Genomic DNA, 61,802 nt, shown 5'->3' with positions numbered 1-61,802 from the left:
AATCATTAGGTCACATTAGCACTTATTTAGGTGTTCAGATTGAAAAAACACAGAAGGGGTTTAGTCTTTCACAAGAAGATAAAATTGAACAAATTTTGCATCATTGTAACATGAAAGATGCTAACACAACAAAGACACCCATGCAAACAGATTTTCACAACTTGACACAAGAAGCAAGTCCTGAGTTCGAGGATCAAACACTTTATCATTCAGTCATTGGGTCACTGTTATACATTAGTAGTTGGACCAGACCCGACATTGCACTTAGTGTTAATCTCTTATCTCGACACGTAGATAAGGCAAAACAGTTTCATTGGACATGTATTAAGAAATTATTGAGATACCTAAAATACACTAAACACATGAAGTTATTGTTAGAACCAACACATACTGATTATGCAGAATTAAGTTGTTATGCAGATTCTGATTGGGCAAGTGATAAGAAATCACGTAAAAGTACTTCAGGTTATATGATGTTCTTAAATGGATGTCCTGTTTATTGGCAAGTACATAAACAGAATTTTGTTTCTTGTTCATCTACTGAAGCTGAATATGCTTGTGTTTCAGATGCATGTAATTCTCTAATTTGGTTTGATGCTTTAGTCACAGATATCTGGACACACCCGATCAGACCGATCACCGTGATGGAAGACAATGAATCGGTGGTTTATATTTCTGAATCACATTTTACAGGTTCTAGGTCCAGACACATTGACATCCGTTATCAAAACATAAAACATTTAGTGAAAAAAGGTTTTGTCAAAATGCAATATGTATCTACACATGATCAAATTGCTGATATGCTCAACAAACCACTTCCAGCAGCTCAACGTGAGTATCTGCGTAAGAAGATGTGCCTTATTTGATGATGTACTGATATTCGCTCAACTGGCAAAGAAGGGGAATGTCACTGCGTTATTTTATTTGCCAGCTGAACTCATCATTTCTGGACTGTCAGACTCTCCGTAGCGTGCCAACTTCTTATCAGTAAGCTACGTGTTTCCGTATCCACCCACATTCCTTCACTTGCTTCACACACTCTTTCCTTTGTTCTCTTTCCAGCAAGGTCCGGCTGAGATAGCCGGCAAGAATTACTTTCAAAAATGTAGCAATTAACTTTTCTTTGTTAGTGAGGTGTTTTATTTTCTTTATAACAAATAAATGAGTTTTATTAGAAACTTTTCTTCGCGTTTCTTTTTCAGAATATTGCAACAAGGAATAAGCCTCGATTCATCTCCTCTAAATAAACCAGGGTGATTAGTCCCAGAGCCAAACATGGGATTAATAAATGCCCTGACACCGACCTCCTTCTGTATGCCGAGGTTACCTATAACAATGCCATATATAGTAGTACAGAGTTTACTCCCTTCTGGGTGGCTACAGATAGGGAGTTTGTTCCGATACCCCAATGTCCCCGGGGTGGATCCTACAGATGTGGGAGTTCAAAAATGGGTGGAGCAAACCCAGAGTGTCTGGCCGATCGTACAGGAAGTGCTCCAATGGTCTACTAGAAAATATAAGCAACAAGCGGATAGGAAACAACAACCTCATCCACCCCTCCAAGTTGGTCAGAGGATCTACCTATCGACCAAATACTTGAATTTAGGCCTTCCCAGTAAGAAACTGGGACCCAAGTATATAGGCCCATTTACCATTGAACAGATTATAAATCCAGTAACTGTTAGGCTACGGCTACCCCTATTATTAGGGAAAACCCATCCTGTTTTTCATTGTAGCCTGCTGAGACCTGTAAAATCAGCCCACATAAGAGGGGTCCCAGATGTACCACCGCCTCTCATGGACGGTGGCCTACAACATGAGGTAGAAGAAATATTAGACACCAGACTGCATAGGGGCATCCTACAATACCTCATTTTGTAGAAAGGATATCCCTGGTCCGAGGCTTCATGGGTTCGGAAGGGTAATGTTACCGCCCCATGGTTGTTGCCAAGTACCACTGTCGGTAGCCAGACAAGCCGGGGCCTCTATCATCTTAAAGCACTCACTATTGTTCCTATGTTTTAGACACCATCTCCGTAGTAGAGGGGGACATATGTCAGCCCCAGCCCTGTGATGGAACTTGGGGCTGCCATTCGCGTGGGGATTGCCATTCCGCTGCTGCACTTTTGCTGATGACCCTTACTGTGTGCCTGCTCTCCTGGGTCATCAGCCCCGAGGCATGCCTCTCACTTCGACTTTCCAGCTGCATGCTAGATGACCTCAGGGTCATGCACTGAGGCAGTTTATCAAGCTTATCATGTTAAGGAAAGATGGAGCAGCCGGAATAACTGAAGTGGCCTGTGATGGATTGGGGAGGGAGAAGGAGGATACAGGGTAAGTGGATAATTGAGTGATTGCACTGGGGTGGAGCTGTATACTGATTAAAAGGTGATGGAGAGCATGAAGCGTCAGTTCCAACAAAGATTCTTTTCTGTAACAATTTAAGGTGGTCAGTTAGTACCGATATCAGGATAAACAGACTTGGTTACTGCTTTTGCATACTGAGGTTTATTTTTCCAATCTTTATGGAACCTGACAATATGTTTATGGGTGGGTAAGAGATTATTTACGTTTTGGAGTAATATGTATATTGTGTAGTATTAGTTTTGTAAGATTTATATTAGAGCACATATGGAGACCAAAGGGAATATGTAATATGAGGAATAGATGGAGAAATCATTGAAGGTAGCTACATGGAATGTACATGGCTTGGGGGGAAAATATAAATGAGCAAAAATTGAAAAATCAATTAACAAAGAGAAAATAGATATTGTATTTTTACAAGAAACACATCAAAAGAAAGAAGGGGTGAATGAACTTAAGTTATACTGGGATGATGTATATGAAAAGGCATTTGGTACATCAAAAGCAAGAGGGGTAGCAATCATTGTAGCTAAAAGATGTGAATTTATGATAAAAACCATAAAAAGGAGTGAAATGGGAAGATTTCTTATTTTATAATTCAAGGCTTGATTTATGGACAAGAGGTTACCTTAGCAAACTTGTACACACCTAATATAAATCAAAGAGAGTTTTATAATAGGGTATATAAAGAAATAGAAGAAGTCAAAAAAGGTTATGTGATAATGGCAGGTGATTATAATATGGTTATGGATATTGGAATTGACAAATCCAATCCATCAAAAGTAGAAATAAAGTATAATAATAGAGATTTAAGAAAATGTATTAATAGAAATAGACTAAAAGATGTTCGGAGTGAAGTACATGGTAATCAAAAGAGTGATACATATTTTTCTGGTAGACATAAAAATTTTACAAGAATAGATTACCGTATTTTTCAGACTACAAGATACACTGGTGTATAAGACACACCAAGATTTTGAAGAGGTAAACAAGAAAAAAAGTTTTTACCCTCCCTGTTCCCCAGGAGCACTTTGTAGGCCTCCCAAAACCTCTGAGCGCCCTGTTTTTGCAAAAAATGGGCCCATTTTTTACAAAAACGGGACACAAGGGGCGGGGCTTCTGGAGGCCAAAAATAGCTGTACTCGGTGTATAAGACGCACCAACATTTCCACCCTCTTTTAGGGGGGGAAGTGTGTCTTATACTCCGAAAAGTACGGTATATATTTGTAATACCCGAAATATCTAAAATAATGAGAGCAGAGATAAAAATAATTAAAATATCTGATCATGCAATGGTAACTATGGATATGGAAATAGATTTTGATTATAAACAGGCAAGTAGATGGAGAATGGATTTGAGGATTTTTAAAAATAAAGAGATTTTAGAAAAAAATGGAAAGGGAATTAAAAGAAATATGTACTATAAATGAAGAGGGGAGGTAGTAATACAGGTGTAATATGGGATGCAATAGCGCGAGGTTTAGGGATAAAATACTCTTATAATATAAAAAAACAAAAAGAGAAATATATAAAATGGTTGGAGGAGGAAATTAGGGAACTAGAGAGTAAATATATAAAAAGTAGAAAGAATAGGATTATGTTAGAACTATTAGCCATAAGAAAAGAGTTTCCAAATATTGAGATAGAATAGGTTCAAAGAAATCTAATATATTTAAACAGGGAATTTTATGAAAACAGTAATAAAAATTCTAGAATGCTGGCTAGAGCCACACAAGCTAAAAATGCAAAAAGCCTGATTGGAGTAATAAAGAATGATAAGGGGGAAAGATGTAATATGATGAGAGAAAAATTGTTGATATTTCGGAAGTTCTTTGAAAAGCTATATAAGGGAAATGATGTAAATGTGAATGAGAGTCAGACATATATAGAAAAGAATTTAAACTGTAAAATTCAAGAATGCAATAAAGAAATAATGGAATCACAAATAGAAGAAAAGGAAATAGTGGAAGTTATTAATAAATTGAAAATAGGTAAGGCACCAGGGTTAGATGGATTAGGCGTAGAATATTATAAAAAATTTAAAGGGCTATTGGTGCCGAAGATGAAGATAATGTTTAATAAAATAATGGAAGGGGAAAATATTCCATGTTCCTGGAAGCAATCCTTGATAATACTGATAGCGAAACCTGGTGAAGACCATACAAACCCAGGATCATATAGACCAATATCCCTTATTAATCAGGACGCTAAGATTTTTACAGCAATATTGGCAAATAGATTGAATATATTTATAGAGAACTATATTAAAAATGACCAGTGTGGATTTATAAGAGGCCGACAAATGTCAGACATAATAAGAAGGGTATTAAACAGAGGTTATTATATAAAGAATCAAAAATTGAAGGCAGATATATTAGCATTAGATGTATTTAAGGCCTTTGATTGTGTGGAATGGCCTACATTGAAGATAATAATAGAGAAGTTAGGTTTTGGGGGGAAAAATTAGACAAATGATAAATCAACTATATTCAGAGAATAATCGAGTATAGCCATAAATGATGGTGTTAAAGAGACAATAACCTTAAGCCGGGGAATGAGACAGGGTTGCCCTTTATCCCCAGTTTTATTTGCATTATTGATGGAGGTTTTGGCAAATGCAATTAGGGAAGATTCATTGATTGAAGGAATTGGTGTACAGAAGAAAACTAAAATAAATTTATTGGTAGATGATACATTATTAACATTTCAAAATCCTGTAGTTATCAGAGAGAGGATATATTTACATCTGAATGAATTTGGGAAATATAGTGGATTACAAATACACTAGGAAAAATCAGAAATAATGTTATATAAGTGGAGGTATTGAAAGGAAAATATAAATTAAAAATAGTAGATAGTATTAAATATTTAGGTATTGACATCCCGAAAAATATTCAAGAGTTAAAGAAAATAAATTATGAAAAGTTAAAGAAAGATATAAAAGATAAAATAGATAAATATGAGAAAGTAAAATTATCGTGGTTTGGAAGAATTGCAATGATAAAAATGAAAGTTTTACCAAAAATTAATTTTTTGTTTTGGATGATCCCAATTAAATTTTCGGATCAAGAATTAAAGCAAATACAGAGGTTGCTGGAGGTGTATTGTAATGGAGGTAAGAGAACAAGAATAAGTAAAGCATTATGATATGAACCATTAAAAAAAGGTGGGCTGGTTCTTCCAAATATTAGAAATTATTGGGTAACTAATGAATTAAAGGTGGTCCCAGATATTATAGTAGTAACTAGAGATTTAATATGGAGGGATATAGAGTTGAACGAATTAAGGGAAATAGATGATCCTATAGAAATATATTGGTTTAAAAAGGATATTTAAAAAATTGCTAAGAGGATCCAAAATCCCTTTTTAAAAAATTTGATAGAATTATGGAAAAAATAGAGATATCAGCTAATGCCAGGAATTTCTCCTTTAACACCAATAGTGGAATTGGAGAAATTCCCTAAGATCAAATTGAAAGAATGTATTAGTAAACTAAAAGAAAATCAGATATATAAATGGGAAGACTGGAAGAACAAGATAAAGAATATAACACAACTAAATAATGTTTTAGCAGATATTAAATTAAATTGGTTGAAGTTAATACAATTAGAGAAATGGATAAAAGTAGAAGAAAGATTAGAGGAGAAAGATAGACAGTTAACAAAATTTGAAATGATTATAAAAGAATGTGAGGTGAATGAAGAATATATAAGTAAAGGAAGAATTGGGAAAATATATAGAATATTAACTGAATTAGAAGAGCAGGAAAAAACTTTCAAATTAATTTGGGAATCAGATTTAGGAGAAATAAATGATAATGATTGGAAAAATATTTGGAATAGAAGAGTATATAAGAATATGTCAGTTAGAGTTAAGGAAAATGGATATAAGGTGATATGGAGGTGGTACCTAACACCACGTAAATTAAATCAAATAGATGGTAAATATACAAATAGTTGTTGGAGGTGCAAGAAAGAGGTTGGAACATATAAACATATGTGGTGGGATTGTGATAGTGCACAAAAAATATGGGACATGCTGTTTATAGAGAAATTAGAGCACTTTTGAATGTAAATTTAGACGTGTCACTGAGAATTGCATTACTGTTGCTGGTGGAAAAACGGGATATAAATGAAACAAAAAAGGAATTGATTGTAAATTTTTTAATGGCAGCTAGATTAGTGATGGCTAAATATTGGGGACAAAATTGGGATATTCAAAGAAATGAGTGGTATAATGAAATTTGGAGTATGGCAACAAATGATAAATTAACAACAGAAATTAAATTTAAAAAAGGGACGAGCAAAGCAAAGCATATTTCATTATAATGAAATATGGGGGGATTTTATAAAATCAGTGTTGGTGGAAAGCAAAGGGAATAAACCTACTCAAGAATATATGTTGTTTTGTAGTGTTTTGTAGGATTGACAGAGCTTATCGAATAAACTCTTGGACTGCCAAGCAAAGGCAATTGCCTAGAGATGTGGTAATCTATTTTTCAGATAAAGAAATTAGGAATAAAATTGTGCAAAATTCCTTCAATTCTAATTTGCAATTGTATGGAAGAAAGATTTGGATTTACAAGGAACTCCCACCTAAGATATTAATGGAAAGGAAGAAATTTGGCTTTCTGGTGTCTGAGTTAAAAAGGAGAAATATTCAATTCCGGTGGGACGTCCCAGTTGGTATTATATTGAGATATCAAGGAGAAAGATACCAGTTAAATACTGTTGAAAGGGCGGAAGAATTTTATCAAAATAGGTTGAAAATGAATTTAACGTCTTCAGATATAATACAGGATAAGCAGAAGGAGCTGGAACTAAAGACAGAGACTGTACCAGATAAATTGCCTTTGGATTTATCGGATACCCCAGCTGGATTATCTACAAATTTGAGAGAAGTGCCATCTGATTTTAATGTGATGACTTATCAAGGCAAGGACAAGCATGGAAACCAATTAGAGGATATACAAGGGATAAAAAAGAAATGCGAGACACAAAAAATTAGGATGGAGGTCAAACCCACAAAAAGAAAACAAAAAAAGAAATAGGTTGTACAAAAATAGAAATTTCTAACCCAAGCAACAGTGAAGCCAGTGATTTTAAAATATGAATGATTATGTGAAAACATAGAGGAGGCGACATATTGGTCAATATCATCCTGAGGATAGTGGCAGATCTCTGCATTGCCGTAATTTTGGGACATGGAAAGAGCCTCAAATTGATGGTTTTGAATTATCTATTTTGAAACTTCTTTTTGTGTTGATAAATATATTATAATTATCTTGAATTATAAGGCAAGAGAATCACATTGGGACATGCAGAAGATCGGGTTGTTACCCAATACGATGATGGAAATTAATAATCCTGATGAAACCCACAATTATTATTATATGGAATACAATTATAATGTCACTCGGGTGGTTGTTTTTACTTTTATATATATAAGAAGATGTTTACTACTGATGGGGGCAGATATGATTGGAGATCTTGAATAAACTGTTGCATCCGCAAGCTATGTCACCCTATTATGGATGTTGGTTTTAACAATCCAGTGGAAAGACTTCAAGAAGATATTATATGGACTATAAATTTAAAGTTATTGTCTTTTCTTTTTTTTATTTAGATATAATGGAATATATATATATATATATTTTTAAGTAGTGTGGGCAGTGAATTAAAGATATCAAGAATTGTTGTGTATGGTAAATTTGTAAGACAGTGGGTGAATAAGCTAGCTACAGACTGATTAGTTTAAGAAAAGGGATTTTTAAGTGATACATTTAGGGGAGTGGAGGAAATGGATAGAGTGGAATAAATGTTAAATTAGATTTTATGGGGAGCCCGCTTTGAAATGTTATTAAAGTAGGACTTATTGTATAGTTTTAAAGTGGAAGGTGGTTTTGAATTGTTGCAATAATGCATAGATATAAAACACTATTATGCTAAATTAGAGTTATTTTATAATAGTTATAGTATAATGTGTTTGTTTTTTTTTGTTTTGTTTTTTTTTCTCTTCTTCTTTTCTGAAATGTATGGATAAAGGGGGATTTATAATACTTTTAGTAAGCAAAGGTCAGTATTTTGAGGAGGGAGTAAGTAATCTGTTATGAATTAGGGTTTTTTTTTTGTTACGAAGAAGTCACAGGGGGGGAAGGGTGGGGAGGGGGGGTTAGGGAGGGGGGGGAGGGGGGGGAAAAAGGGGGAAAATTTGTATTTGAAAACCTTTTCAATAAAAAAAAAAAAAAAAAAAAAAAAGAATATATGTTGTTTTGGAGGGGATAAGGGTACAATTGGAATATATTGTATATCTTTTAGTTGTTATAGACGAAGAAATATGGGGAGGGGGATGGTCTCTGGGTTTTTTTTCTTTTTTCCTTTTTCTTTCTTTTTTTGTATTTAGATGTATATGTAATATGTTTGTATTATTTGTATTTAATTTTTTTTTAAAAAAAGATGCTAGATTTTTGCCAGATGTATAATAAGTTGTAATTGTTCATTTAAGATCCCGTTATACTCATCTTTCTTCAATGTAGTCATTTTCAGATCTGTTTTTTATTGCATCATACACTTTATCTACCATTCATTGCTAATCATTCATGTACTCTCAGCCACTGCACAGCATCACCTACATAACAAAAAAACACATATTCATGCCCATAAAGTCACCACTAGGGTTCATTATATATTTATCGATAAACACATTCAGTAACCATGGGGACATTACACAATTTTGTCTTACTTCCTCACTCAATGTTGAATCATTCACTAAATGGTTGATGAATTTGTTATTTGCATCCTTTTATACAATTGTAAAAAGCAGAAGAAACATGAATGCATATAACAAAGAAAAATAAATAATAAAAAACAAATAATGCAAATAAACAAACAAAACCTACATATAATAGAACAAATAATAACAGGTATGTGAAAATTACTAAGATTCAGTTTCTAAACATCCAATTGAATCTTCAGCAAATGAAATCTAATTGTCCAGTTTTTCCTTTATGCTGATAAAAGGCCAATTCAAAGTGTAAAAGTTAAAACATTTTATCAACCACCCTTTGGTATCTGTTGCACAAACATAATAAATCTTATGTTTCTTTATTGACAAGTAAATTTAAAATAGTTCAATAAAATATTAACATTTTTAAAGTGATGGTTCACCGTGGTAAGAAGATTTAGCGAAAACCAAGCAATCAAAAGGCATGGCCAAAATACCCTTTCTGAACATCTGTTAGGGTTGTAAAGAATCCAGTAAAGTTGAAAAGTTTTTTGATGAATTGATCTTATCTTAAGATAATATGTAATTAACATTTTTAAAAAATGAAACCATTAATTTTATAAAATCAGGGATTCCAATTCTCTCTTCTTCTAAATTGTTTGTTTTAGTAGGCAATTTCAAATTTCTCATAAATCATTATTTTAATAAAGTTTTTAAATTGTCAGTACAACTGAGTGGTTGGTTAGGCTCTTCAGAACACCTTATATACTATATTCAGAACTGCAGAGGTCTTCAGAGACTGCCACAGTACAAAGAAAGATTATACCAGTTATGAACATATTGGAATGCATCGCCATTCAGCTCTTTTTGGCAAATTCTCTGTGTAACACATCAAAGTTTTAAAAGTATAATTAATTGTTGATTAACAGTTACAAGGATGGATGACTTACAGTTGACGTCGCAGCGCTGTCGGATGCAAAATCGAACTGAATCCATTCATTGGAGGACCCCATAAGGGGCTAAAGTCACCCTGTAGAGGTGACGAAGAGTGAAGGGGTGCCCTGCAGGTCGCAGAGAGAAGTGGCTCTCCTGCTTGGCCCAGGGCTAATTCCCTCTCAGCTGACAATGAAGAGGAGTGACAGACTATTGAGCTATGCTGGGACTTATTAAAAGCGGGGGGAAATAAGTGGGTTTCAAAAAGAAATGGTGTCGATGTTTCAAAGCATTTATGATATCATGACAAGGAATCACAGGGAGATAATGCATTTAATTAATAACATAAATGGGAAGCTAGAAAGTGCTCCACAGGGATAATGAATAATGATAAAAAAACCTAGGAAATAAAGGAGATAATAGCGAGACCAGGGGAAAAGATAGAATGAACAAAGCAACAAATAAAACAAGAAGATAAGAAAGAGAAGGCAATAAAAACTTATGAAGCAATTCAGGGAAAATATATGCTAAAAGATCAAAAACTGATACTTGGATAAACAGAAAAATATCTTTGAAAAGAAAATAGAGATTTGGGCAGATCCTCTGGAGGCTTGGCAGCAAAAGATAGTAGAGAGGGAAGAAATACCTAAGCTAACCAGGAAAGAGGTAGATAGTGGTGAAAACCCAAGGGAGGAATTTGGGAGGCAAGTTAAAAAATGAATAAGAATTGAAATATTAAAACGGGCAAGAGATGATGGATAGAGGAAATGTTATGTAACACAAGATTGGCTTTATTAGGAGCTAGAACAGAGGCAGAAACAAGAAATAGAGGGAATATTATTATGCAGATTTTTATATACTAAAAGTAATAACTAGATATAAAGATTAAATGTTGAAAGATGGTGACACTATGTATGTTTCAATGATATTCTTATTGTCATTGGAATGGGGGACTAAAATGTTGAACAACTAAATAATGAAGTATAACAAATATGTATAATAACATCATAATTACATAAGTATGATCTAAATAACAAATAATATTAACACTACCATTACTACTTGTATTTAAATGAATGATACCCAGATGCCTCACTGTTCATGTATTGATATTGATATATATTCAAATATATATATATATATATATATATATATATATATATATATATATATATATATATATATATATATATATATATATAACATTTATATATATAACATTTATATATGTTAAATAATTATCTATACATTTCCTGCTAGACAGAAAGTCACATTGCCCTGCCCCAAGCTCATTGCTTCCACTTCCAGCCCTATTTCTTGGGAAGCTAGAAAAATGTGGGATAAATAGTACCATCACCAAATGGGTCTGTATTTGGCTGACAAATCGTATTCAACATGTAGTCCTCAAAGGAACTACATCTACATGGAGGAAAGTAAGCAATGGAGTATGCCAAAGTTCTGTTTTGGGCCCAGTACTCTTCAATATCTTCATAAACAATCTAGATGGGGGAACAGAAGGGCAACTCATCAAATTTGCAGATGACACTAAACTGGCAGGAATAGCCAATACCCCAGAAGACAAGCTCAAGATCCAAAAAGATCTTGACAGGACTTGAACATGGGCCCTATCAAACAAAATGAAAACCAACATAGATTAAAGTAAGGTTCTACACTTAAGCAAGAAAAGCCAACTATAGGTACAGACTATGTAAAAGTTGGCTTAATGCCAGTAATTGTGAGAGGGATCTTAAGAGTCCTAGTGAACCATCATTTAAATATGAGCCAGCAGTGGGGACAGCAGCCAAAAAATCCAAATGCAATCCTAGGCTGCATTAATAGAATCACGATCCAGTGAAGACTTTACAAATAGTAAGGCCACATTGGAATACTGCTTCCAGTTCTGGTCACTACAATATTAAAAAGATGTTATGAAAAGTTGTTGCAGAGAAAAGCAACAAAAATGATCAGGGGGCTGGGTACTAAAACATATGAAGAACAGTTAGAGGAATTGGGTATGTCTAGTCTAATGAAAAGGACTAAGCAGTGTTCCAATATTTGAGGGGCTCCTACAATGACGAGGGAGTAAAACTATTTTCCAAAGCACCAAAAGGCAAGACAAGGAACAATGGATATAAACTAACAAAGAAGAGAAGCAACCTAGAACTAGCAGAAATTTCCTGACAGTGAGAACAATAAACCAATGGAATGGCTTGCCTTCAGAAGTTGTGGAAGCTTTCAAACAGACATTGGACAACCATTTATTTGAAATGGTATAGGGCAATGATGGCTAACCTTTTTGCCATCGCGTGCCAGGAGGGGGGAGCGGGGGAGGTTCATGCACACGCGTGCCCACCCCCATAATTCTATGTGCCCCACCCTGCGCATGCGCGCACAACCCCCCTCCCCCCCGCTCCTGGCACATGATGGCCAGGTAGGCCCATTTTTCTTTTCTCACCTGGCTCCAGATCCTCTCTATGCATCTGGGGAGGGTGAAAACAGCCTTCCCCACTCCCTCGGAGGCCCTTCAGAGGCCTGAAATAGCCCATTTCCCAACTCCCAGTAGGACAGGAAGTGACTTTTTTGCTTTCCCCAATCTCCAGAGATTCCTAGAGAGATCCAGAGAAGGGCGGCATATAAATCGAACCAATAAATAAATAAATAAATAAATAAATAAATAAATAAATAAATACATACATACATACATACATAAATACATACATAAATACATAAATACATAAATACATAAATACATAAATATCAATATAAATCGTAAGGATACAAGTAACAAAATTACAGTCATACAGTCATAAGTGGAAGGAGATGGGTGGTGGGAACGATGAGAAGATTAATAGTAGTGCAGACTTAGTAAATAGTTTGACAGTGTTGAGGGAATTATTTGTTTAGCAGAGTGATGGCATTCGGGAAAAAACTATCCTTGTGTCTAGTTGCTCTGGTGTGCAGTGCTCTATAGCGTCGTTTTGAGGGTAGGAGTTGAAACAATTTATGTCCAGGATGTGAGGGGTCTGCAAATATTTTCACAGCCCTCTTTTTGACTCGTGCAGTATACAGGTTGGAAGGCAGGTTGGTAGCAATTGTTTTTTCTGCAGTTCTAATTATCCTCTGAAGTCTGTGTCTGTCTTGTTGGCTTGCAGAGCCAAACCAGACAGTTATAGAGGTGAAGATGACAGACTCAATAATTCCTCTGTAGAACTGGATCAGCAGTTCCTTGGGCAGTTTGAGCTTTTTAAATTGGCGCAGAAAGAACATTCTTTGTTGTGCTTTTTTGATAACGTTTTTGATGTTAACTGTCCATTTTTGCTCTCTTTCCAGCTATTCCTCAGCTGGAGGAGCTCTGGCTGCAGCTCGGGGAAGCAATAGGCAAAACCTACTGTCCCCTTCCTGAGGTCTTTGGCTGGTGGAAGGCACCGGAGTCACAATTTTCCACTGTGTTGAAGGCAGATCTGACCCGCAATGGGTAACTGCAGCTTGTCTTTGCGCCGATAGTGCTAGTCACTACTAGTATACCCAGGTGAAGCTGGGCAGGGACTGAGTCCTCTCTGTTGTCCGTGCAGGTAATGCCAGGGGCCGTGGCTCGTGTTTGGAACCAGCTCTGACTTATGCCCCTCTCCGCCTGTGGTGGGAATGGCAGGGACCTCGGCTTTTCAATAGCTGGAGAGCTGGATCAGTTAGCCAACCTAATCGCTGTTCAGCAATTCCCAATCAATTTTCCCCTCTGCTCATGGTTCAGAGAGAATCCAGGAATCGATGTTGCTGATAAGCAGTTGTTTAGAATGTCTCTTCTGGCTGAAGACCAAGCCAAACTGGGGAGGTCACCAGGCAAGGAGGCGTCACCAAAAAATGATGACAGGCTCGGTCTCCAGGCAGAAGAGAGAGCAACACCCATTCCTGGATTCTCTCTCCCCAGTACAATGGAGAATTTATCAGACAGTGGAACTATCCATCCCATAGTTCCATTTTACCAGGAAGAAAGCCTTACTGAATCCATTATATTCATCACATACTCTTGCTCTACCAATATATTAAATAAACAACAAACAGAAGCATTAGGATTTAAACTATATTTAATAAACTGATTGTTTTTTTTAGCAATCAGCTTGTTCCCTTCTAAGTGTTTGGAAACCCTAAATGCTTGGTGATCTTTTCTACGATTTTCCCAGGCACTGATCTCAAGCTAGTAATGTGCCAGTGATGTCATTTAAAGATAACTATAGGAGTAAAGATAGAGTAAAGGACATGAAGATGATGGAGACAGATGAAATCCATTACCAAAGCAATGAAGTGCAAAAGTGACATAACAGCAAAACAAGAAAAAAGTGTTCATTACCATATAGTTTGTTTATTAGTCTGGCCTTTATCATTGGGCTGACAAGTATTTTTAATTTTAAGTATTTCTTTTTTAGGGACAATGTAATTGTAATACATACTCAAGTACCATATATATGAACTCATGCTTAAGATTATATTACAGATGTGATGCCAGATTGCTCCAAAATACAATACATTAGGTCACGGGATACAGACTTTTTTTTCAATAAGTGAATATTACTTCCCTTTTGTTTGCAAGTATTTTTAATTAATTTAACAGGTAAACAAAGCATTTTTTCCATGCAGTATCCTATGTATAGTTCAAATAAAATCTAACAAGCCCAGGGGAATAGAAAGGATGGATCCAGAAAAGGAAGAATGAACAATTGTTATCTCTACCCTCTGAACCCTGATAGGTCAATTGCTGATTCAACAAGATAATTCTTTTCTTATGCAAATATACAAACAGCCATCAAATTGTATATATTAATATATTACATGTTAACTGACCCAAAATATTGTCAATGGTGTTGCATGATCTGGGTTTTTGTATCACACTATTGGAATGACCTAGATCCCCTTTTTTCCTGTTTTCCAAAGCAATTTGCATCAGAATTGCTGAGGAAAACTGAGCAAATGTTAACATTATTCTAGCACTGATGGGGAACTTAACATCAAACATAGGCGACCTGTGCTTGTAGCTGCTTACAGCATCAGAAATTTAGCAAAAATTTAGCAAAAAAACCTGTTGCAAAACAGTGACAAGATTCAGCTTTTTTCTTTGCAAGGTAAACATTGTCTCCTTATCCCAATTAAATATTATGCCTCATTCTGTCCCCCATCACAGTTAAAAATAAAATGCCAAAAGATGCAGTTCCCACTTGCTAATAAATTGTCCACTGCAGCATTACATGGTCGAAGTCTCCAAGATACAAAGGAGAGGAAGAATATATTTTTGACAGAAATGTCATACAGAAAGCTAAGTTTGAAAAGAAGAATAAGGATGACTGAATCATTAAGCCAAACAGATTGTATTTTAGGTTATTAATACTGAATTATGTAGAAAGCAAAAGGAAATGCTGACAAGAAAGAATGACTTCAAAATTTGTCTTTGGCCTTGTTCTCAAATCACATCAAGTCAAATTAGTTGTGGTTTATTTTACTTGATCTAACCGTCATGCCAATTGTAGTTTACCAGTCTGTCAATGTTACACAAACCATAAATATGAAATATTTTGTTTCAAATATCATTTTTAAAAGATTAGATGGTGCAAATATTAATGTGCTAAGTGTTTATGTGTGAATATTTCCTGCTAACAATCATTATCACCTACTAACAAGGTTACAATAAATTTATCTGCATCTTCCATGAGTCTGCAATACTCCCCCCCCCACCCCGAAATTATCAGACTGATGCCTATTCTGCATGGAATAGCCTTGCATTTGTCATATCTTCCCAAAGAAAGGCTACCCATCCCAAATGTGTCCTTTATATCAAAAAGGATTCATAAAAGTACCAAAACATAAACCCATTTCCCTACTATGAACTTAATGCAAAGTAATAATAATTAGGCCAAGTATCAGTTCAAGAATGACTGCTATTAAATCACTATAAGCCACAAATAGGGAAATAGTCTAAAAGAGAACAGTAGATCACATAATGCAAGTAGTGAATTATGGAACATCAGGAGAGCTATGCTATACAGTATACAGTATACAGTACTCATTAATGATCCATGACCATGTTCTCCCCACCTCCCTTGTAACAGTTAAACAAACCCTACTGTCATTAAGCATGTCATGTGACATTTGCAACCTCCTGCTAGCTTCTCCATTGACTTTGCTTGTCAAAAGCCAGCCAGCAGTAAAGATCACAATGGCCAATACAGGATGCTGCCATATTGTAACTCCAATCTGGTTGCCAAATTCCCAGATTGCGACTTTATGACCACCGACTGTCCTAAGTATGAGAACTGATCATAAGTAGCACTCATTCAGCCCTGTTCATATGAGTGCTGAATGAATGATTGTTAAACTAGGATTACCTGTAGTGTACTCTCCCAGGATGTTGTACAATAAAGGGCCATTAAAATGGGTGGAGTTTAGGCCTTCCAGAAACTGATTACCTAAAACCTCAATTATCCCTACTATTCTGATTAAAGTTCAGGAGAGTTGCAACCCAATCAGGTCTAGAAAGCTACACTTTCCTGGTTCTTTTTGTAGACATTAAATACTGTACAATATTCTTAAGCAGAGTGAGGGTGTTATATGCAGCTTCCTTCTCTGCAATCTAAAGACGCCCGCAATACTAAAATAACCCCATTTTTTGCTCCAAAACCGGAGTTCTCTTCAAAGCTGCGTTTCCACGATTGCCGAGGCTTCCTTTCACCAGAACTGTACAGAACAAGCACGAATCCTAATCTGCGCTTGCATGCGGTTCTTGTCGCAAGAAAATCCACCAATATGTTCTATTCTCTATTGATTTTGTGCAGCGCGGCGGGCGAAAAGAGCCGTAAGGGCGAAGCTTCGCCTTTGTTTTCCTACACCAAATGCAGTAACCCTTAACTGCATACAGCTACCGATCCCCTTTACCGCTAAGCGTAGGGGCCTTAGGCACTCTCCTCGGCTCAGCCCAAGCAATCCTTCTCCTGTACAGGCCCTCTTCGCTCAGCTGAGATAGGAGCGGAACGGAAGGAGGCGCTCTGACGACAATGTCAAATACGAGGCGCCGGTTACGTGCCTAATGACGCTACTCGCCTGCCACGACTCGCTCTGAGGCCGAGAGGAGAAGCGAGCTGAGCGGGCTGGAAAACCAGGGCTACCGAGGCCTGCTCTCCTCCAGTTCCTCCTGCAGTCGCCACCACGGCAGGGCAGGTGGTAAGCGCTGCACGACTCCCTCGGAGAGCTGACAAGCGGATCCAGAGCGGGAGGGGCGGGGATCTGCGGAGGAGCCTCCCTTCCCCCTTCTCTCCTTTGGAAGGATCGCGTCCGCTGGTTTGACGTTTTCCGCGCGGCAGTACCCGGGCTTCGCTTGGGGCGGGATGAATCGCTGTCTCATATTCTAAAATGAAAACTTCAATCCAGAATAATTTTTTCTGATATTACATACGACTCACATATTAAACGCCTGCCTTAAATACAGTAATCAAATACGTTGCAAAATTTATCTGTAGTTTTAACATTTTGTACAATTTTTCTAGGACTAAGCCTATCACATGTCAAGCAATTTACTTCCGAGTAAATATATAGCGGATCGGTCTGAAGGCTGGCAGGTAGTATTCAAAGGTGTCATCTTTGCAAGATCGAATATTATTGGCGAAATCCACTGATAATTCATAAGGCAGATCATAATGTTCATGTAAAAATTGTTATTAACATTAATAACCACCACACAAGCAGAAATAATTGTAATAATTTAGTACCCATCCCAATTTTCATATATTAGTATGAAGTTGATTGGATCTGTACAAGTGTGTATTGTATGTGTCTGCCCTCTTCATTTAACAAGCCAGATGATATGGCTGGGAAGTATATTTTCAGGGTGATGGTTTACATATATATTTAGAAATAAGACACACTGAGTCAATAAGATTTAGCTCAAGGACTTTATGTTAAATGATTGAAAGGAAGACATGTACAGAATTTTTTTTTAAAGTCAAAAGAGAGTATTCAGAAGCAAATTTCAGTTATTTTAATATATCTCTTTCTAGAGGTGCGTAGTATAAATAAAATATAAGTTTTAGACCTTGTATTTTATCACTTTGGAAACAGGTCTTGAGCATCTTTCTGAATGAACTATTTAAAATAAACATCAGAGACATGCAAAATATGCATATGCAAAATATCACTTAGCTGGGACAAAATATTTTTTCCAATTATTGAATTATTGAAATATTTTTTCTAAGTGGTAATATGATTGGGTTATTTTCTCTATAATTAAATTTTACTTGTGATAAATGGTGCCAGCTAAATAAAATAAAAATTTCAAATTATTGGCATTTTAAAGGTTAGGAAAATGCATTCTTGCCAACTTGTTATATTTTAGGGTAGCTTCTATTCATATATGAAATAATACAATCATATCTCTAAAATACTATTTTATAAGTAATTAAACTTTTTCAGATACAGCATGATAACAAGGAAAATTACCAGGGGTAAAAATATCCTGTTTCATAAATAGCATATCCCAAACTTGATTATTGGTTTCTGCCAATTGTGCAAGGAAACCTCTTGCTTTTTCTAAACTTGTTCTGAATATTACATGTTCCTATTAAAAATATAGGTGCAAAGGAGAGAAGGGTTTTTTTTTTAATCATTTCAGTGTAAACATGCTTCTCTTGTTGCAAATATTTTAGTCAATAATAAATGAGCAATATGATCAGATGTATTACCTCCATCTGTAACTATATCAAAAGATTAATAGAAATGTTAATAGCCAACAAGAAACTTGTTGAAGGTTTGACAAAAATACACCTTTAAAAATTGCTTTTACAAAGAAATAAAAAAGTTTAATTTTAAAAAAATAAAATAATTTTAATCCTCTCCAATGGTTTCAAATTTCTATTTTTATTAACTCTTTTTACTTATGGGGTCTGAAATATCCATTTAAATTCATCTGTAGAATTTAACTACATTGGAAATAATTATATACTTCATATTTTTACAATGTATGGTATTAATGCCAGAGATTTCTAAAATTTTAAAAGCCATGCATATTACATACATACATTTTAAGGCTTTAGCAATTTAATGTTGTGCAACTTTCTACAGCATTTTAGGAAAAGTTCAATACAGTTTTCCTGTTTTTAAAACATTTTGATTGTTGGTTTATTAGTGGTAAAAGTGAGGTTTTATATTATCTATAGAACTAAGTTATAATTATACATTAAAGTTGGTTTTCATTTTCACTTTGGCTATGGGTGTTTTATCAATGTTTTATTTTAATTTCTGCAGAGCACCATGACCTGGAGCAAACTTCCTTTAAGAAATCTCAATTTTATTGAAGCTTCAAAAGTTTTTGTGAGATCATGTTCTAAGATAGTAAGCAATCCCCAAATAATTGAGTTAGGTTGTTATAAATGTATGCCTTTATAGTAATGCTTGTTTTTATTAATTTAAAAATGTTCTTGGTAATTAAAGTCATATTTAGATACCAATGACAACAATATTGTGATTAAGATTATAAAATGAAGTTATATTCCCCTACATTTTGTTTCATTTGTTAAACATATCACATCCCTTGTGTATATGTGACTTATTATTTACATTCTCTTTTTAAAGAATAAAGCTAGAACTTTTGCAATTAAATTAATAAATATTTTTAATGCTTATTTAACAAAAAAATCTTCTTGTTGAAATATTTTTCATTAATTTTCACAGAAGAGATAGGAGTTAGGAAATGTATATCAGAATAAATAGTTGAAGCTAAACAATATATACAATCAAATACTTTCTAAACAAATACTATGTTTGTAGTGTATTTTAAAAGTATTTCAAATAGCTTTAACTTTTATTTTATGAAGCACATACAGATCTTAAATCTGAAAAGTCTTTATGCTTTTAGTAGTAGAAAATATTTGAAGTAGTTCTCTGTTCAGTTTATTTATAAAATTATCTGTTCTCGTGCTCATAGTCTGGGGTTCAACCTCTTATGAAAAATAAACTTTTTAAGCAAGGCTGTTAAAATGGAATTCCATTTCTGAAAAAAAAATAACTTAATCTAAGTTATGTAAACTGGTATTTATTAGAATCAAAATACCTATCAAAGTGTCATTATATATTGGGTATCCATTGAAATATATTTTTAGAACACGTATAATATGAAGCATAAAAAACTAAATTTCATCCAAGATTTGGATTTGCCGAATTGGCAATAGAATCTTTCTTATTTTTTATTGTATAATTATTGGGAACTTTAATACTGTAGATTTTAAAAATGACCTGCACGCATGCCTTCCTAGTTCAGTAATGGTTCTCTCCCAGCCCAGTGGGATTTTATAATCTGTTGCCTCCTTGGTTATCAAAGGGGAGAAAGTTGGTGCTTATACAGGTAGTCTGAGAGGTTAGCATCTAGTATCTTAATATATCTAATCTTAACCGGACCTGTTTTTAAATGCCTTTCCACATTGCCTCACAGAGAAAGGCAGTGCAGCTTGGTTTGCTAGATAACCGATTATCGTAATTGGGGAATATATCCTGATAGCTAAAAAATAAAGAAGCGCTAGGTATCTAGCATATTTTAGCAGATAGAGGACCCGGATTGTGGGGGCAATAAACTGACTTTGTATAAATATACAAAAGTATGAAGGCTATTGCTTAACGCTTTGTAAGCCGCCCTGAATCTCCGGAGAAGGGCGGCATATAAATAAAAAAAAAAGATATATTTTCGGTGATAAAGAGAACCAGTCAAACCTGCCCAGCCCACTCTTAGCTGACATTGCTGAAGGTACTAAGAAGACGTTCCGGGTTTTCCTTGCGGGGAATGCGTAGCAATATAGGAGGAAGGGGCGGCACTCTTAAAAACTCCAAGTGGCCTCCGGGGTGGATCTCACCTTCTTCCCGGCTTGCTCGTAAGACCTCAGCTTGATTCCGCTGAGGCGGGGTCCCGGTCACGCCGCCCAGCGCCAAGAGGGAACGGGCGAGTAGTCTGCCCGCGACTTTCACTGGGTTTTGGGATGTCAAGTTGTAGCGCAAACTCCAGGAATCGTTCTGAACCCGGGAGCAAACGGCAGCGAGGAAAGACATTGTCCATCGTCGGAGCTGCAAGGATGGCCTGAGTCTGAATTATTGACGCGCTAAAGAGTTAGCGCTTGCCTCTACCTTTCAACCTAGCAGATGCCGGCTTTCGACCTTCCAGGAGTCGAATGCCCGTGAGAAGTAGCCCGTTGGTTATTTTTACTTAAAGCCGTCTGGAAAAACTATTTCGGGTATTCGTTTGCTTTGTTTTCAAGAAGTAGTGCAGCTTCCAAATACTTAAGAGTTGTCCTTGATGGAAATGTGGTGCTTTCCAGCGTGGACGGTTTAGAATATGCAGTTTGTAGATACTAAACCAAAGGCTGACTTGGCCGAGGTTGCCTCTTAAATTTTCTCATACCATAAAAAGAACCAGGAAGAAGGAAAGCAAGGCTTGGAAAGCTGCTGTGTGGTTCCAGTGGTAGTTTTTGTTTCAATGAATTGGTCCAATGTCTAATCAGAGGAAAAGAAACTTGTCTTGTGAGATTCACTCAGAACTATTGTGGATATGCGCACAGAACTATTATGGCATATATTCTCAATATATTCTATATATTCTATTATAAAGTGCAAAATAGCAAAAGATTGTGGCATCTTTCTGCCTCAAGTTAATAGATAAAGATGCTTTGATGTATATAATACATTCCATGTTAGGGCAAACATTCTGGTTTCAGGTTTTTAATGTTTCTTTATTCCTTCACCTTGTTTTATAAAGAGGCTATTTTCACTTTAGTCCTGAACTTGAGTACAACTGAAGAAGTAGGGTAAAATTCCCTATTAAGAAAAGCTAAATAAATTCCAGGATTTAGTTTGAAGAGAAGAAAATTTAATTTAGAAATTGTAACATTATGAGCAGCAAGACTTTACTGCTGAAGATTGGTTGTTTTCACGATCTAGAGCAGAAAACATCTAAGAAAAGATTAGGCTGGGCTCAACACCCATCTAATTCAACTGCCCTTTACTGTTCAAATTTGACAAGGAGAGCAGTGCAGACCACTTTGAGAAACAGTAGCAGGAGAATGGATTTTTGATTTAATCTGGAAAGTCTATTCTGTTTTGGAAACTGCTTGGACCGTCTGCTGGGAGGACAGCATGATTTCCACACAAAATGACCTTCCTAGTGTGATCCCTCCAAATTCATGCCTTCTCTGGAATCAGTCGAGGTGGGCAAGCATTGTAGAAATTGCTCAAGGTAAGTACAGCCTCTTTCCCCATTTTGCAAAGTAAGGTACCTGGGAAGGTTTTGGAGTTTGACGGGCGGTCTGGTCTATGAAAGCAATTAGAGAGGAGGGGGATGTTTTCTAAATTCTTTGTATAACAATGTAATCCTGAAAGTAAAGGTTGCTCTATTATAAAACACCCTAGGAAAGCACCCTAGGAGCCGGCGAGTAAAAACCCTTGAAGTCATGCAGTTTTCAATTGGGGAGCTTTAGACAGGCGGGAAATGGTGCGAATTTCAAAACGAACGTGCTATGGTATCGTAGGAATGACCCCGACACGTCGGAGGAGGGTGGCATTGATTTATGCTTTCAAAGGATTAAGTTGGCTCAAGGAAGAGGTAGTGGGATCGCAGGTTGCCTCTTGCGGGGTGCGGACTCCTCCCGGCTCTCTCTTCGCTTGAACACTTCGCCTCCCGCAGACGGGCGGCAATTCCTCCTTGGGGACGGCGGGCGACAGAAGGGTCTGCTTAATGGGCCAAGAGGCGGGATGAGGAGGAGGCAGGGGGAGCTTCCTTCTCCGTCCGGTTTATGTCCGCAGACAGACCTGAGGCATACGCCGACTTCTGAAAGGGGGAAGAGGAAAAAGAGTTACTCTGATGATGCGTCCGCGTATTCGCGTTTGATAGTAGATCGACCCCCTCCCCTCATCGGCTCCATCTCCCCCGAGGGAGAGGCGGCAGCGGCGGCGGCCTCAGTCGGGGTGCGCGTGAGGAGGGAGGGGGAATCCAAGCGCGCGCGAGCCGGGGCCGGGCGGAGTCTGTGTCCCTGGCGAAGCTGGCCTGGCGCAGCGCGAGGGCGGGTGCGGGGTCTGGCCGACTGCTAACGGGCGGCGGCGCCGGTGGCGGCGCAGCCCGAAGAGAAGAAGGCGCGATAGCCGAGCGGAGGACGGGTGGGTGGGGCCTGAGTGCCAAGAAGCGAGCGCCTCCCTGCCCTCGCCCAGTCTAACCCAGCGAGGCGCTGCCGTCTCCGATCCCCGGGCACCTCTCCTGGTCCTCGCGCTCTCGCGCTCTCCTCCTCTCCCCGTTCCTCTGCCCAGTCGCGCGCTTCCCCCTCTGCCATGTTAGCCGCTCTCTCTCTTTCTGTCTCCTCCACAGATCTCGCGAGAGCGGCCGGCTGCTGCTGGTGGCTGCGGAGGGGGTTGGAGCGGCGGCGGCGGCAGGAGCAGTAGCGGCGACGGGCGGCGGCGGCGGCGGAGGAGGCGGCGGCGGCCGGGAGGCGCAGGCAGGCAGGCGGGCGTCGGGTAGCCCGAAGGCATCATGGCGGATAGAGACAGCGGCAGCGAGCAGGGCGGCGGCGGCGGCGGGGCGCCGGGCACGGGCCCTGGCGGCGGCGGCGGGCCCGGCAGTAGCGGCGGCGGCGGGGTGGGCCTCCAGCACGAGACGCAGGAGCTGGCCTCCAAGCGGGTGGACATCCAGAACAAGCGTTTCTACTTGGACGTCAAGCAGAACGCGAAGGGCCGCTTCCTGAAGATCGCGGAGGTGGGTGCTGGAGGCAGCAAGAGCCGGCTGACGCTCTCGATGTCAGTGGCGGTGGAGTTCCGCGATTATCTGGGCGACTTCATCGAGCACTACGCGCAGCTGGGGCCCAGCCAACCGCCGGAGCTGGCGCAGGCCGCGGACGAGCCTCGGCGGGCCCTGAAAAGCGAATTTCTGGTGCGCGAGAACCGCAAGTATTACATGGATTTGAAGGAGAACCAGCGCGGGCGATTCCTGCGCATCCGCCAGACAGTCAACCGCGGCCCAGGCCTCGGCTCCACACAGGGCCAGACCATCGCCTTGCCAGCGCAAGGGTTGATCGAGTTCCGCGACGCCTTGGCCAAGCTCATCGACGACTACGGCGTGGAGGAGGAGCCGGCCGAGCTGCCCGAGGGCACCTCCTTGACGGTGGATAACAAGCGGTTCTTTTTCGACGTGGGCTCCAACAAGTACGGCGTTTTCATGCGGGTGAGCGAGGTCAAGCCCACCTACCGCAACTCCATCACCGTCCCTTACAAGGTGTGGGCCAAATTCGGACACACTTTCTGCAAGTACTCGGACGAGATGAAGAAGATCCAGGAGAAGCAGAGAGACAAGCGGGCCGCCGCTGCCGCCGCATCCTCCTCCGGCGGAACAGAGCAGCAGCCAGAGACCGAAATCAGCAGCAGCACCGCTATCCCCACTGGCCCGCCCGGAGCCTTGCTGCAGGCGGAGGAGCCAGAGGAGGATTGATCTCCATCTATCTTTCCTCCCTCCTCTCCACATCCCTCCTTCCCGTTTGGCTGCCTCCTCCCTGCCCTGCTGCACAGAGACACTGGTAATAATGACAACAACACACAGAGAAAGACTTTATACTGTAAGGGAGAGAAAGAGAGAGAAAACCAACATCCACAAGCCGAAAATAATGCATACCGTTAAATATACCTGTTATAACTCCAAGGGGAGCACCATCTACCTATCCACCACCAAAACTGACAGCCGAGCAAGCAACTTCTTTCTCTCCACCCCATCGCTGGATTGTTCCTTCCACTCTTGCTCATCGTATAAAACAGTAAGCAGCTGCTAAAAACAAACAAACAAAAAAAAATTACAAAAAAAGTAATAACATTATATAAGATGAACTGTGTTTCCTACTTGATTAAAAAAATATAAAGAACTGAGTGTTTATTTCCCTAATTAACCAAGAACTTTTGTACACGTTTAAGCTATTATTAAAAAAAAAGTGTTTGCAAAAATGGTCAAGATTAAAATATTGCTGAATTATATTAAAAAAGAGAAAATGTCCTTTTCATGTTGAGCTAACATTTGACTTTAGCACAAAAAAGAGATATTTTAGAACACGTAAAATAATATTTTTAGTTTTTCTTCTCATTTTGTTACCAAATTTCAAAACCTTTCATGGAGGTTATTATAGTATATTTGACACCCTATATACCTGTGATTAGAGATGTGTATATATATATGAGGGCTAGGCATGCTGTGTGTCTGAGCTTTGTCTAAATGTTATGCAGAAGTCTGTAGAGTTAAAAGGTACGTAGGTTTAATTCATGCAAGGTAAACAATAAGTGCTCTCTTTTATACAATATGCATTGCATCTGGACCTTAAGCATATAAAATGGTCAGTGAAACTTCTGTGAACATAAAGAAAAATATTAAAAAGGCATTTAAATGAAATTTGCTAACTTGTGATTTTTATGGTTTGAACCAAAGTTATTCAAATAGTAAAAAGAGAGAGAGAAATGATCTCCCATATTTTTCTGCACCTGTTTGGTTTACAACTAAGTAGGTATCTTGTCATTGTTGTGTATATGAGATGTAATTGTATTGTTCATAATATATATATTTTTATGAAGTGTACTTAAAGTACTTTAACATGCAGCGATTTTCAGTATGCCTTTTTTTTCAACAACAGGTGGTAAGAGTTTTTTGTGTGGCCACTAGCACTATTTTAATTTGTTCAGTCTCAGTCAAAACTCGAGCTTATGTTAGTGCTAACTAACTTGTGTAGGCCTGTCGTAGACATCAGTTGAACATGATTATGATGTAATCCTACTGAGCCATGGATTTGAATTTCCTTTAAAAGTAAAAGCCAAGTTGGTGTGTTGTAAAGAAATTTTCATGTAGCTGTGGTGCTAGTTATTACTGGCTACATACTTTATTCATGTAGTATTGACTCCTCCCCCAAGTGTGCAAACCTTCAGTTATAATTATGTACTTTGTGTGATATATATTAAAGTTGTAAAGTATAAAAATAGTCTGAGAATACTAACCTTTCTGGAAGTGTTCTCCAACTTGCAATTATTTGTAGTAATATACTTTTACAGATTTTTCTTTAAAATATTTGTGCTTTTAATTGACTAACTACTTGCTGCTGTATAGTAAAATATTAATATATTTTTATCATTAAACTGCTGCATGACTATCATCATTGCAAGTGAAAAACAATAAATGATGCCTTAAAACATAGAAAAAATAGTTGGAATTCTGTAGGAAGAATGGACAAGACAAGAATCTTATTGATTCTTGAATTTCTGAGTGTATTCATTTTCTAAACTACTTTGACAAATTTATCAGTGTGGATTTAACTACTGTATGTAGGAAATTCTACCTGTAGGAACAGAACTGTGTTTTGGTTCTCATTGATTGTAAGAGATTGGGTCTAGGTAAGACAATGATGGTTCAAAAGAAATGTATGTTTAGTTAAAAAATAATCTCCTTCTTTACAGATGTATTATAAGTTATTAAGACAAATCTGTTTCAGTTATATCCTTTATTTCTAGTTAAATATATTTGCTAATGGTGTCTATATAGCACCAAATGTGCAATAATATTATAGTGGTTAGGAATTTTTTTTAGAATCACTGGAATTTATTACAATTGTTTTCTAAGATGCACTTTTCCATAAGGAAAAAGTAAGCTTCCATGGTGCACAATGTTTTCGGCTGCATGTAAAAACATTTGAGTGTCAGATTTGCTTTGTTTTAATTGAAGCATTTGTAGGCAGTTTCATACTGTATTTGAACTGTGATGTAGAAAGGACTGCATTTTCCATGCTGTAGGTAGTTGAAAAGCTTAAATGTTTTGATTTTTGCTATTTTATTTGTAAGTTCCACTATTCCCTACAGTGTCTAAAGTTTTAATTCTAGAGATTGGCAGAAGCGTTGTTTTTAGCAATAACTTGTTTTGTATGGGGAGAGGGACAGTCTTGTTCCATTTGAATTAAATCTGAATTAAACTTCTGTAACAGCAAAATACTCAACTCGGTTTTAGAATGGACATAGACAGTAGACCTGTAAAGAGAGTTTAAGTGAGTACTTTGCTTCTCAGGGTGTGATCATACATTTTATTTGCCCCACTGTTGCCTGTGACCAGATTTGTATAACATAACAAATGTATGTTTATCAAAGGCAAAAATAGAATGAAGGTACATAGTGTAGGCAGTTAGTCCTTACCTACCACCTTTGACCCTCTAAATCTGTTGTCTGATTCCAGGCAATGTTGAAGTTATTTTAGTCAACAAATATATGTTTTGTTTGTGCCTCTTTCCTGAGAGTCAAAGTTCAAAAATCTTTTCCTAGTCTGTGTATCTGAGAATTCAGTTTTTTATATCAGGGCTCTCCAACCTTGGCAACTTTACGACTTGTGAACTTCAACTCCCAAAATTCCTCAGCCAGCTCATGCACTGGCTGAAGAATTCTGGGAGTCCACAAGTCGTAAAGTTGTCAAGGTTGGAGACCTCTGCCTTATATGATGGAACAAGATGACATGTGAAGTTTATAATTCTACTTTTATTATATCTTAGTCCAGTTCCAGCAGAATTTGGTGTCTCATGTTGAAGAATCTGTTTTCCCCCATAGGCACACTAAATACTTTAGGACAGTGGTGGGATTCAGCCAGTTCACACCACTTCGGGAAAACCAGTAGTTAACTTTCTGAGCAGTTTGGCAAAATGGTTGTAGGAAGAAATCATTAGGGCAGAGAACCGGTTGTTAAATTACTTGAATCCCACCACTGCTTTAGCACCAGTTCAATATGCTGTTATTTGAACCATAAATTACCTTGATTTGAATTCATGTTTTTCCAGTTGAGGTGCTCAGTACCTGATAAAGGTACAACAACTCACAATTAAAATAAGCAATAGTGAGAGAATCTTGTTTAAAGGCCAGATGAATAAAAGTAATGGTATATTTGATCATATTTGGTATTTTAAAAATAGTATGTTCAAATGTGCCAAGCATCCAGCTTTTGGAAAACATGCCTTATTTTTCCTGAATATGTTTTCAGTGTCTTGTAGGAAAGATCCACAGTCATAATGATATTTTATATGAAATGCAAGAAAACTTGAAATCCACTGCAATATAAACACAAATCTGTTTTTGTTTTATTTTTAAATGAAAGGGGCACTGTCAAGTAACTTTTAAAATATGATCTCCCTTTCAGACTATCACAGCATGGCAATTGTGTTCATTTTAATTCCACTTGTTTTTTTTAAGTTGCTCTGTCTGAGAAATTAAATAAATGAGTTAAAATTAGACACTGTTGATTCATGCCTCTTTATTATTGTATGCTGTAAAATGCCATTTTCAGCCAGAGGGGGAGCTAAAGTAATTAAGAAATAATATTCACTGTAGAGCAGAAATTCTCTGAGTGCTAGAAAAAATTAGCAGAGAAGGACAAAAATAGGGAATGCAGCATTTATTAATCTATCAAGAATAAAAGGTGTAAGCAATTTTTGCATGCAGATAATGGAAGACTTACAAAAATGTAAACATAAAAATACTTGACAGTGTCACTTTTTAAAGTATAATTTCAGGGACTGCACCTGATTCTATGTAGCTTTCCTTGAGCAGTACTACGGGTATGAAACAGAAATACCCAATCAATATTTTGTAAAATGTTGTAGATCTGTCTTATTGTGCAGACAAGAGCCATCATTTCCAGCAATGAAGAAAATTTATGTGTGCCTATAGTAGGCCAGAAATATCATTTTAAAGAACAGCATTTTTTACTTTTAAAACATTGTAACACTGCTTTTAACAGCCAAAGCTGTGCAAATTATTGCACAACAAGCTGTGCAAATTATTTTATATAGTCACCTAATTAGATGGGATTTCTGCACTAACAAGTACATACAAGTTACCGGTGCATGACTTTTCATGCTGACCAATAGTAACAAATCAATTTTGAATTGGTAGACAGCACTTTTGAAACAAATAATCTTCCTGTAAGGGATGATTATATTTTATAACTATTTTCCAATAAAATAATATTTTTATCAATTTTATTTTATTTATTTAAAGTAATTTTTATTTTGAACTGTATAAGAATAACTGATGATCCCATAATGCACTGTTAATTGTCAAAAAGTTAGTTACAGTGAATTAGAATAATTGTATTGACATTTCAAAAATCTATGGAGATTCTAAATCATCCAGGTCATGGTTGTTCCAAAGGTGCTTTTCCAAAAGGCAACTGGATTTTCTTGGGGTTTTTTCATCGAAAATACTGATACAGATAAACCCCCAAGTGGCTTTAACAACTTTCAGAGAGCTAACAACAGACCCCTCAGAGTGCTAACAACCAAATGACTGCCAAGAATATAAATCCTTCCATTCCCCACCAGTCAGTTAGAACTGAAGAAGCTTCTTGGATGAGAAGTGAAACATCAAGGGAAAAAAAATCAAGAAAGTCCACTTGCCTTTTGGAAAAGCACCTTTGGGACATTGACATTTCAAATTTAAAATTAAATCTCAGCTATGTTTGATTTCTGACGTATTTTTTGTTTTATAAATTTACAGTAGAATCCTACTTCTGCCCATCTTCCTTCTGGGCATTGTACTTTCTAGTACCAGTGCTTATACTCTGTATAATAACCTCCAATTTGATACCTTCTAGGCACAAATATATGTTAGATTTATAGATTTATAAAACCAAGAATTCCCAGAAAGTTGTAGGTGCAACACATCTGGAGACCACTAAATTAAAGAAAGCTGCACATATATAGATAACATGTATACTGTATACGTAGCCCTCAACTTACAAGAGTTCATTTAGTGACCAAAGTTACAACATCAATGAAAAAATGACATGACAATTTTTCACATAACTGTTGCAGCATCCCCATGATCAAAATTCAGACAGTTGGCAACTGACTCATATTTATGATGGTTGCAGTGTCCCAAGGTCATGTGTTCACTTTTTTTGACCTTCTGACAAGCAAAGTCAATGGGAAACCCAGATTCATTTAATAACTGTGTTACTAACTTAACAACTGCAGTGATCACTTAACAACTGTGGCAAGAAAGATTGTAAAATGGGGTAAAACTCACTTAACAAATGTCTTGCTTAGCAATATAAATTTTGGGTTCAATTGTGATTATAAGCCAAGGGCTACCTGTATAACATAAACTTTCTATAAAGATGAATCTTCTAGTTACAGTTCCCTCATGCTTTCCTGGCAATAAGAATCTCAGGCTTTTCTTTAATCGAGTGGGCAACTCTAAATAAATCAGCAGTATAATTTCTTAATACTGGGAGATGGAAATTTAAAAAAGAAAATAAAAGAAAACCTTAATATAGACTTAAGAGAAAATTAATACCCATGAAAGACAAATAAAGAAATGCCAAAATATTTGGCCCTGTCCACAACTTTAATACAGTTACTTTGCTCTGTCCTCTGTAGTTCTCAGCCCCACTTTCCAAGTATGGTAAGTGTGGTCCCAAGTCATAAAAAGGCTGCTCAGCATATTCTAGGTTAATATGCATAATACTGCAATGTTCTTTGGAGTTCTTGGTACTCTCTGGAGTTGGTTGCTTGCAGACATCATGTTACCTTGTTGGGTCATGACACATCTGCAAGCAACCAACCAACCAACCTCAGCACCAAAAACTCCACAATTCTACCCTGAGCTTCATATATTCTATTATATTGCATTATTCATCTATTAAAACATTATAGAAATTTTTACAATTTCTTGGGTAGATAAATACAGCTAATTGTTTGTGATTTTAGGAAGGACTATATTTACTAAATATTTCTTCCTCTGTTACTTAGTATTGCATATTTAACAGTAAAAATGTTCGATTTATTAAGTCATTGAACTGTATATTTTTGCACAATACTTTACTATGGGCATTCTTAATAATTGAAATAATAATGTTTGAGTTGTTTCAGGTGAGAGACTGCTAATCTACCAGATCTTCCACCTTGTTCTCAATGTACTTGTTTTACAAATGTGCGTCTTCAATATATTGTTATCAGATATATAATTGCTTAGCATGATATAAGAATTAGACCACAGTCTGAATTGTTTAAGAATGCTGAGCATGGAAATTCTGGCACTCATGCACTTAAATGCTAGCATTTTTTTTTTTTTTTTAGTTCATGCACTCTTATATCTCAAAAAATTCTACTGGAAATAAATTAAAATACATTCACTTAGATCACTGCCTTTTCCTTCCTTTCAGCGCCAACCTCTGAATTAAGTGCCAAATTAAGTTTATTTATGAAACTTAAATCAGTTTGAAAAGAAGCATACTGTGCAGCATAGAAAGCTCCTGTTTGAGCAGTGAAAGACTTGTGCTCTTAATGGTCATGAAAATCTGAGTCCACACAACTTGTTAAAAGTGCAGATTGTTTAATCATGATGCATTGAGGTTAACATAAGGACTGAACTCCAATACAATAAACAGAAATCAAATAAATCACATTGTAGCATAGCATGCATGAATCGTGTACTTGGATCCACTTATTTCCATATTACAAGATTCTTTAAAAGTGCTGCAAACAGCATATTTTTGCCTCTAAAACAACTTTTCCTATTTTAAAAAAAAGCTAGAGAAGTTTTTTAAAATCTATAAAGACTGGGAATTTTCCTGTCATATTTGTTCATGTATTTTAAGTTATAAATAAGCTCAATCCTCTGCATATATTTTGAGAAATTGAATGAAACTCGCCCTAGTTGTACATAGTCTTGGAGGAAGAATTAAAATAATGTTATCTCTAACTATCTACAGTACTCTTTAAATAGTGAAAAGGCAAAATAAAATTGACACCTATTTTTTTCTCAAGGAAGAAAGAGTACTGGCAATGCAGGTGATAGCATGAAACCCCTCAAGGGATTTAAAAAATTAAATTCTAAGCTTTTAAAACTTAGAAAAAGTACCCTTCTAGCACATTTGTTATAGAAGGCATATATTTTACCTTGTGTTGTTCAGAGCAAGCTGTTTCCTAAAAACTGAAAAATCACTGCAGAGGGCTGTTACAGAACAACTTCTGCTGTCTAAAAAATTCAATGGACATTTCTGGAATTTCTATCTTAAAATTCTACTTTGTTCTGATAAAAACCATGAATGTACTGAATATATTTTATTTTTTATATGACCTTATAAAAATGATATAATGGGATTGCGTTCTAAGTATAGCTATATTTTCCTTCTCAATCCTTTTTCTGGTCTTCTAAATGAAAACACAGTGGGTATGACTTTTGTAATTAGTGCATCATAACCCTGACCTTTGCAGAAGATTTCTATCTAACACTGCTAGTTTCCATTTGATTGGCCATTTTATACAGTCATTTGACTACTCTAGTAGTTTACTAGAGTGATCATTTGACATCTCTAGTAGTTTTACCATTGACCATAACTCATATATTGAATCTGCCCTTAGATTGAATGGAAACTGCAGTCTATGTTAAAAATGATATTTAGGTCTTATTGAATGTTTGGAAAATGAATGCATGTTATTCCCATTCTGAAACAAGTGAATCCTCTAAGATTATTTTAGTTCCATGCTCCACTAAAAATCATACTGCTTGTATTTTAAAGTCATGTTCATTTTTCAAATCCCATGCTTAATAGAAGGATTAATGGGTTTAATGTATTAATGTATTTAATGTATCCAGGTATTTTTGATCACAGCTACTGGTGTTATCCATTTCACTGGCTATTTTAACTGACAGTTATAGAATTTTTGTCCAATATAAACCAAATTGTCTACTGCCTATCAAAAAGAACCTTGTAAATGTCTATATATTTTCATTAAATAAAGCTTGGTTCTGTGAAATTAAGTTAAAGGTACTGTATTGGCTGTCAAAAGCAGAATACTTTGCTTCAAAGTGTTCTTTATTTTCTGGGAAATTGGTCCTTTGTTAGTTTTCATTTGCCAATCAAGGTAAAGCTTTGTTGCTTAGGAAAGGAAATTCTGGCTCAGTGGTTTTACTTGGTAGACACAAAACAACAATTATATAAAATAAAATTATATATGCAATATTTAGTAGGAATGAATGAAGAAAGGCGATAAAAAGCCTCACAGGTATCTGAATATTAGGAATGATGTGATCAAAACTTTTATTAAATATCACTTGTCCTGTTCCATTTTTGTGGTTCCCAGAACAATCAATATTATTTTGGTATGTGACATACATTTTTATCATCTTCTCTCTCTTGTTTTTACAATAAAAATACAACACATCCATTTATCCCTAAAATTGATACTGTTTGGCACATTCAATAACAAGGTGTAGGGTTGTATAAACATATTATGCAGAATAACAAAGGTTGTTTCTTACCACTTCAAGGCCTAACTCACAAATAGTCAAATTTCTTTCAAAATGTCTAATTTGAATTTGAATAATTTTCTAATGTTAAATATTTGACACTTTTTTCTCTCACTCTGTTTTGAGGCAAAACTCTGTTTTGTTTTTGTTTTGTCAAGTCTGCCGTGTTTTTTAGCGATTAAGGACTTGTGCACTGTATTTTTATGCCGTTGCCAGTTTATATTGTTTGTCATTCCTTCATTCATATAAATTTATCTGCTTTAGTAAAGGAAAGACAGGACACATCTCAGTACTATCCATGGTGAGATATCAAAAAGTCAACGCAGCATGATCAAAGCCCCAGCTTTTTTATATAGTACTGTCAACACATCATCTTGACTTTTTAACCTCCTTCCCATAGGTGCCAATGGTAGTTCCCTATGACTTCTCAACAACTATGATATATCTGTATAACATTAATATCCTTGTCTTAGATTTTTGCCTGCATGTTTTTATAGGAAAATGATATATAATAGTTTGTGTTCTTAACCTGGGCTCCCTGTTGTTATAATGGGATGGATTGTTGTTTTAAGAGACTACTTCTTACCTACTTACCTCAAATATATTTCTAAGTACATAAAAATCACAGTTTGGTTCATAAGGGTACACAAAAGAAGTTACTATTCTTGGGAAGTAGATAAGAACAAACGTTTATAAATGTTTATTAATTTGCAGTTATACTATTTTATCTATGACATTGTATTGTAATTTATTGAATTTACACTACATTAAGTCAGAATTTTTAGACATGATTTTTTGAGCAAGCTGTGGTGATCTGATCTGCATATAATATGATGTCTGGCTATTTGGAATCAAAAAGAAAAAATGCTTTTACATTGATGTACTCCTTATATAGGTAGTCCTCAACTTATGACCACAATTGAGTCCAAAATTTATGTTGCTAAGTGAGAAATTTGTTAAGTGAGTTTTGTCCCATTTTACAACCTTTCTTCTCACATTTGTTAAGCAAATCACTGCAGTTGTTAAATTAGTAACATGGTTATTAAGTGAAACTGGCTTCTTCATTGATTTTGCTTGTCAGAAGGTCGCAAAAGATGGTCACATGAGTCCGGGACACTGCAACCGTCATAAATATGAACCAGTTGTCAAGCATCTGAATCTAAATCATGACCATGGGGATGCTGCAATGGTCATAAGTGTGAAAAATGGTCATAAGTCACTACCGTTATAACTGAACGGTCACTAAACTAATTGTAAGTTGAGGACTACCTTGTATATCATTAAACAAGGCCATCTTAAAAGATAATGATTGACAAATAGGATTTGAAATGATACCTTGAAAAAGATATTAATATTAGAAATAGAAACTTTCAGAATTTCATCAAATTGGAGAAAAGGTCAAAGCAAATTTCTGAAATTTATAATTGATAATCGTTTTCTTAACTTTTGCTTCTCGAATTTGATCAGCTTTTCTGTGCTAAATTATATATTGAAAGTATATCTAGATATATCCTAAGATATTTTTTTAAAAGAGGACCCATTATGAGTGTATACTTAACCTGTAGTACATGTTTTAGAAAACAATAACTTGAGTTATTAACATGCCATTATTTACTATTTTTAAGCACTTTTATTGGCATTAGCATCCTGAAGACCGCTGTTGAAGACACTGGAATATCTGCCACCCTTAATTAGGATTCTCTTATCCCATTAAAAAAGTTATTACTTTCCACCGTGTCCAATCTCAATCTTCTTTCTCCTCAAGATACCATAATCCCTTCCAGAGTCAGCCACCAAAAATTTACATTTTTTTTTGTTAGTTTTGCTGTAAGCATTTGATAGGGTTGTCTTAAGTTTCTTACCCTTCTCGGGACTTGTTTGAGCACCACAAGCTGTCTTCCTCATAACTCTAGTGAATCTTCTCTGGTCTTATGTAGAATCTCATCGCAGATCGATCTTTTAACGAATCTAATATGCACTCTCTAGGTAGATTATGTCTACGTGCATAATTTGTGTGGATTCTATAAATTTCATCCATTTCATTAATAATTTCTTCCTTTCCAATTCCTAATGCTCCTGCCAATAGCTCCACCATCATCTCTGGAAGGTTCTCATTCTTTTCGTCCCACACATTCTGAAATCATAGAAAATGGGCAGCCTTATCTATTTCCAATTGGATTATTGTCTGTTCGAGATCTCTATTGGCTTGAATTAATCTTTCTTCCATCTCCTCCACTTTTTTTTCTTCCCTTCCCATTCTATCTTCCATCTCCTGTAATTTTTGTTCATTTTTTATAATTTGTTGCTGGAAGCATTCAAATTTATCATCCATCGATCTCATATTTTCTTTCATTTCTCCTATGTCACTCCTTACTTCTCCTATCTCTCGTTTCAAGTCCTCATGGTTCTTTAACATAACCTCCTGCATTGTTTGTAGCATCTGTTGTAGATCCTTAAATGAGTTTGATCTCTCTCTCTGTAGCATTCCTTCAATAGATCTTTGTCCTGCTGGACTTAGTTCCATTGTTGTAGTTTGAGCTCCTTGCCTCCTTCCTGCACCAATTCTTGTAAAATTCGGGATACTTTCATTTCCAATACTGCTTTAAATTTACTTCCCCACTTCTTTATATTTCTCTTAGTTTCCTCCAGGACCCTTCAACTAACACTCTCAACTAGTTAATTCTCAATGCTTAACTTTGCAGCTTTCACTCTCTATTTTATGTTTTTAAATGTCTCGTTATGTATTCTTTAACTTCCTTTCTTAATCTTTCCTACCCCAACTACAGTCTGCAAACCTTTCCCTTAGTCAACAATTAATTAATAACAAAATCTATAATTGAATCACTTAATAATATCAATAATTAATGCAGTAGGTAGTGGAGCTAATAAAATAGTAGTCCAAAGATTGCATACAAAGAACAATAATTAGAGAGATGATTTCCTCTTGAAAATGTTCCACTACAACTATTTCATTAAATTTTTCACATCCAAATTTACTCCTTAAGTTTTCTCGATTTATAAGTCAGTTATTGGCAGGCCATCCAAAATAGGTCTTGTTTCTCTTTAAATTTCCTCTCCTTACTTAAATTGTCTCCAGTTTTTTCCTTGGCCAGTAGGTGTCTCTTGCTCCCTATTTTCCTAGTTAACAGTCAGTCTTACTTCAATATGCCTGCGTTCTCCGGTTAGTCAGCACTTTCGCTCACAAGCTAAATTGTCTACTTAAATCAGCAATAATGATAAGTTTCCTCTTCTTCTTTTTTTTTTTTATAGAAACTTTATTGAGGTTTTTTACAAACAAAACAGAAATTTAAAAAAATAGAAAAAAAGAGGAACAAAACATTCAGACAAAGACATAAAACATATAAATATAATAACATTTTCAGTTACTATCAGATGTACAGTGTTTTAGCTATTTACATAAATAATACTTGGTGATATTTCAGCTCACTTTTAATCAATATTTTGCACACCTTTAGGTCTTCCTTTCATTTTATCATGCAACCACTTGAAAGAAGGCACCTTCTTTCACATGTGGTGGACATGCCAGGAAGTGAAAGGATACTGGAATAAAATTAGGAGGTGGTTAAATGAAATAATAGATGAAGATATTGAATTAACTCCAGAGATTTTCCTCCTGGGAATAATAAAGAAGCCATATAGAAAGGAAATGATACATTTAATGATCCATATAATTACAGCCGCCAGATTGGCATATGCACAGTACTGGAAAGAGAAAACTCAACCACCAGAAGAGCTTACAATTAAGAAAATACTCGAGTGCGCAGAGATGACTAAATTAACCTATGAATTAAATGATGAGAAGATAGTTTATTATTTGGTGTGGGAAAGGTGGTATAAGTGGTTGCAAGTTTCCTCTTCTTCTTTCCCCTCACGCCGCCAGTGATATCTATCGCATTGAAATGGTCTCTTTTTTTGGCCCCCACTTGCTGTTCACCACTTTACTTCGGAGGAAATTTCCTCCTTCCTTGGGCCTCCTTCTGACTCTTCCCTCTTTGCAATCCCCTGAGAAGATCTTCACCCCGGGGCACTCACAGAGGGCTGCCAAGATCACTTTCTCCCAGGTCCATCTCTCTGTTGTCCAGCTAGTCCACTGCTAATGTTGTCCAGCTGCCTGTTGTTGTTTCTTCATGGCCACCATTATGGGCCACCTTTCTTCCCCATTCGACTTCTCCAAGGCTTTCCTGCCATCCACACTCTCAACTGCCACTGAGAGGTGCTCTGCAGGGTGCCTCTTTCTTCCGATTCCCCTCCAAGGAATCTGGCTCCGAAGAATCCACCGATTGGATGGAAAAAGCTGTGTATTCGACTCTCTTAAATGGGGAGCCGTTTTGCACAGCTTTCACTTTTGTTTCACTCTTTTGTTTTACAGACAAAATTTTAGTAGTGAGGTTGAATTGGAGGAAAGAGAAAGAAGAGAAGAAGGAGAACTAGGAGGACAGTCACCAAATAGGGGGAATCCCAAATCAAGGAAAAAGAGAATGGGAAAGGAGAGAATGTGGATAACGGGAAAGACAATAAGGAATGTAAAGAAGTCAGACAAACAAGGGCAACAAGACCTAAGTATAAGTAGAGGTTTTCAAGAAGCATTAGCAATTCTATAATTAAATGTTAATGGGTTAAATTCTCCAGGGAAAAGGAAAAACTTCTTTAGTAAACTGTATAAGACAAATGTGGATATAATAGTGCTGCAAGAGACGGACATAAAAAAGCAGCATCAGTACCAATTAAAATGCTCTTAAGTTAGGAAAGATGTTCATATCTTCATTGCAGTAGAAGAAAGGGGGAATTGTAATGTATGTAAAAGAGTATTTTGGCCAAACAGATGTATAAAGACAAAGATGGGAGAATATTGATAATAGAATTAACGGTGGATGGGAAAAAACTAATGTTAGTTGGAATATACATGCCAAATGAGGGCCAAAAACTATTTTATAAGAAACTGTATAACATGATTAGAGACTTAGAATATGATAATTTGTGTATAATTGGTGATTTCAGATAGAGAACGATTGTAGATAGAGAACTAGACTATAGAAATGACAGACAAAAGAAAGGTGTTAGAAGGATATTACCTAATTCATTTTTCAAGATGGTGGAAGAATTAAGCATAAAGGATTGTTGGAGGGAAAGAAATGGGGATAAGAAACAATATACGTATTATTCAGGTAGACATCAATCTTGGTCTCGAATTGATATGGTTTGGGCATTGACGGATTTGAATCTGGGAATTGAGGAATTTAATATTGACATAAATTCGTGGGCAGACCACAATCCCATTAAAATTAAATGGAAAGGGCAAAAAAAGACGAGGTGGACCCTAAAAAAAGCAATCTTGAATCAAAATGAATTTAAATTAAAGATGGATGATCAAATGAGTTTGTTTTTTCAGAACCTGTGGGACACGGCAAAAGCTTTTATGAAGGGTATTGCAATATCATACATGGCCAAAGACAACAAACAAAAAAGACAACGGCAAAAAAATTTAGAGGAAGATCTTAGCAAACTGGAAAAAGAGCTGCAGAAAGAACCCATAAAACGGGAATTGAAACAACAAATAAACACAATTAAACACAAATTAAATATTGAAAAGGAAAATATGGCATAACAAACTAAAAGCATTAAACAATTTTTTTTTGAGATAAGCCAGGAAGATGGCTGGCTTATAGACTAAGAAAACGGAAAGAAAAGAACCAGATTAATAAATTACACAATGAAGAAGGAGTGTTAATTTATCAAAATGAGGCAAAGAGGAAGGTAGCGTATGAGTTTTTAAAAAACCTATACGAGGATAAGAAGAAGATAGAAGAAGGTAAGATAGTGCAATACCTACAAAAAACAGAATTGCCCAGAATCTTGGAGGAAGGTAAAAATTTATTAAATAATGAGATAACAGCATGGGAGATATCTGAGGCAATCAAAAAGCAAAAAAGTAACAAAGCCCAGATGGTCTACTTTCAGAAATTTATAAAAATCACCAGGAATTATTAAGCCCACTGTTATTAGAGGTGTACAATGATGTACTTAATGAAGCTAAGATACCTGAATCGTGGAAAGAAGCAACAATCACATTGATTCCCAAAGAAAATTCCGATTTGACTTATATTAAAAATTATAGGCCGATATCCCTACTAAATTCGGATTATAAAATCTTAATGATAATTATGGCAGACAGATTAAAGAAAATTTTAGAGAATTTCATTCATACTGATCAAAACGGTTTTCTTCCCGGATGGCATATAAGGAACAATATTAGGATTATCTTGGATTCGATAGAATACTATGAAGTCCACAATGAAAAACAGGTGGCATTGATATTCATTGACGCGCAAAACGATAACGTCAAATGGGACTTCATACTAGAACAATTAAAATATGTGGATTTGGGGGGAAAATTTATAAAGATGTTTAAAACAATCTATTCCAGACAAGAAGCGGTGATAAATAGGGAAACGACAAAGAACTTTTTAATCCAAAAAGGCACAAGGCAAGGTTGTCCGCTATCACCACTGCTTTTTATTTTATCATTAGAGGCTTTAATTAGAACAATTTGAGAAGACAAATCAAAGGTTTAAAAGTAAGAAAAGAAAGTTTTAAGGTACAGGCATTTGTGGACAACCTTGTATTTATTATTGAAGAGCCTGTACAATCTAGTCTTAGGCTGATGGAAATGCTGGAGGACTATGAGGAAGTAGCAGGCCTGAAAATAAACAAGGATAAAACAAAAATGATAGTTAAAAACATGACTGAAGAGCAAAAAAAAAAAAAAGAATTGGAGGGAAAGATAAATATTCAGACTACGAAAAAAATAAGATATTTGGGGATTCAATTGACAGCGAGATGCATTACACTTAAAGAAGATAACTATGACAAATTAATGGTGCAAATTAGGTCTGATTTGGAAAAATGGGGAAAATTACAGCTATCTCTAATGGGCAGGATAGCCACCATCAAAATGAATGTTCTTCCGAAAATGTTGTTTTTATTTCAATGCATACCAGTTCGGCTCAAAAAAAATTTCCTTACAAATTTGGACAGACTCATTTCAAAATTCATATGGCAAGGGAAACAACCGAGAATCAGATTCAAATTATTACAAGATGCTAGATAAAGAGGAGGATTTAGCCTACCAGACTGGACAAAGTATTATCAGGCAGCGGCGTTAGTTTGGCTAAGGGAGTGGATGCATCTTAAAAACACAAGACTATTGGCACTAGAAGGTCATGACTTACAGACAGGGTGGCACGCTATTCTTGGGAGGAAAAACGTTTAGTCCATCAGTACTTCTGGAGGCATTATATTGGAGAGCACTATTGGATATTTGGAAAAAAACAAAAAGAAATAATTATATGGAAATTCCTAATTGGATGTCAACATTAGAAATGTACACACATCCAAATTTGACAAAACGAGTGGGAGCTGTCACCTATAAAGATATTTTGAATGAGAAAGAGAATTAAAAGCGAGAAATACTTTAAAGGAAGAAGGAATCAAATTGGAATGGTGGGCGTATCTCCAAATTCAATCTAAATTTAGCAAAGATAAAAAGGAATGGGGCATAAAGCAAGAATCATCAGAATTAGATAAAATTTTATTTAGCAGGGAAGGAAGACCATAAGTAAACTATATCGATATTTATTAAAACAAGATATGATTGAGGATCAGGTGAAAGAAACGATGATAATTTGGTGTAAATATTTTGGGCACAATATCAATTTGGACAATTGGCAAAGTTTATGAGGAAAAAATTTAAAAATCACACTAGCAACTTCCTACAAGGAAAACCTCTGTAAGATGTTCTATAGGTGGCACCTCCCCACCACAAGATTAGCATGAATGAATAAGGGGAAATCCTCGATATGCTGGAAGTGTGGAGAGACTGTTGGGAATTACTACCACATGTGGTGGGAATGCCCAAAGGCGCAAAAATTTTGGAATTTACTAAAGAACTGGCTGGAAGAAATTTTGCTAACAGATATAGAGGTCAAACCGGAATTTTTCTTATTAGGAATTATAGAAAGAAAATATAAGAAAGATACAAATTATTTATTACTGCATATATTCACAGCGGCATGAATAACCCTCACTCAAAAATGGAAAGAGAAAGATATTCCAACTGAAGAGGAAATACTACTGAAAATCTTTTAACTGCACAGAAATGGACAGACTCACTTTGGAACTCAAGGATAAAAGCAAAACTAAGTACTACAAAATCTGGGAACAATTTTATGATTGGATAGATAACAAGAGGGCAGCCAAGATAAATGTATAGTGTTAGAACAAAAATATAGATGTTACAGATAAATGTATGTTTAAGAGATAAATAAATATACAGAAATAAGGGAAAAAGTATTAATATCATATATTATACTTAAATAGTGAACAAAGCTTAAGAACTATATGTTTATATGAGTACTAATATTATTGTAAAGTGACGGAAGATGTTTGGAACCAGTGATGTCATATCTATGACCAATGGTTTTTTAATTTTGTATTATTAATAAAAAACTTTTTAATTTTTTTTTAAAAAAAATTATTAGTTTGTTGAATTTTGTTGAATAATTAAAACAGAAAGAACTCTAGTTTAGTTTCAGGTTAAGTTATATCCCTTAGCTTATTCTTTGCTTTAATTCAAAGAATAGCTGTCATCCATTCCTATAAGGAACAGTTAAATGCTGTATTTGGAAGATTTTTATAAGGAAAATTTAAAAATAATGCATCTATTTTCAGTTACATATACTGGGATGTTAGCAATACTGATACTTTTCTTGCGCATCTCTCCTGTTAGTCTAAAAATGACTTATGTCCACTGCTATATTGAATTGCCATTCTTTTCTTTAATTTATTGTTTTATTATGGAGAATAAAATACAGTACAGTAAAACAAACAAACAAAATGAAACAAAGCAAAAACATACATTCAACCCTAACAACACCTAAAAAGAAAAAAATAGCATACAAAAAAGGAGGGAAAAGTGGTCAATTGGATTTAACATTTAACATGTAGGATCCACCCTGGCTGAAAAAAAGGTTGAGCTAAACATTACACTAATCTTCATATCTCTCTATTAACCATCTGTTATTAAATTTAACACGAATAGAATAGTCCACAAACGATTTCCAGTCTCTTATATATGTCTAGTCCATAATCTCTAATCAAAGCAATTAATTTCGCCATCTCCACTAATTCAGTCAATTTCAAAATCCATTCAACAGTCAGCATCTCTTTTTCTTTCCAGTGTTTTGACAAGTACAATCCTCGCAGAATACCACCCCAAATTATTTTTCAATTGGCTTATCCATCATACCTAAAAGAAAAGCTTCATGTTTCATTAATATTTTTTGCATTGTCACTGTCATTGTTTATCCAGTATGTTTTCACATATTTGCAAGACCACCACATATGATAAAATGAACCTGGATTTCGATTACATGAGATGATAGCCAAAGTGACACTTTATCAGCTAATCTTCTTTTACTGTGTTTCCCCGAAAATAAGACCCTGTCTTATATTTTTTTGAAACCTGAAATAAGTGCTTGGCCTTATTGCCATGCGCTCAAAAACCCGATTGGGCTTATTATCAGGGGATGTCATATTTTGGGGGAACAGGGTATACTTCCACCATATATGTGCAATCGGTTGCCTAATAAAATGAATTGTAAAGCCAGGGTTAACTTTTATTTTGTCATATCACAGATAGGCATGCCACCCAAATGTCAAATCAAAACCTTTGAGATTTAACAGCGTTGAATTTTTTAAAATTACCCAATCTTTTAATCATACCAGACAACAAGCATCATAATATAATATAAAATCTGGCAACCCAGACCTCCTTTGTTTTTAGAATCTTGTAGCAGCTTATATTTAATTCTTGTTATTTTATCTTTCCAAATAAATGTAGATATATGTTTCTGTCACTGTTTGAAAGTGGAATCTGTAATAAATATTGGTATAGTCTGAAATAGAAATAACATTCTAGATAGTATATTTATTTTAATTACTGAGATTCTTCTCATTAATGACAAATCTAATTTTGCCACCTATTTAAATTCAATTATATCTCCTTCCATATTTTACCATAATTATTTTTGTAAAGCTTAGAATTTTCCTCAATAAAAATCACCCCCAAGTACTGTAACTTTTTCACAACTTTAAAACCAGTTTTAAATTCCAATCTCTTCTGATCTGCCACATTTATGTTCTCATAACACATTCAATGTTTTCTAACGATTTCTTGCACAATCAATACCAAATTGTCGGCAAATGCACATTATTTGTAATTATGTGTGTTAATTTGTAGTCCTTTGCTCTGTTACCCTAATATCTTTATTTAACAGTTCCAACACTCTTAAATAATAAAGGGGATAAAGGACACCCGGTCTTGTTCCCTTCTGGATTTCAACTGGTTTTGTAAAGTCTCCATTCACCATGATTTTAGCTTTCTGAGTATATAGATGGACTTCAGACTCTGTATAAAGCCCAATCCAAAATCCATCTTTTCCACTATTTTAAACATAAAGGCCCAGTTTAAATTGTCAAAAGCTTTTTTCTGAGTACAGAAATACTAATGCAACCTGTTTGTCACTACATTGTTGTAAATATTCAATTATATTCAAAATTACTCTTACAGTATCTTTTAGTTGTATTTTAGGTAAGAAGTCACACTGGTCTTTATGTATATAATCCTAGATGTAAAGAGGTCATAGTCATTATTAAGGAGAGAGATTGGCCTATAGTTGTTTACAGAAGTTAAATCCAATCCTTCTTTGGGTATTAAAGAAATGTAGGCATCCTTCCAAGAGTCTGATATAGGGTTTCCCTGTAAAATAGAATTCATTAAGTCCTTCATTGGAAGAAATAATTGATCTTCAAAAAAATTTTAGAATCCGCTCGATAAGCCATCTGGTCCTGGAACTTTGTCTATTTTAGCTGTTTTAAGTGCTTCTATTATTTTGAAAGTTGTTATTGAACTATTCAAAATTTGCTTGTAGTTTTCCTGTAGTTCAGGAAGATTTTTAGTTGTGATATACTCCTCCATTGTATCTAAAGAGCTATCTTATTCTTTATATAGATTAGTGTAATAATTCAAAAAAAGTATTTGAATGTTTGGTTATCCATGTAAGTCTTTTTCCCCTCTTGAAGCTTGGTTATCATCTTCTTTTTTGTCTGTTTTCTTAGTTTGTATGCCAAACCATCTCCCTGATTTATTTGCATGTTCAAAAAAGTATTGTTTCAAATATTTAAGTTTATTTTCAATATCTGAAACAGTCAATAAAGAAATTTGTTATTCCAATAGTTTTAGTTGATTAAGTATGTTAGAATTTTCTGGTGAGTTCTAGAGTTCCTTCTTCAATTTAATTTCTTGTAATATAGTTTGGATTTTTTCATCCATCTTCCTCTTAATTGGTGTATTGTATTGTATAAAATATCCTTGTATCACAGCCATACAAGCAACCAATACTTTTGTCAAATTGGTTCCCTTACCTAAATTATTGGTAGGCCATTCTTGATGAAATCTGTTCCTTATCTAAAATGTTGCTTTTTTTTTTTTTTTTGCTAATTTTTCAGAAAAAACAAGGGAACCATTGTATATAATTTATGTATTACAACTTCTGTATTTAGGATAGGATAGGGTAGGGTAGGGTAGGGTAGGGTAGGGTAGGGTAGGGTAGGGTAGGGTAGGGTAGGGTAGGGTAGGGTAGGGTAGGATAGGATAGGATAGGATAGGATAGGATAGGATAGGATAATACAGTTGGAAAGGACCTTATAGGTCATCTAGTCCAGCTCCCCGCCCAAACAGGAGACCCTACGCCGTTTCTGATGACTGTCCAGTCTCTTCTTGAAAACTTCCAGTGATGAAACACCCACAACTTCTGAAGGCAAGCTGTTCCATTGCTTGATCGTTCTTACTGTCAGAAAATTTCCTCTTATTTCTAGTTTGATTCTCTACTTGATCAGTTTCCATCTATTATTCCTTATCTGGCCTTCAGGTGCTTTGGGAAATAGGTTGACCTCCTCCTCTCTGTGACAGTCACTCAAATATTGGAACACTGCTATCATGTCATTCCTGGTCCTTCTCTTCACTAGACTAGCCAAGCCCAGTTTCTGCAACCGTTCTTCATATGTTTTAGCCTCCAGTCCCCTAATCATCTTTGTTTCTCTTCTCTGCACTCTTTCTAGACTCTCAACATCTTTTTTATACTGTGATGACCAAAACTGGATGCAGTATTCTAGGTGTAGCCTTACTAAGGCTTTATAGAGTGGTATTAGTACCTCATGTGATCTTGATTGAATCCCTCTGTTAATGCAACTTCGGATTGCATTGGCTTTTTTAGCTGTTGCCACACACTGTTAGCTTATATTTAATTGGTTGTCCACTAAGACTCTAAGATCCCTCTCACAGTTACTGCTGTTAAGCCTGGTTTCACCCAATCTATATCAGGGGTAAAATGCTATCGGTTTGGACTGGTCCAGCCGAACCAGTAGCGATGGCGATGGATGGTTCGGAGAACTGGTAGCGGCGGCAGCGTGAGGCTCCACCCACCCACCTGGTTGTTGTTACTTCCTGGTTTTAACCAGAAAGTAACCTTTTTTTACCCTCTGCGCATGCGCAGAAGAGTTTGCACATGCGCAGAGGGTCCAAGTGCGCACATGATGGGAGCGCGCATACCAGCGGACCACACATGCGGGCGGGACGCGTGCACTTCCGAACCGGTAGGGAAGGTAAGTAGATTTTACCCCTGATCTATATGTGTACTTTTGTTTTTTCTTGCCTAAGTGTAAGACTTTACTTTTCTCTACATTGAATTTCATTTTGTTAGATAGGGCCCAGTGTTCAAGTTTGTCAAGATCTTTTTGGATCTTGAGCTTATCTTCTGAGGTGTTGGCTATTCCTGCCAGCTTAATGTCATCTGCAAATTTGATGAGTTTCCCTTCTATTCCCTCATCTAAGTTGTTTATGAAGATATTGAAGAGTACTGAGCCTAAGACAGAACCTTGTGGTACTGTTGCCTCACTTAGTTGCATTAAGTGATTATGTGATGGCCTCATTATTTTTAGAATTAAAAAGAAAAAAGTAACAGGAACAAGTTGGGCTAAGAACATTTGTCAATTTCTTCCTTTTTCATGTCAGAATTTCATGTTGCAGAAAACTATTTGAGGCAGTGTTAATTCTGATGTTTCTGCTCAGATGTATAAAATAGGTATAATGGTAGAGTCTTCAACATGTATCACAGTCAATAGAGTTGCTGAAATAACCATATAATTTTTATTCCTGGAAACAACATTATTTATTTCAATTTGTATGCTGCTAGATACAGAAATCCAATAAAAACATATAATAAATTCCAACATCCATGGTAAGCATCATTAGAGCCTTGGTGTCAAAGTGGCTAGAATGCAGTATTGCAGGTTAATTTTGCTGACTGCCAGGAGTTTGATCCTTACCAGCTCAAGGTTGACTCAGCCTTCCAGCCTTCCATCAATAAAATGAGGACCCAGATTGTTGGGGGCAATATGCTGGCTCTGTAAAATGCTTAGAAAGTACTGTAAAGCACTATGAAGCGGTATATACATCTAAGTGCTATTGTTATTGCCATTAGAATGACAATTGTAAATATTATGGTTTATTTATGATCTAAGTCTAAGACAACACCTGTAAAAAATGTAGAACAATCAAATAGAAGCAACCAAAATATAACTGAGCTGTTAAACTGAAATTTAAAAATGATGACAAATAATCACCCTACACTCTAAGGAACATCTCTGTCTAACTATTGTAGTTTGTAGAACATTAAAAAAAAGTCTTAAATCCAAAGTCTTAAATCCAAAAGTAGGCTATTCCATAATGCCAGAACAACTGAGAAACAATATGCTCCCTGACCTTCATGCCCTTTATTGCATTTGCATAAGGCAATTGTGTTGCAATAGAGGTCAACCTCTATTGCAGACCTCCAAGGTCCCTTCCAACTCTGTTGTTCTGTTAATAAATATAAAACTTGTTTTCACATACAGCATTGTATAAATTTAGGACGATAGCTTTGACTTAAACTGAGGTTAGTTATAGAAATAAATGATTTACAGCACTATAAAAATGATTCTACTTAATTCATATTTAGTAAGAGTGTCTGATAATAAATTTTAATCACTTTTCAAGGGTAAGTGTAGGCTTCATTTTAGAAACTAAGTACATAGTTTAAAAGTAAGTATAATAAATTGTTTTCAGATTAGCTTTCAGCAGCAATGGGATTAAAACAGGTACATAGTTGTCGAATGAACCAGATCTAGTTCAATTATTTATAGATATTATATATTATAACTTTGTATTATATATGTGTGTGTGTATTATATATATACAATAGTTTATCAACATCAGAATGCTATAGGTTGTCTGTCTCTGTCCTTATCACTATCTCTAACAACAGGTAATTTGCATTAGTAAAACTATTCATGTTTATTAGCTTGTCTTCAATAAAAAGAACACTAATAACCAATAACTGGCACATATATTTCTGACCTGAAATTCGACTTGAAATCGAAAAGTTTTTAAATTAAATAAGCAAATTTCAGTCAAGGCAGCACACAAAATTTAAAACATAGGAGGTGATAATGCTAACTTATTCTTCCTCACCTTTTTTTTGCTATCCATAATCTGAGAACAAATGAAAGCTTTCCAGCTATTTCAGGGAATAGCTATTTCTGAATGGTGACTTTAGCTTGTTGTCATGTTAGGCTTTTTTCCCCTACATTTACTTTACTCCAAATAATTTCACTTTTTTTTACTATTCCTCCTCTCTGTATAAATCACCTGGGTGATCTTGGCCAGTCATTCTCTCTCAGTCCAAATCTTCTCACAGGGTTGTTGTGAAGAATAGGAGTAGAATAATTAATTGGATAATTAACTAACTAACTAAGTAAGTAAATTTACACAGGTTTCTTTTCCACCTTGCTTTGAGCTACATGTCCCTTCTTTTTTTTTTTTTTAATTTGATTTATATGCCGCCCTTCTCCGGAGACTCAGGGCAGCTTACAATGCGTTAAGCAATAGCCTTCATACTTTTGTATATTTATACAAAGTCAACTTATTGCCCCCACAAACTGGGTCCTCAATTTACCTACCTTAGAAAGGATGGAAGGCTGAGTCAACCCATTTTTATATCCATTGTCTTCTTTGTCCTTGCATTCTTAGACAGAAAGGTAAAGGCTTAATTCTCTCTCTGTCTCTCTCTCTGTCTCTGACTCTGTCTCTGTCTCTGTCTCTCTCTAATATGAAAAAAAATGATTGCATGGTGATGGAAAAAGCATCATCTGAATAATACTGCAAAAATGAATGAAGGATGTCACAATCTCAAGAAAAGTCATAGGTTACCATTTACTAATTGCATTTAGCAAAGCTATTATGTTGGCAAATGAAAACTGAGACAACTTCATTGAAAAAAAATTGCATATAGTATTTGAAATAGATTTTGAAAATCATACTATATGGTTCCTGTGTTGATCCATTTCCCTTTCCCCTAAATAACTGTATAAATATGTTTCTGTTCTGATCCAGTGTTTCTCATTTTCACATTTCACTTTGTGCTTCATGATCTTCAAGAAACGGAAGATTGTATGAAGTAATCACACATTTAATATATTTATTTCTTGGTTGAATGGGTATATTCCAAACCTCCTTTTTCAGTTGATGCAGAAGATGAAAGAACCCAAGACAAGTGAAAAGCAAGAGGAATTAGTATATGTGCTATGCAGGAGCATAGTGCAAGTTCTCATGGTACAAGCCTGCAGATTGTATTCCTGTGCCATTCATGGATATAGTCTATATTTTGCAATATTTCAAAGTGCTTTTCAGAAATCATGTGCTATGTATTGATTGCATAGCCATTGCATAGCCATGCACAATTGAAATGCTAACAGGAGCAATTATCTTGAATTCAGTATTTAAAATATATGCTGCAGTACGATTTGAGTACAATAATATTGTCTAATTTTTTTTTCTCAATGAATATCTGTTTTACAAATGTTTTCAATGTTTTTATTTTACCTTGTGGAGATGCACAAATACTTTTAAGGCAAAACCCCCAAGCTTTACATTTGTAAGCTTAGAGTTTACAAATCCATTAGAGGGTCAGATCTGTCTCATTTTTTTCATTTGCACCTTTTTGCATGGATTGTTTTTTGAGTATGATATGTTGCTTTTCATTATTTTGACAAATTGGTTATTGAATAGAAGATAAGTATATATAATTATAACATAATTGAATTTGAAGATGGGCTTTAAAGAAGGATAAATAATTCCAATCTTGTTTCCTTCCTACTTTTTTTCATTATTTACCAAAACTGGATCCACCTCTGTCTTATTCCATGTCCTGGACAATTATGGAAATTTTTCACCCCCTTTTTCTACCATAGCTGAATCCACAAGCAACAACTTGTCAATAGTCAATATACTACACTGTTGTTGTCTCCCCTTTCTCACATCATTGCACAATAAGGGGCCTCATTGGTCCCATCATAGTGGCTAAAGACATTGTACTGTACATTTTTTCTTAAGAATAATTAAATGAATAATAATTACCTGATGTCCCCAGATCTACCAGGAGTACAAATCCCTAGAGTGAAGAAGAAAATTAAAGGTATGCTTAAAGTTGATCTGAAGATTCCATTTTCTGAACAGATAAATATCTTTGTCCAGTCTCAATTAAATCTCTGGATTTATATTCTCAAAAAAAAAAAAAATCAGAAGCAACTCGGGCTCATGGTTTGTAAGTTTTGATCCTTCTTAAGACTTTTGCTACAAAGGAAAAATTAAAGGGGTATGTCATTGGAAATGGAATATCTACTTGCATCTCCAAAGGCTGGCTATTAATAATAAAAATTTCTCCCTAACTGGGCCATGTATCTTGATTGCACCAGGTATGACAAGATGTTAAGAAAAATGTTTTTTAACCACATTATGCCACTTTAGCATCATAGAGGATCTGTCTAGGTTAATATCAGTGGGGCAATGAGAAGATTTTGTTTCTTTACAACAAAGTTTCCCAGTAGAACATTTTACTTTTTCTCAGTAGCTAGACAACTACTAATCTGTTGAAAAGTTAAACTTGCACTACCTACAAGTACATACATTAATTCAGAATCAAGATTCTCTTATCAGCCCTGTTCTTTGTTGTGCTCCTAGAACATATCAACATGCAATCTTCTGAAATAGACACATATTTTAGACATGTATTTGTGCAGAAGATACTTACCATGTTAGATTGTTGCATGCCTTCACAATGCTAAGAAAAGGCAGGTAAAATAATGTACAAAAAGGAAGAGTTTATTTTCAATTGCCAGAAATGTAGGGTTGGTTTTTTTGCAAATTTGCAATGTTTAATTAAAAGATAAATATAAATAAGATATGAAAACTGGATCCTTAGTTTTCTATTTCCAATAAAAGTGAAGACATAATGGCAATAATTAAAATGTTTATAATAACTTTGCTCTTTCATTATCTCCATAGGTAATAAGAAGCTGTGTAACAGTTAAGAATATTGATCTTACATTTTCAAAAACTAATCTGATCTAGAAATCTGATTTGGTTATCTGTTTTTTGGAAATGTATTGTGACGTGTTAAGTATATTCAGTCTATTTTAAATATTTGAATATTAAGTACTTTTATTAGGTATTAAAATCATGTCCAATTTAGTAGTGGGGGGATTACCTCTGTGGATTACCTATCTAATCTGATATATAATCAGTATATCAAAATAAATAAGAATATATTTCTTAAAAAAACCATTCTTCATAAATTTCCCTGAATACACAGCCATGCAATACTCTTATTAAGACTAATCAAATATGGACAAAATGATGTGTGATAGGAAATCTAATGTTGCAAATAAAAGTTTTGGTCTGACATGATTTTTTTTAAATGAACCAGCATGACTTACTTTGTACATTAAGGGAAAACCACTCTTCATATACACTCTAATATATGGTCTGTTTTTTCCTTCACATGAAGTGTATTTTCATAATTCTAATACGATCTTTGAATTTTGCATAGAAAGAAAAGCTTATTTTAAATGTTACTCAGCGTAAGCAGGCTTTGTGAAAATATTTTGAAAAGGAAAATGCTTATACTATTGAATAAAGTTTGTTTGCTTGCTTTTCAGTAGCACAAGGCTTCTGGTTTGGGACAGTAAGAGACCCAGGCACTATACTTTGTTGAGATTCCCCATACACCATATTCTGTCTGACTCACACACACACATTCTCTCTCAGTTTTTAAAAAATGATACACAAAATAGTTAAAAATGCAATAGTCTGTAGAAACTGGGGAATACGCTGACAATTTTTCCATATAAACCAATATTTACCAGTAATCTTGTGTTTCTATTTTTGTTTTTTGGCAGACTTTTACCAGTAAATATCGGTTTATTCCTGAAACCAGAAGCCCTAAACATATCTTTGTTTATAAGGTCAGTCTTCATTTCCTGTTTCTGTCCTTCCCCACTTATTTACAAATTCTGTTGTTTTTCAGGTTATGGAAAGTATGGAGTATTCTTTTTGTTTTCCTGCTTGCCACCATTTTTTTTTTTAAATTGAACTTTATTAAACGTGCAAACTGGAGTTTTGGGCATTCTTTTCATCTTAGAAAATGTTATATATAGTTATACTGAAGTCCAAAAGAACATTCAACTTAAATGTTCTTTATTTTAATATATAAAGTTGCAGAGTAAATTAGTCACCTATTTAATAAAATTCTTAGATGGGCATTGACTACTTACCAGTATATGTTAAACATATCATTCCAAAAAGTGTTAACATATAGTAATGAAGCACTGAGTTTAAAATAGGATTGTGCTTTAAGTGAATTTTGAAATAAATTTCTACAGAATCATTTAAATAAAAGTGGGATTGGATTTAAATAAAATTGTTGCCAATTCTACAGTGAGAGTAGCCAATACAGAATGACATTGAATTTATTGAATTCAATATATTGAATATATTGCAATATTTTCTGAACATTTGAAATGTTGGTGATACTTTATTATAGTATATTTAACTGAAATTACCTGCCAGCACCCTTCTTTCCATTAACTCTTGATTTTAAAGAACATGTATCAATATCTTTTTAATTTACAAATCAAATAGTCTCTATCAATGGAGCACTGATAACTTCAACAGTACCCTCATGTGCTTCTTGTCATCTGCTTCTGATATCTGAATGCCTGCAGTCCCATGGATGTATTGGGAATCTCATATATTGGCAATTGGGTTTAGGATTCCGTGTTCCTCTGCATAATGCTTTTTATGATTTCAAGCATTACACTAAATGGGTGGAACTATATAGGCTGTCATGCTGTGTGAATGCTGGGATGGCCTGTAGAATTGTGTAGCATTTATCATATTTGTTTATATCACAGTTCTTTCTTTTAAACGAAATCCCTTTCATTCTTGAATTTTCACAGTTTCTTGTCCCAATTGAAAACTAATTTTCCTCCCCTTTTGCAGCTGTCTTTTTGTGATTATGATTGTGCAATATTATTGGCCACAACTTTAATCTGGGCAATTGACACTGGTCCATCTTCAAATCATTCAGAAGACTTGAAGAGAACTCCTCTTTCTTCTCTGGAATTCAAATGTATATGTTTCATCTGAAATAAGTTATTTAAAAGTCAAATATCTTCAGTACCTATAAATTACAGTGCAATTCAAGAAGTTCCCAAAATACTATATTATGAGCCTTATCTATATAGATAATTCTTTTCATGATTTCAAATTGAAAGAAGACGTCGTTAATTAGGTATATCAGCTGTGGTTTTTTTAGTGTCAATATTGTAATTTTGTAATATTGTCAATATTTAATCAAATTGTTGCACAGATGCCAATGTGCTTCACTTTTCCATACTATATTTCTGTCAGCATTCAGATTTCTTAATTAGAAAGATACAGATAATTTTGTGCGCAAACTTTTCCCACAATATTAAAAATATCCCTATAGAGATACAGAGATACATACATACAACTGAAATTCTAAGCCCAATATTGTTAAATCTTTGTGGATTTATATCTTTATTGAGTGTCTGTTAACAAGGTAATCTGAAATTGTGAATAACACAATGATCGGGCTCACAATCTAATACTAAAGTTTCAAATACTGATTTGATAGGCTAGGTCTAGGACAATATATGGCAGCACCCAAACAAGGCCTTTTCTAGCTAATTTGCTCTTGTTACTTTCAAGTGTTAAAACAAGCCAGGATTTACCAAGTGTACATTTTTTTCACTGCAGACAAAGCAGAAACTAAGCCTTCAAATGAGTCAGGATTCATAAATCAACCTTAGCCCCTTAAAGACAGCATCTAATCCTTCGTTGTTAGAAGTATTTAATCATAGTCATGAGAATCTATTAATAAATTCCTGTTCCTATTTTTTTTCTCATTCTCACAATCAGGAGGAGGAAGCAAAAGTGATTATGCCACGTTTACCCAAAAACTGCTAATAGTTAACATGGTTTATTTTTCCATATGAAGGTTTTTTACTCCTGTATGTGCAAATCTGGCCAATGAAACAGGGTTTGTAAATATTTTTGAATAGATGCCATCAGAAAGATAATAAAAACTGACTTCCAAATTTGACAGAATAAAAACTGAACAATAGTTTAAAAGTAAATAATTTTGAATTAGTTTTAAAATTCTTTGGGCCTGAGATCCTCCCAATTTTCTGGTCTCTTGAATTCTTAACTTAGAATGAACTTGGCTCAAATGTAGGATTTGTCCCAAGGCTTTAGCACCTTGTGCACAGTTTAAACATTTCCAAACTGTTTTCTAGGTAAGAAGAATAATGGGAACTACTCTGGAAATCAGTGCTTGTTCTGAAAATCTTTTCTTCTCAAGATGAGGTACCTGCACAAATAATCCAGGAAGTTCAGAATGTTATTGTCTCTTGAGAAATAATGACTGCTGGATGACTTTTTGTTATCTGAATGTAGGGGTACTGTTAAAATTTATAACCACTTTTAAAATAAAGGGATTTCCTTTTTCTCACAATGGTGCACATCCTTGTATTTGAATGGAAAGATTTGACAGGGCAAAGTAATCCTAAATACCTTTCCTTTCTGGATATAGAATGTTTTGCACATGTCAATTTTCTGTAAAGAACAGAACAATGTTTCTCTTGTCTGCATATTTTTGCTAGTTAATAGTTATTAGATGTGCCAAGCTCCATTGGATATATTTTTCTGTAACTTCTGAAATTATTAAATAACCATATACTGTATGAGTGCACACATTAGAACACTGGAATGTTGAACTAAGCATTTTTATGTAAATAATTACTATTCTTCAGTTGCAGAATAAAACCTGGATATCATCTCATAACTGTTGTATTTTGCCCTAATGGGAAATGTTCAGACATTCTGTGATGTATGTACTTGTGCCACTGTTTAAGTGTAACTGCTAATTATAAATTGTAAACATGCTTGTTTCGTTGTTCAAAATAGTATTTCTTTTGTTGAAAATATTTTCAGTTAAATGTGAAAAGGAATTTATTTATTTTTTTAAGATTGTCTTGCAAGGTCTGTTTTCTCTACTTTTTTCCTAAAAAATAGTAGGGTAAAGATTGGAATTTTGTCTAGTTTTTCACTTGATAGACCAAAGTTACTATTGACACTGTCTTGCAATGCTGATCAAATGTATATCTTTTTGCACTTTAAATGAATAAGAAATGAGGAAAATCAAAGTGTCAATTGTACATACATTCACTGTACAGTGAATGTATACCATTAGTTAATCTGTTTTTAAACAGAATATTTTCCTTTGTGGGAAGGGGAATACTCAAGCAATGTATTTGCTAGTCAATATAAAGTGTTTACATGTAATTACTTAATAAATTATTTGATTTAAGATGGATCTTTCTGGTGATTTTTAAATGATAATACCTCGGTTTTGTCAGGGTATAAGTATTTAAAAATTGTATGGAATAATCTTTAGCACCTTGTGCACAGTTTAAACATTTCCAAACTGTTTTCTAGGTAAGATATATATTCATTTGATTAAAATTTTGAGGAAGGCAAAAGTCCTGCACTTGGGGCTGCGTGCAGAGAACTTTGCTTCACTATTTATTAGAGACCATACAGCCTCAAAAATTACTCTGCTTTTTTCGGCTTTTCTTCTGCATTTGAACAAGTCTGCTGGAATATGCATATTTTACTCAGTGAATGTCAAGTTGTAACAGTTGTTCAGGATATCCAACTAACTGGTTCGGTGGCCTATATTGCAGTAAATGTGTGGGCAGTTTTGTTAGTGAACCTGCTTTAGCAACTTATGATATTTTATTATGATACTATGCTATACCAGAGACAAGATCCCAAATGTTAAAATAGAATTCAGAAGTAAAGCTATTGTTCACTCTCTTGGTCCTATAATTGGGCATTTTTACATTTTCTTAAAAGAATTAACAAATATATCTTTGAATGTAGAAAAGCAGAGTGTAGATCTGTGTTCTTTTAATTCTTGCATAAATAAATTATATTCAGCAATAAAATGTAGACAAAATTAGAAATAATCTGTAGCAAAACTTTCCATCACATGTATTAACTTTGCTTGGAAGAGCAGCCCTAAGTAGGCAGAAGTAGAAACACTGCATCTCTATACAGAATTTCCCAAGTTCTGATAATTATGCCTAGGTTTAGTATGTAGATCCAGTTAGCAGCAGGGGGTGGCTATCTCATTCAGCGATGAACTGAAAATTATGGATTAATAGATTTTATGAAACTAAAACCAAATCTTATGCTACCATATCTATATGAGCTATGATGATGCAGTGGTTAAAATGCAGTATTGCAGGTTAACTCTGCTCATACTGCCAGGAGTTTGATTCCTTCGATCCTGACCAGCTCCAGGTTGACTCAGCCTTCCATTCTTCTGAGGTTGGTAAGTGAGGACCCAGATAGTTGGGGGAATAGATTGACTCTGTAAACCACTTAGAGAGGGCTGTAAAGCACTGTGAAGCGGTATATAAGACTAAGTACTATTGCTATTGGTATCTTGAGTGAACATATGAAAATATGTCAACAATTGGCTCTATCCTCATAGCTAGCGATAAGGATTCTGGATTTTCTCTTACCTTTCTTTAACAGATATTATTATAATACATGAACTTATTAATAGATTCTCATGAGAATAGAATTCAAATCCATCTTGTATTGGGTATACTTTAGGTTAACCGATCAACTGATTGATGAGAAAAGTGTGCTGAAGTCTCCAAGGTTTTATACAGTAAAGCTATAGAAGGAGTGGCTATAGAATACATGAAGGTTGTGGACTATATACCGATAACTGGGTCTAAATATAAATAATGATTTGAGATTAAAATTGAAATGTTGGAAATGTACGTGGCCATTACCGTAAAAGTTTAAATGTTGGCAAAATAAGCAAAGTGGTTATTGATATCAGCAGTAATTGATAACAATTAGGGCAAGGGAACAAAAAAGTAGCAAATTAACATCCTATTTTCAGTCCTTAGAGTCCCACCTTTTTCTTTTGGTGAATTTGAAGTGCCTTAAGGTTTACAGAGGCTTAACGCACTATTTATTATTTATTATTTATTTATTTATTAATCAAATTTCTATACCGCCCTACTCCCGAAGGACTCAGGGCGGTGAACAGCCAAGATAAAATACAGATAATACAAATATTAAAAAATCCCTTAAAATTATTAAATATTTCGGCCGAAACACAGATTAAAACACCCAATTTGTAAAATCACGAATTAAAAAATTTAAAAATTTAAAAGATGGGAGTTAGGCCAGGCCAGCTTGCTGAAATAGAAAAGTTTTGAGAGCACGGCGAAACGTGCGCAGGTCCGGGATCTTCCGTATCTCTGGGGGGAGCTCGTTCCAGATGGAACTGGATGAACTATTGAACTGCACTCCTTTAGGAGTCTTAAAACCTCAGTTTATAGGCCTATGCCCACCACTTTTGGAAAACAAGACTCAGTCAAAAATCTATTTCAGTCAACAGAAGTTTTGCATCTCTGAGTTATGATGTTATCATTTACTTCTTTTCTAAATGGTCACTGTATTTATTTCTATGTACATTTAGGGTGCATTTGAAATGTCAGACTGCAGTTTTTGAATTATATTTTATCTTCCTGTTAACGTTGTGTGGTATTCAATTACTGAACAAAATGTATAATTATATTTCATGACATCATAAAATCAACAGGTTTTATATGCATTAGGTAATTTCAGAATTTACCCAGACACTGATATCACTACATGAATTTGCCTTTAGTCCTCAAAATCTTGTGCTATAATAAATTTGTTAATAGTTTAAAGTGCTTAAGATACTCTGCTGGTGTTTCTACACAAAAAGGACATGGATATTTTCCTGAAAATGATATAAGAGTCAATCATGTGCAGTAATGATTATGCTGAAAATTCATGGTTGTATGTTTGGTCCATTGATTTTAGTGAGGCAGCCTTTGTTTTTGAAAAGGGGAAAAGTTTTGAAGCAAAGCTGAAAAACATCCAAACATGCCATGATAAACCCTTGAACTTGGACAAGGTGTAGGCCTGCATAATCAAGATTGCTTGTCATCTTTACTCTCTTCAACTCTTTAAACATTTATTGACAATGTATTACTGTTAAGGTAATATTATTTCTAGAAACCAATGACTATTGTCAGTCAGATTATATAATGTCTCTCACTGGAAATGTGACAGAATATTAGATTTCCAGTAACAGTAGTTTGGCTTTATCCATATTCTTACTGTTATGTAATACAATTCTTCTGAAATCTGTAAAGTACACAGTGTAGGTGAAAGAGAGGATTTGGGTGTTCTGTTATTTCAATTGACATAAGATATCTTTTTCTTAGTATTAGAATTTAATCTGAGATGTAGGTATGTAATTACTACAATTCTGTTAGTTAATCTCTCTCATCAGCACAATGGCAACAAACTTAATTTTAGTCATAGACCATAAAATATAAAAAAAGGAAAATTACATTTTCCACTGAAATGTATAATTGCTACTACAATACTATAAAATTAACAATAAAATATGTAACAAATTCTTACTATTGATACAAAAATGTAAGATTAATGGAAGCCTCCGAAAGCCACAAACAGGGATGGAAAAGGTTTAGAAAAAAATAAAAGAATATTCTGTAAGGTTCCCCATGCTTGGTATCCTTAGTTATGTATTTGTGAATTTTAGATGCTGCAAGACAAACTCTACATTGTTCAGTTCCAGTGGTGGGTTGTTCTCGGTTCGCACCAGTTCACAAGAACCGGTAGTAAAAATTCTTAGTAGTTCGGAGAACCAGTAATAACATTGGCTGGCCACACCCCTGAACCGGTCCTCGGCCTGGTCGCCGCTCGCTTACCCTGCCCACCTCATCAGAGGCTTTTTTTAAAAAAAAACTTTTAAAAGCATTTTAGGCTTTTGAGGAGTTGTTTAATTGATTCCTACTTATTAATCCTTTCTCTTCTTTATTTTTAGCTTCTTGCGTCTCATTTTGATTTTTCCCTTCCACTGCTTCTTCTAATTTCTCATCTATTTCTTGAATATCATGTTCCTCTTTTTTCTGCAATTGTTGAGTGACTTCTACATTCATTTCTGTATCTTTAAACAATCCCCTTGTCTCCTTATTGTTCTTTATAGATTCATACACACCTTTTAGCATCAAGAATATTTCTTCATATGCCTCTATTATCCCCTGTAAATCCATTTTATAACAATTACTCAGTATATTTCTATAGTTCCAACGTCTCAATATTTAAAAACTCCTGCTTAATAAAATTTCATCAATCTCATAATTATATCTCCAAAACTCCTAAACTTTAAAATTCTTTAGTAAATTTATAGCCTTATAGTTTTCCAATTATATATCTTCCCAATTGTCCAGATTTTAAAGTCTTATTTAACTTTCCTTCTTTTCTCTTTTCTTCTATCACCTTTCTTTTTTTCTCGCATAGAATGTTCTGTTGAATAACATTAATAATCCAAATCCAATTAATCCACTAGATTCCTCCACTCTTTCAGATCCATAATCCAATAGCCAATTTAATAAAGTTTAGTTATTTGCAAGTTAGTTCCTTTTAAAAATCTTCAGAAGGGAAAAAAACTCATTAAATATTCTCGAATTATCTAAGTCGTCTTCTAAAATAAAGTCAAGGTCAGGACGTCTTCCAGATGTTATTACTTCTATTCTGTGTATTAGACTTCATGTGTATTGAGTTGACTTTCACTGAGTATACTGTGGCTATAGTGCTGTAATACTTCTCTTCTTCCAGTAGATGGCTCTCTTATTCCCAAATCCAATGTTAAACAGTCTGTCAAAAACAGCTGATTATCCATAAATCCAGGGTGTTTAAAAATACAAATAAACAAGACAGTTTCTCCCGAAAATCACCTTTCAAATTGTTTAAGCTTTTTTCAAGTTTTCTGTGTTTTAAAGCTTCCCTTGGGCTTCTTTCACCTCTTGATTTTCAGGGGGTTTTTTTTCCTCTGTATTTAGTCACCGCTTTCTTTCTTTTAAAATTCTTGTACTTAAATTTCTTTTAAAATTTCTTTTAAAATTCCTTTCCTTTAAAAAGAATTTCTTTTAAAATTCTTGTACTTAAATCAGGTCTTTAGAGTAAAAGTTGGTAATTATCTCACCCAGGTTCAATGGTCTGTCCATGAACTGCTCCAGCACAAATTTTGTGGTCCGGGTTGTCCCAGCTTGTGACTGCCAAAAATGGCTGTTGTCTCTGCTGTCGTTCGGGAGAGCTTGCTTCAGACCTAACGAGGAAATTGCGAGTTCCTCGTGATCAGCAGAGCAACTACCCTTTCTTTGCCACTCCTACAAGGTGGCTATGACCCCATTGGGTCTCCCAATAGCAGTTACCGGCTGGATTTCGCAAGGCTTGGCGGAGCCCTCTATTTTCCAGCCATTCTCGCTGCAATATCAACCAACCCCCCCCCCCCATTTTTTAATGTTCTCAAACCTGTTTGCATCATGGATTAGCACATACATTCTTAAATTCAAATTATTCCTTTTTTTCTCTTCTTAACAGGTACAAGCAATAAATCCAAAGTAGCATATGTTCTTAATATTACCCATTAACACAGTTTTGGAGACCTGTGTATGGTGTCATTTCTAATTAAAATGTTTTTTTAAAAAATTCTATGCTACATTTCTGGCATATTGTTAGTTGTTTTTTTAAGGATAAGGCTCTTGACTGTTTCTTTAAATGTTAGACTTTTTGATTAATGTAATTTATGACATGCTGAAGTCTATAACTGAAAAGAAATATTTCAGTATTTCTTGCTGGATCATCAGATAGCAACTGAAGGTCAATTTATGGTTTTATAACATAGTTTTAAATTTAACTGAATAGTACATAAAGCAACTTAATTTCAAATGTTTTAAAAACACCTGCTTTGGTGGCCGGCATTGGGCGATACGGTGTGGATTCTGGAGCTCCAGGAGAACACCGATATCCTAGCTGATTTTGGGGATCTCCAGGGATCATAGCTGTCTTGTGGAGACAGCGAAGAAAGAAGACGCTGGCTGGCATGGATAGGGAATGAGCAAGTTCCCTGAAATGCCAGCGTTAGTCTTCGAACCGTCAGCGAAGGAAGGCAGCCATTAAGGAGCTGTCACAAGCCAGAATGGCCACGATCAGAAAGAGGGAATGTAGAAGCGGTAATTGAACGGAGTATTGTTACCAGGTGTGTAATTGGCCAACTCACAGGTAAAAGAAAAAAAATCTTTGACTGCTTGAAAAAATTGTAGTGGAAGATTGGCAGCTAATTGGCACAGAAGGACTAAAGCGGAGAAGAAGAAAAAACTGGAATTTTAAAAATCAAACCTAAAGCCCTGTAAAAAATCTTCCATTCGGATTTAAAACTGGATTTGGAGGGAAAAAATAAGACAAGGAAAAGAAGATAGAAAAACATTTTTAAAAGCAGAAGAATTTAATGTGGAAAAGAGAAAGTGAAGCTTTTGTGAATTACAAGATGGCTACTTTGTTATGGAAACGATTGTGAATCAGAGAAAGACAGCTGCTGGCGGAGAGCATGAGAAAGAGGTGTGAGAGAATTCATACAGCTCTACCAAGATAAGAGAACAAAGGACAAAGACTGAAACAGTGCTGGCTCAAGTGAAGATCTGAATTGGACATTATTTAAAGGGGGGGGGAAGAACACTATATGGATTTGGAAATTTGAAATATATGTAAAGAAAAAGAATAAATTTAAAAATCTCAGCCTTTTAAATTGAAAATATGGAGAATTGGGAGGAGGAATATGAGACATTGAGGGAGATGTTTCAAAAAATCAAGCATTTAAGAAAGCATTTAAGGGAAACAAAGAAGCAGAGGATTGGTTAGAATGCAAAAAAAGAGAAAGAGAACAGAAGAATAAGAAACAAAAGAAGCAAAGAGATAATATTGGAGAAGAAATAACTGAAAATAAAGA

General features: G+C 35.3%; 1 protein-coding gene across 3 annotated transcripts; it reads left to right on the top strand.

Moving 5' to 3' along the window:
* The first annotated feature begins 23,435 nt into the window (after positions 1-23,435).
* Positions 23,436-55,235, top strand: PURA (purine rich element binding protein A). Of its 3 annotated transcripts, none has more exons than XR_004590324.2 (3): positions 23,436-24,824; positions 51,742-51,807; positions 54,163-55,235. XR_004590324.2 is itself a non-coding variant. In XM_034411680.3 (1 exon), exon 1 carries the CDS (start codon positions 23,555-23,557, stop codon positions 24,503-24,505), a length of 951 nt encoding a protein of 316 aa, XP_034267571.1. In that variant the 3' UTR covers positions 24,506-28,305. The 3 variants fall into 3 exon arrangements, 1 of the variants encoding a protein (XP_034267571.1); XR_004590323.2 differs by having other exon boundaries at positions 52,844-55,235; XM_034411680.3 differs by lacking the exons at positions 51,742-51,807; positions 54,163-55,235 and having other exon boundaries at positions 23,555-28,305.
* The last annotated feature ends 6,567 nt before the right edge of the window (positions 55,236-61,802 follow it).

The sequence above is a fragment of the Pantherophis guttatus genome, chromosome 3 (assembly GCF_059756535.1).
Source record: "Pantherophis guttatus breed Tessera chromosome 3, ASM5975653v1, whole genome shotgun sequence".
NCBI lineage: Eukaryota > Metazoa > Chordata > Lepidosauria > Squamata > Colubridae > Pantherophis > Pantherophis guttatus.
This window is presented reverse-complemented; position numbering and strand designations above follow the sequence as displayed.

Coding starts and splice junctions, on each gene's coding strand:
- PURA (XM_034411680.3), top strand. CDS start 23,555: ATGGCGGATAGAGACAGCGGCAGCGAGCAGGGCGGCGGCGGCGGCGGG.